This window comes from Macadamia integrifolia, chromosome 9 (genome assembly GCF_013358625.1).
Source record: "Macadamia integrifolia cultivar HAES 741 chromosome 9, SCU_Mint_v3, whole genome shotgun sequence".
Classification (NCBI taxonomy): domain Eukaryota; kingdom Viridiplantae; phylum Streptophyta; class Magnoliopsida; order Proteales; family Proteaceae; genus Macadamia; species Macadamia integrifolia.
The window spans coordinates 11,047,587-11,119,675 of record NC_056565.1 but is presented as its reverse complement, the minus strand read 5'-3'; the positions used below and the strand labels follow the sequence as shown (position 1 = coordinate 11,119,675).

Sequence of the window (72,089 nt, the reverse complement as noted above, 5' to 3'; positions counted from 1 at the left end):
AAGCGGTGGTCTTACACCGAGTAGAAGAGGATGCGGGTTCTTTGCCTTTGCGAGATGACATCCTGGAAAGAAAAGAGGAAAAAATGGTGAGTAAGGGAAAAAGGGAATAACAAAGGGAATAAGTAGGTGGGTGAGCAATAAGAGGAAGCCCCAAAATCTAAATCATGGCGAAATAGAAATATGACAAAATGTGATAAGCGATGAATGATAGAAAATATATGGATGAAGTGTATGGTAAGTGACAAGACAAATTATGGCAAAATAGAAAAGTGACAAAAGGCATATAATGCATGGCAACTAAGGAATGGAAAAACCCCAATTCTCAATGTGCAAGTTCAATCTAAGAAAAGAAGTTAAAAGACTCACAATAAAGTAAAGCTTGAAGCTACAGGTCTAAGATTGAAATGCCATTATAGTGCAATCAAGAATATGCAAAAACATCTGCTAATATGCTATTGAGGTCCACAAATATGAAAGGATGTAAAAAGAATCAAAGAAACCCAACACAAAAGGATGGGTTTTTCATGGGAAGAAATGGGATTTCAAACATACGGGACTTTCTATGATCTCTATAGCATGTCAAGTACAAATCAAACATAAGGCATTGTATTTGAGTTATTAATTGGGAAGAAAAGAGCAAAAATTGAAGAAATCCCCAAATTTGAGAAAACTAGGGCACGGTTGGGGTTTTCTTTCAAAAAGTGAGAAGTAAATCCTAAAACTAGAAACAAATCACAGAGAGAACATCACATTCACATGAAATCACTGTTCTATAGAAGAAAACACGGAAAGGAATTGAGATTGAAGACTACTCATGAGTTCTACCCCCAAAATGCAAGTTTTGAGAAGAAAATGAGGAAGAAACTTACTTATAAGTAGAGGGGTTGAGTCTTCCCAAAACCGTCGGATCGTTGAGTGAGATCGCGAGTGGAAGCGTCAAGAAGCTCTTTAAAATCACCTGAGAGAGAGAGAGAGAGAGAGAGAAAGATGGGAGAAACAGGAGGAACAGGGGCTTAAAAGCCCTGTTTGTTTTTCTTGCTTGGGTAGGACTGGCGGGCCAACCAGCCCACCGGTATCAGCCCGTCGATTGAAGATTTGGATCGGCAGGCCGATCGAAGGCCCAACCAGCCCGCGGTGGTAGCCCACCGGTTGAGAGAAAACTTGAAAAAAAAAGGTTATTATTATTATTATTCTTATGATAATATGTTATGGTCAAGTGGGACCATTGTCATACTTACTAAAGCACTAGCCCTGTATTTTTGGAATTAAGTTGCGGTTAGTTGTAAACTATCATACACTATAATACCCTGCGTGTTGGCATATAATTATGTGCCGATATCAATTCTATGGTGTTTAACCAATGTGGTGTATGATATGTTCCAGGTACAGGGATATGATGGTACGTACTAGATCCAGTAGCAATGCACGAGGTGCCTCGCGTGATCCTCGTCTGGTCGGTCGACCACCGAATCCCAGAAGGTCCCGCTTTATGGGGCAAACCTCACTTCCACAACCTCCAGAGACCTTTGGTCAGGGTGGGGCACAAGGGGACCCACCTATGACGACATCCGGACCCTCCACCGGTTATTACTCCGGGGGATGTTCCTACCATAATTCAGCAGTCACAACAGGCTCTCCAGCAACAAATGCTTCAGCAACAGCAAGCATTTATGGCTGCTATACAGTAACAACTAGACCTTTCTCAAACAGGTCAAGCACCCCGGATACTTACTCCACAGGACCCGCCTGTAGGGTCTGGTACGGGGCCACAAGTGGGAGGTACCCCTCCAATTCCACCATTCAGTATTCCTCCGTATGTGGTGCCCCCTCCATACCCTTACTATCCAGCTTATGCTCCCAATTACCCGCCGACGAATAATACGTCAAAGGTAGTGGAGTCATTCAAGAGGAACTTGCCACTTGTATTCTCTAAGGTGGGGAGTGATCCTCTGGAACCGGACCAGTGGATCTAAGGGTTGGAGAAAATATTTGAGGTGATTGAGTGCACTGATGCACAGAAACTCATTTGTGCGGGGTTGCAACTCAAGAAGGAGGCCAACTCTTAGTGGCAAGCCTCTAAGCCTATATTGTTGGCCGCCCATCTGGAATCCACCTGGGAACAGTTCAAGGAGTTGTTCTTGGACAGTCATTACCCACGCAGCTTCAGAGACCGCAAGGAGACGAAATTTATGGCCTTAACTCAAGGAGGTAAGACTATCCTTGAGTATCAGCAGCAATTTGAGAGCTTGTTCCATTTTACCCCCAGGCATATGAGGACAGCTGAAGAGAAGGCTACAAGATTTCTGAAGGGCCTAAAGGCATCCATTGGGTCGGTACTTGAGGTCTTAGATTTGACTGATTATGGCCAGATTGTGCAGAAGGCCAAGACTATGGAAGATAAGCAGAAGGGAGAACAGTCCCTCACACCTGGACTGTGGAAGAGAACAAATCCACTTCCGGATATGGGCAACTCCGCCAAGGCATACCGAGGGTCGTACAGTTCTGGGCCTACATACAAGTAGCCCTATAGGCCATCTGGCTACCCTCCTCGACCAGCTGGTGATTCGGGCTCTACATCTTTTCGCCCAAACACTAGTGCAGTACCTACAGTTCCAAGGCCGCCCTGACCTCTATCTTCAACGGGTCAAGTGGAGAGGGGCCCCGCCCCAGTTTCAACATCACAGATCTGTTGCTTTAATTGCCATTCCTATGGGCACTATACAAAAGACTGTCGGGTCAGATCAGCCTTGCCCTCTAGTCAGCCCTCTGTGTACCGACCTCCCTTAACTCGGGGGAATCAACCGCAGGGAAGGATGTATGCCCTATCAGCTGAGGAAGCTGAGGCCAGCACAGAAGTGGTAGCAGGTACATTTTAAATTTAAGTATTTCCTTATGTTAAATATTGATGACTTGCTGAAATTATATGCATTGTTACAATAGGTGTCCTATCTATATCGGGCATACCAACCTATGTTTTATTCGATTCAGGAGCTACACATTCATTCGTATCTAAGAGATTTGCTGAGAAACTTGGCATGCCACTCAGGACCCTAGATCATGGGATGATTGTTAGTATGCCTACTGGTAAAGTTACACAGTTGAAGGAGGCGTATGGGCCGTGCCCAGTGGAGATCAGTGGGAAGAAATTGGATGCACAACTAGAAGAGGTAAAGGTGGTTAAAGAGTTTCCCGATGTCTTTCCAGATGATCTGGTGCATTTACCGCCTGATAGAGAGTTGGAGTTTGCCATAGACTTGATTCCTGGAGCAGCTCCAGTGTCTAAAGCCCCATACCGGATGGTACCAGCCGAACTGAAGGAGTTGCAGATGCATTTGCAGGAATTATTGGAAAAGGGGTTTATTCGCCCAAGTGTTTCACCTTAGGGTGCCCCAGTATTGTTTGTCAAGAAGAAGGATGGCAGCTTGCGTATGTGCATCGATTATCGGGAATTAAATAAGCTAACCATTAAGAACCGATATCCATTGCCACACATTGATGATTTATTTGACCAACTGCAAGGTGCCAAGGTATTTTCAAAGATAGACCTTCGATCAGGCTATTATCAGCTCAAGATAAAGAGCAGCGACATACCCAAGACAGCATTCAGGACTCGGTATGGTCACTATGAGTTCCTAGTGTTATCTTTTGGGTTAACCAATGCACCGGCAGCATTCATGGATTTAATGAATCGAATATTTCACGATGTCCTCGATAAATGGATAACTATTTTTATTGATGACATCTTGATCTACTCCAAGACAGAAGAGGAGCACACTCAACATTTGAGAATGGTGTTACAGAGGTTGAGAGAACAACGATTGTTTGCCAAATACAGCAAATGTGATTTTTGGCTTGAGCAAGTTAGATTCCTGGGGCACGTAGTGTCTAAGGCCGGAATCGAGGTGGATCCTGATAAGGTGAAAGTAGTAGTAGAGTGGAAAAGCCCTAAAAATGTCACTGAAATTAGAAGCTTCTTGGGTTTGGCTGGATATTACCGGTGTTTCATTGAAAATTTTGCTCGAATCTCAGCACCAATGACTAAATTAACCAAAAAGGGTGTGAAATTCGACTGGGTAGAGGAATGTGAGAAGAGTTTCCAGAAATTGAAGAAGAGGTTGGTGTCGGCCCCTGTGTTAACCATCCCTGAATGCACAGGTGGGATGACTGTCTACACTGATGCTTCCAAAGTTGGTTTGGGTTGTGTTCTCATGTAATGCGGTAAGGTAATAGCGTATGCATCCCGACAACTAAAGGAGTATGAGAAGAACTACCCCACTCATGACTTGGAACTAACCACAGTCATTTTTGCCCTTAAGATTTGGCGATATTATTTGTATGGGGAGAAGTGCGAGATATACAGTGATCACAAAAGCCTTAAGTACTTTTTCACCCAGAAAGATTTGAACATGAGGCAGAGGAGATGGCTTGAGCTCATGAAGGATTATGACTACGATATTCAGTATCATCCCGGCAAGGCTAATGTAGTGGCAGATGCGTTGAGTCAGAAGGCACAGACTATGTCACTCTCATACTTAGCAGTCAGCCCACCACTTGTACAAGAGGCGACGCTGATGGATGAAGCTCTCTCATATGAAGGAGCAACCTTAGAGTTTGAAGGTCAACCAGAAAACCTTAAATGGCTGACTGTATCCTTGATGGCTCTACAGGTGCATCCGACTATTAGGCAAGAGGTAATAATGAAACAACCTTTGGATCCTGAATTGCAGTGGATCAAAGTGAAGGTTCAAGATCAAACAATAAACGACCTAGATTTTGTTTTAGCCAGTGATGGGGCATTGATGTTTCGAGGTAGATTGTGTGCACCCGATGATTTGGATATACAAGACAAGATAGTGCGAGAAGCACATAGCTCCGAGTACTCACTCCACCCAGGAAGTACAAAGATGTATAAAGACCTCAAACAAAATTACTGCTGGCCAAGCATGAAAGTCACAATAGCTCTATATGTAGCAACTTGTCTTACATGCCAAAAAGTAAAAGCTGAGAGGCATCGACCTTTGGTACTCTTCAGCCACTCCCAGTACCAGAATGGAAGTGGGATAGAATTACAATGGACTTCATCACCAGACTACCATGCACACCTAAGGGGATGGACGCGATATGGGTGATCGTCGATTGGCTTACTAAGACTGCTCATTTCATTCCCATTAAGACCAAGTTCTATATGGCCAAATTAGCACAACTTTGTATGGATAACATAGTGTGCTTGCATGGAGTGGCAGTGAGCATTGTGTCAGATAGGGACCCAAGATTCACTTCCAGATTTTGAAAAAGCTTCCAGCATGCCTTAGGATCATAGTTGAATTTGAGTATTGCTTTTCACCCACAGACTGATGGTCAGTCGGAGTGAACCATACAGATATTAGAAGACATGCTCAGGGCATGTACAATGGAAATGTGTGGTAGTTGGGTAGAGTATATACCCCTTCTGGAGTTTGCCTATAACAACAGTTGCCAAGCTACAATTGGGATGGCTCCGTATGAGGCATTGTATGGTAGGAAGTGCAGGACTCCTCTGTATTGGGATGAGGTAGGCGAACGCCAAATGTTAGGACCTGAAATGATACAGATGACTTGTGACAAGGTCAATGTTATTCGAGAACGGATTAAAGCAGCTCAGTCTCGTCAAAAGAGCTATGCAGACACCCGCAGAAAAGACATTGAATTTCAGCTAGGAGAAAAGGTGTTTCTCAAGATCTCTCCTACTAAAGGATTGCAAAGATTTCATAGAAAGGGGAAGTTAAGCCCGAGATACATTGGCCCATTTGAGATCTTAGCTCGGGTTGGCTCAGCCTACCTTGCCATATGAAGAAAGATAAAAGAGAAGGTGAGAGCATCCATTCTAGGGGGTGCAAAATCTTACATCAAAATTATTGAGGAGAGATAGGAGAAACATTTTATGCATCCACTGCATAAAGCTGGTGAGTTTTGGACTTAACTATAGTCCAAGTTAAAGTTACTTTACATTTAATAACAAGTTATTTATGGAATTTGCAGTGTATTATCTCAAGCCTAAGTTTCACTACAAGTACAATCTAAGAATGGATGAAGTATTGCTAGAAGCAGTGGAACTTCTGCTGGCAAAGTTGGTCTCTAAACCTGATCTACAGGTTTCATGCAACGTTGAGGTGGGTAAATGTTTGAAATATGTATAGTTTTCTTAATCCTAATGAATTCCCTATTATGTACTAACTTGTATTTATGTTTGAAATATGTATAGATAAAGGAATTCAGGGATGCTACTGGGAGTTTTGGTCATGTAGCAGCAGTGGATGGAAGACAAAGTACCCCTGGCGAATGGTGGGTCACTAGGTCCTCTATGGAAAAGATACACCTAACTTGAGAAAGATAGCAATTAAGGTGCTCTCCCAACCTTGTTCTGCATCTGGATGTGAGCACAATTGGAGTACATTCTCACTGGTACACACCTAGAGATGGAACCGACCAGGTCACGAAAAGCTACAACAGTTGATGTTGATGCATTTCAATGAGTTTGAAGGTGCAACACATACGTCAAGGCATTATGGGTAACAGTGAACCAATCAAACTTGCTCACGTTTTTTAAGAAGACTCAGATGAGGAGGATCCCCTATACCAATGGGCAAGGGATCGAGGTGAGCCACTTACAGATAGGCCTAGGGGTAGGCCCGACCCCATGGTAGCCAGTCAAATGGGTACAAATGTGGATGAGTAGGTCTCAAGAGGGTCGTGTGCTTTCACAGGTACCCAAGCCTTTTGAGTCCCAAGCTACTGGGGTTGGTGTGGAGCCCAAAACTATTTGGTCACAGTCTAGTGATGATGATGATGGTGCAGGACCTGCTGGTGGTGGTAGTAGTAGAGACTATGGTGGTGGTGGTGGTGGTGATGGAGAAGGTGATGGTGATGGGGACAGTGATGGGGATGGTGATGGTAATGATGGTGGTAATGATGGTGGTGATGGGGTGATGCACAAGAGGTACCATCACACTGAACCAGAGTAAGAGCCAGTGCGGTTCACATGAGAGACTCACATGCCACACAAGACATGGACCATGGTACACGTTCCCCCACACCCTACAAGAGAGGCTCACATCGCTGATTAATACCGGGAGGAGAGGAGTAGATAGCGTGGACTCCATGGACATCTCTATTAGGAGGTTGACTGACACTCTAGGAGGCTTAAGTATGGAGAGTGGTATTCATGGGAGCAGTTGCATGCACCGTCAGCTATATATGGCACAGAGACAACCGATTCAAACTATAGTCATTATAGTCAGTTTGGACACCCACAGGCCAGCTCTTTCCACTTTGCCTCTAAGTATGAGGGTCAATCACACTACCACATTGGGTCAAGTTTTATGGATAGCATCTTCGGGGTTCTAGCCCCCCAGCCATTCATGCCAGTGCATGTTCCAGTCCGTCAAGCACCAGCCAGTAGTTGTGGATCTCGATCCAGCTCATTTAGTTTCACAAAAATCTACCCAAGGATTGGGTATCTTTAGTATGTTGTTGATGTTTATAGAGCTGTTGTGGACCAAAGAGCCACCCACTACTTACATAGGGTACAAAGTCAAAGTACCATTTTGAGTTTGATTTTTAAAAAAAATGATGTTTCCATTGTGTTTAGAATGCCTAAAATAGGGTAAATATACAGTTTCATGGGCTACAAAGGCCATATATACCCACCAAGACCAACAGTGAGTTGAACGCAAAAAAAATACATGATCACCGTGGGATCTCGCCAGATCTCTTTTTTTGGGATAGCAAGATGTGTGGCTAGAGAGAAATCTTAAACCTTGCTATGAATATGCCTAGATCAAACCAAAAATCCAAGGGAACTTTTCAGCAAAGTTCTTGTCAGTGAGGCAATAGAATGGAATACGATAGGGTACCGTGACAAATATTTTCAAGAGAAACTCTATGGGTGATCATAGTATACAATTAAGGTTCGTTTCAAAATCTTGTATTAACATCTAAAACACAAATTTTGTCTAAAATAGCACCTTTCATGTTATACCCGAACCCTAAATTTCCTCTTTGTGACTATGCAGATGAGGCCCAGGAGGATATCAGTACCAATGGGTACTGTGTAGCAGCTATCTTTCGCCGAGAGGGGAAGGATGACCCCACTTGTGCCTGCTACTCAAGCTCCAAGAATTGGAAGGGTTTCAAAACACAAAAAGGAGGTCAGTATAAGCCCTCAGACCTTAAAGGGATTTTCTTGAACCCGAATAGAAAAATACACCAAAAAGGGCCCACACACTGAAAACATATTGGGTATGCCTCATTCACCTAATAAGTTCAATTCCACACAAAAGGGACCAATTCAGGCTATACCGACTGGCCTACACCAGTCGGTGGGCATCCACCGATGAGTGTACTGGCCAATAATGGGTTAAATTGTCGTGGGGCTCGAGCCCTCACACCCGAGTAACTCAAACCACTCCCAAATGTTGGGACAATCTGTTGGGGAGTAGGTCAATATGTCTAGACACCCCGAGGTGGGTTCGTTAATACCAAATGATGATTTAAACCGGTAATGAGTGAAAACTTATTATGTCCCCAAACAGCCCTTAGGCAACTTAAGTTGCTATAAATAGAACCCCTTGCCCATTCATTTCTCTACCTACCAAATGAAAGCAAGAGAAGGAAGAGAGGAGAGTAAAGGAGGAGGAAGAAGGGAGGAGCAAGGGATCACCAGCCAATCTAAGGTAAGACCCATTCTCTCTACCCCCCCCCCTCTACACACTTATCTATTTCCCTCTCATTTTCCAAAGCCAAATGGGGAACCCCCCTGGGGACCGAATTCTCCCTACCCAACCACGAAAACTACAAATTGGGAGGGGGAAATAGTGTAGTGGACCTATCTTAGTAAGATTAATGGCTCACCTTGAATTTATAGACCTTTCCCGTAATCCCCACTTCAAATCCCCAACTTGGGCAATCAAACCCTAGAATAGTGAACCTTGCCCAAAATCCCTAAGACTAACCATTCCAACCTACCATTTAGTATTGGGAAATGGATTTGGACACATGTATGGCGTGATTAGGGTGATCACATGAGTCATTGGTGACTAAGGTGGTTGTCCCCAACTGAAATCCCCAATTTTGGGGTAAACCTAGAGCTCTAAGATGGGAGTTGGGTGAACCTCACACTCCCTACTATTTAAACCATCAATTTTACTAACCCTAGACCATGGTTTAAAGTATCAGTACATATCATACCATATCGGCCCTTACTGATACGCTACACAGAATTTTTAAAACCTTTTTGTATCAATATGTATCCTACGATACATACATATACATATCGGTACACAGCGATATGACACGATATGTGCCGATACTCTATGGAAAATTAAAAATCGAGATGAAATATACATTCTAGTATGTATTGTATCGATCGATACATACCAATACAGTGCAATAAAGTCATATAATGGCCAAGATGGGTCATTTTTCAAAAAAACATGAATTTTTTAGGGGTTTTTATTCCAAAGTTGCTACTAGCCATTTTTCTTTCAAACTAAAGAGGAAATCAAAGTCTGGAACAAGAATTTTACATTTATGGGACAACTACAAAGAATGGATTCTTAGTGTAATACTCTCAATTTAGTGTTTATGCATAATGCATGTTATATATAGCTTTTTTTAACCTTTTTTCATGTAAAAGTATATAAAAAAAGTGTTTCATATTCATTTATGTGCGTATCTTTAGCGTATCTTAGCGTATCTCTAATACGATTCTATACCCTCCGATACGTATCTTAATTTTGGCCGACCGATACGGCAACCGATACTGATACTTTAATCCTTGCCCTAGACCCAATTGGGTATGTAGATTCTCTCCTACTGGTCAACCACAACCAAAAGAACCCTAAAACCCAAATGTAAACAAGGTAAGAGAGAAAATTGGGAACCTTGGTTGGGATGGACCACCCAATAGGGAAACACCCATACACATAAACACCGAAAAGGGCCCAACCAATCCGTAGGCCAATTCTGTGCAAAGAACAGCATAAAAAGGCCCCACCCGCCGGTGGGCATCAGCTGGTAAACCCTGTAGAGAAAATTGGGATTTTCCCCCATTCGGTTTCATTAGCCAGTGAACTCACCAGTGGATGCACACTAGTCGGTTGGCATCCACCGATGAACCACCTACAGACTAACTTTTAAAATCATTTTGACTGGCCATTTAACCTACGACAAGACCCTTCCTATGCTTGACCGATGACCTAAAAACCCTATATATCCTAGGAGTAGAATCAACTAACGGTGGGACAATGCGACACGAGGCAATTGGCTTCCCACAATTAGTCTTGACTCAAGGTCAATGGGTGTTGTGTATGTTTTACAAAATGTTTATTACATGTTTATGGATGCGTGTGGTCATGTACATTGCACATCGAGCTAGGAGAATCACCCTGGTACTACAACCCTTACTAATAGGGGTTTACATATTGCCTAATCCTACCATCCGATGGTCTGAGGTTAGGGGAATTTTCGGTGATGAAGCTGATGGGAATGCCGACATCGTGACAAAACACTACTCTGAAGGTTTGGTTCTGAGGTAGTGGTATACCCTACATGCGATGTGTGATTCGATGTAATGGTATTATAGGGGATTATTAATAAGGGTTTGCATGGTAACGATGTTTGGTACCGGAACCGACACACTCCTGCCTCGCAACTAGCTTGTATCCTCAGGGACCGATAACGTGCATTCGTGACCAAGGGATATCACTTATGTTGTAGTAACACTAAAACCCACTATGGAATTAGAATCTATTAATTAGGCTTGTGTGCTAATAAACCTAATCATAACATTGCATTCATCTAATAGAATTTATATTGGTGTGGTTGAGCATTGATACTTGGTTCATTTCATGTATTGTTGTGATTACTTGTGTGTCCACTACTCACTGGGCTTTGTGAAAGCTCACCCCATTTGTTGCACCCTTTTGAGATGTTGAACTAGGTAGCCATCCTGAGGTTGTGGCTGAGAAGCCGGCCCTCTACGGAGGTAATCTTTGGGTTGAGGAGCTGGCTATGCACGAGGTTGACTGCCTATGTGATGACTGTGCTTTAGGTGCACCTTGAGAATGATGGTGTTTGTCTTTTCTTTTGAATCTTTTGGTGTACATATCAGATCTAGCCCTAGGAGCATAAGTGTAATTATGATCCATTGCAAAAAACATTTTTTGTGTAAATATGATAAATATCAATAGAACTCATCAGCTATGTTACACTACTGATTATTAATATCTATATGGGTTCTAAAATCATTTCACAGTTTTATGACCCCTAAGTAAAAAAAATCAGGATTTAACAAAGAAATTTATTCAACCAAATAGAGAAACAGAAAACATGATGAAATGATACCATATTTAACTGTGCGTTTCCTATCTGATTGATTAATCATGGCCAAGCTGAATTTAGTCCATCTACTCCATCTGTAAGGTAGATACTCTAAATCTGCAACATCTAGGTATAGTGACAAATAATCTGCTTTGTTTAAACAAATGACAACACGCCTGCCCAAAGCAATGCAAAGGTCAGAAGAAGCAAAAGTATCCATCAATTTGCATAAAAAATGAAATAAGATAATAGTCTCCATATACCACTTGTAACCTCCGATGGATAAAATATCTGAGCAGTGCTTCTCTTCCAACTTAGAAAGTTTCAAACTAGAAAATCTCTTAATCTCCCACGCGATTGTGACTTTTGACGATGAAGGATCCTCGACTGACTGGTTCTCAACCATACCAGCAGTCTCTACTTGCTCAACTACTAAAAAGTAGTAAATTACTCATAAAATAGCAAACATTAAAACCCTAAGGTACCGAATAACAAAGCCAACTGTAACTCCCAAATCATTAAAGAAAAAATCAGAGCTCCATGTCCAACAAATCACGCTAACCAAAAGTATCAAATCAATCAGATAAGAGCAAACATCGAAACCCTGAGTTAACAAACACCGGATCCTGCAACTCCCAAATTATTAAAAAAAAAATTGAGCTCTATGTCCAACAAATCACGCTAACCAAATCCGACAGACCAACAAATGCTACGTCACAAACTTCACAGTACATGCTCTTTTAACAACTAAAAGTATTACATTCCATTTCCTGGGGACTGCTGCGAAAATATAGCTGGTCGATTAACAATAAGCGTTGTCTTACTGCTGCAAACCGAAGCATAGATCAGGTCTTGTATCTAGTAAAATCAAATAAAGCTATTATCGATTGATTGAGGGAAAAGTGAAAACCCTAAGTATAGAATAAACCTAAAATGGAATTAGCGACATTGAGGCTGACGTCGATTCAGAACCTCATACTCGGAACTAATATCCTAGGACGGGGAATAGATGAATAGCAAATAGGAAATACGGAGAGAAGAATACCAATGTTCTTTTTGGGGTAGAACCAGTATTTTCTTTTGTCTGGTAGAATTCAGAACCAATATTCAGATGAAGAACTTAGACACGAGAAAAATTGGGCGTCAAGGTCTATGCATATCATATCATACTTATTATATAAAGGGTAATTTACAGCGCCACCCCCTGGAGAATGCCAGTATTATAGGAACACCCCCTCTCTTTTATCAAATTAGACTCAGACCCCCTATCGTCAGTCTCTGTTAAGTGATGCTATGAAATGACACTTTAGCTCTTACTAGTAAAACACCCTTTTCTTTTTATTCCCAAAAATACCCCTCTCTTCACTTATGCACCATTTCATTCTCTCCCTACCTACGACTTGTGATCCCGACATGTTCGCTGTGACTTCTTCCAATTCTTCTTCATGCCACCCTATAAAGGCGATAGTAAAGAGTTCAATAGTGTCCCCTTCCCCCGGCCCCCAACCCTTCTGGTTTGAGTGTAAGTAATGCAAAGTTTTGAGGTTGTGGTTGAGATTGAGTTGCTGCTTACTGGGGTCAGAGGCGGTGATCATGGTTGTGCCTTTGAAGTAATCAACAGCAAGGGTTGTTCGAGGTATCGAGATCCTCTATGACCAGTGGATCTGGTGGAGGTTGGCGGAGGTGACCTCGGATGCTGACATGTGTCATATGATGTGACACATGGACTGTAATACCCTACTTCTTAAACCCGATCTGATTACACGGTTGAACCGGTTTATCTATGCAGGACCCGAACCAGAGAGAGTTAGAGCGGGCTCCTTATGGACTATGATGGCAAGGATGACCTTAAACACCGGTTGGCCCGACAAGTCCGAGTCAGTGCCAGAAGAGATGGGAGTACCCAAGCCGTGTACATGCACCTATCATAAGGTCATGTACGGATAAATCAGGTATTGTAGCCGTATATTAAGGTGTGTACATATATTACATCGTATGCCAGGGGTGGGGTTCGCGCAGAGGCCCGAACTCTGTCAAAAACCCAAGTTTTGGCCCTCAGGTGGGCGCACCCACCCACCTGAGTGACCCATCCATGTGAACTATTTAGTTATTTAAGAAATATATATATAGCATTTATGATTTTCTTTCTTTTCATTTATGACACTCGTACGTTGGTGAGGATAGTAAAGAGGAGAGAGAAAAGAAAGGGAAGAAGAAGGGAAGAGAAGGTAGAGTAAGAAGAGAAGGATTTCAGCGGCGCCGAAGCTTGATCTTCCCATTCCGGCGCCAGAAGAGTGATCTTCAAATCTAGATCTACATTTAAAGGTAAGCAAAGTTGGGTTCCTTAAACATTCACCATACCCAAGCTTAAACCCTTGATTCGAGTAGGGTTTCTTGAGATCTTGTAAATCCCCTTTGAAATGATGAATCTAAGGTTTGATAGATGATTTATGTGTTGATCTTGAAGGATTTGAAGAGGTATTGACAAGGTTGGAGAAACATTGTGGATTTGAAGTGATTTTGGGGTTTTGAAGGTGTTCTTGAGCAAAGAAGGTAAGATGGTTTCCCATCACGTGAATCTAACCTAGATCTAGGTTAGAACCATCCTTTAAGACTTTGAAAGTGTGAAGAATGGGTTAGGAAAAGCCCCCATTTGAATCCCCAAAGAATGGAGGAAGTTGGGAAGAAACAGCAGTTTTCCCGCCAAGACCGGTGGGTAGGACCGGTGGGCCATCTGGCCCGCCTGTGAGCACCCACCTGAGAGGGCAGGGCCATCGGGCACAACCGGTGGGCCAGACTGGTAGGCTGGCCCACCGGTCTTAGTAGGGCCCCTGGCCCAATCGGCGGGCCAGACCGGCGGGCCAACCGACGGGCCAACTTGCCTGTCGGTCCAAACAGGTGGGCCAACCTGTCTGACCCACCTGTGAGGCCCCGAAGGTGATTTCTACGTCCGATTGGACCCAAATCGGATGTGTGACCTTCTTTTAACATTCTAAACATGATTTTGTCATCAGATCTCATTCATTTTTTATCCTAAAACGGTGAAATAGTAACCCCGCTCAACCATGTTAGGTTCACCAAATCCTTCGCGTCTCGTATCGGATCTCACCCGTACCGAACGGGAATCCTTGTACACTACAGGTAAGTGGGGAGAGGATGTTTGGCTTTGTTTTGAGGTATTGTTTGGCATTCATTTAAATGTATCTAGTCTAGTCATGCCATCATGAATATGCTATGTAGATTAGTCATCCTCACATTGTTATGCATGTGTGCTATGTTTACTTTCTAAATGCCAAGTGATGAGATGCTTATGTGATGAATGTTGACATCATTGTGCATGATGCATTAATAGACTAGATGCCGTAGTCGGCTTGGAAACGAGTGCATTGGTGGCCCGTGGTATGGGACGCGGAGGCACTATGCAATCGTACTATTGTCATATAGGAGCATGCGGTTTAGAATTTCACCTTCCCGTGCTACGACCCTTCCCAACAGGGGTTAAGGTGTTGGGTTACCATTTGGGGGGAAGTAGTGGCCGCGGTTGTCGGGTCACCGTAGCCGTTAGACATAACGCCCGGCGGGTCAATAGGACAGTCGGTAACCCCGGTGGTACATTCAAGAGGGCCAATCGTACTGCTTTAAATTGCTGGAGTCAACACCTTTAATTTCAGTCATTTACATTTCTGTTGAGAGCCGGTGGACGGCATTGTTTTTCCTTTTCTGAGTACTCACTGTGGGCCTTCTCCGATAGCCCTATGGGCGTATCGCTGGATGGAGTTTACGGCTCGTACCCGGAGTATAAGCGCACTGTGGCTGTAGTAGCACTAAACCAAAGACTTAGTAATGTTGCTTAGGTGGATGTGATTTAAAATGTATAGCATGGCATGTAGTGCATATGATTGTGTTTTGATGTGTGGACTGCTGTATGGTCCATCTTACCACTTGCTGAGCTAGTGAGCTCATCCCACATGTGCATCCCTTTTTAGATGATTTTGCAGGTCATACATCTGAGAGCACGGGGTGGGTCCCACAGTAGAGTTTCCTGAAGAGGACTGGTGGGCCCCTGAGGAGTTAGAGCACGGCACTGACTGCTCGTGCGAGAGTTATGCTGCGGGACCGCAGTTCTGATGCCGAGCTGAGCTCCACTTTTGAGGCTGAGCTGAGCTCTACCATGTGATGCCGAGCTGGGCTCAACCCTTGATGCCAAGTTGTGCTTTAGCCTTTAATACCGAGCCGAGCTATGTACTCTGATTATTTTGATGGTTTCATTTATGCACTTGATATGTGAATTGTACTTTTACTGTGTAAATATCATGCCTTCGGGCCCACATGTATATAACTATTGTATCACAAGTCAGGTATCAAGTATTATGGGATTATTCACAGGTAAAACTTAGTCTTCCGCTGATCTGATGAGCTTTTATTAGTTGTGTGTATGCTGTGGTGGAATATAGTATCAGATGATTCTGGCAGGTTTGGGTTAACCGGTGTTAACCCGGTCACTGGCCCGGTTCAGTGCGAACGGCGTGTGACATGGACAGTTAGATCCGTCTTCTTCTTCCTCCGAAGTCGACGAACGCTCTCCTCTGCTTGCCGAAAGTAACCTGGGAGCCCCTTCTTCTTCTTCTTCTTCTTCTTCTTCTTCTTCTTCTTCTTCTCCTCCTTGTACAGATGCTTTACACACAAGAGAGGAAAGAGGGAGAACTAGAAGAAAAATTAAGCAAAATCCCCAAATCAAGTTGCAGAAATTTACAAAGGAAATCAAAATCAAAATCAAAATACCCTACTGAAATTGTGTTATGTGTTGGAAATGGAGTTCGTCCTCTCTTTAGGATCTCGAGGATTTCCTCTTCTTTCCGTGGGTTACAAACCTAGCTAATGTTCCCAACTTCCTCTGTTATGTCTCAGATCGACTTTCTAGCCAGTGGTCCTTTCGCTGGTGTGGTTATATTTGTTGCCGCCATCGCCGTCGAGGAGCTGATTGGTATCAAAGATGGATAAATCCATCCATTTTTTATATAGAACATCATCAAGAGTTGAGGATCCCAGGAACATTCTTCCGCCTTAGTCGTCGGAAGGGGGTTTGTAGCCGCCGATCTGAAAAGCCCTGGGGAATGTTCTTCTGCCTGGTTGCCGTCGCGGGAAGGGTTGTGGTGAAATTGATGAGGGTAATTTCGGTGTTTTATTATTTTTAAGGGCAAAATGGTATTTACAAAAAAATTGAACTGCTGATGTCAGTATTTTCTGTATATTTTGTAACAGTGACTAACGGTAGGGGGTCTGAGTCTAATTTGGTGAAACAGAGGGGGTGTTCCTATAATACTGGCATTCTCTAGGGGGTGGCGTTATAAATTACCCTTATATAAAAGCACTTTCCTTTTATCTTCTCTACCCCTCTTTGTTTTTATATTTTTAATAAATTATTGGTATCTTTTATTTATTTTTAATTATTATTGCTTTTTTATTTACTTTCCTTCTTTCTCTCAAACTTCCCTCACTTTTCTCTCCCAATGTCCACGATCGCCTACTTATACTCTCCTCTTTCTCTCTCAACTTAAGATGTGCCATATTTCTCTACTTTCCTCCTTTCTCTCAAACTCACTCCCACCAATCAATAATAGAGTAGAATGGCTTTTAAAGAGAGAATTTAGGAACTTGAGTTGGGGTAAAATTTCTCCTCTTTCCTTCTCTCTCCCAAAATTTTGTGTCTAGAAAGTATACCACAAAAAAAATAGGAAAAATTATATGATTATCCACTTTTGGGTTTCTTTTTACAAAATACCTATAAAAATTTTTGGTTAACAAAAATGCCCAAAATTAGGTTTGGATTTATAAAGCTACTCACCAAAAATTTCAGTTAACAAAAATATCCAAAATCAGGTTTGAGTTTACAAAACTACCCAAAATAGTGATTCTTCATCTTCCACATATAATCATATATTTTATTATTACTAAAACTTTGAGTGGGCAGTTTTGTAAATCCAAACTCAATTTTAGGTATTTTTGTTAACTTAAACTTTAAGTGGGTAATTTTGTAAAGGAAGACCTAATTTTGGATATTTTGTAATTAGTTGAAACTTTTGGTGGGTAATTTTATAAAGAGAAACCAGAAGTGGGTAATCATGTAATTTATGGCTCAATTTCCAAAAACTGGAAGAAACTCAACCCGACTCACCTCATCTCTCTCTCTAAAGAGCAAAGTTTTAAAATTGTTAAAAGACATAAATAAAGTGAAGGTTGTGTTATAATTGCAGTAGGATTCATATAAATTTTGGTAACAAAGTTAAATGGCATAACAGGGAGAAGAAGGGTATAAATTCTAGAAGGGATAGAGTTCTCTGCAATTAGCAACACATGCTTACAGGGACGGTTCTGCTCGTCTTCACTACGGTTCTCATATCGGCTCCATTGTTGGTTCGTTGGTAAGTTCCCTTCGTCCATCTCAACTTCTTGCTTATTGAGTTTTGAATATTGAAAAATAAAAAAATGATTTTCAACCTCACCATGTACCTGTCTGTTCTTTAATATTCATCATCTGCATCCAAAATTCCTACTTTTGATTGGATTTACTTTTTCCAATGTCTTCCAACTTCTTGGTTTCCCTTTTAGCTTCTTTACTTGCCTAATTTGTTTTTGAAAGTTAGAGACTTTTTAGCCTTACAGGGTTCTGCAACCAAGAAGCTTGAAGCCACAAATTGATAATGTCCACTCCAACCATGATGGTAAAAGTTAAGCAATGATAGTTATCCGATCTATTAACTCAAAAAGTGGTTTATTTTTGCTTCAAAGCTTGAATTCCTAATTCAATTTTTTGTTTTCTTATGTCATGTGACAGGCACAACCTACTCCTCAGCCTGTTCTCGTATCAGCCCCATTGTTAGTAACTTTGCATTCTTTTGAGAAGGTTTTGGATTTGGTTGGAGCTTGTGTTATTGATACGTCAGATATGGTTAGCAATGTCTGCGACTTCCCAGCTCCCCTCCCCCAAAAAAATAAAAGATTTGAATTATATATCGCCTCGTTTTCGTAGATTAGCGTGAATAAGAAAAAAAAATTAAAAATTAATGCTTGCTTCCTTGATGTTTAGGTTTATCCTTCAATTAACACTGTTATAGATTACTTGGCAAAAATGGCTGCTACGTCTAGTATTTTAGGAACTTCTGTGGTTTGTCCAAGTCATATCCTAACTAATCTAGAGAATGATGCGATGGACAGACATAGATTTAGACTCTGCTTGGTCGTTGCTTGCTCTCTTGGCTGATGGCTATGCCGAAAGTGGAGTTTATAAGTTGTCTTAGCGGTGTCTACTGTGTCCTTTTGTTTTGATGTATTTCTCTTTTCTAATAAAATTATCTTTTAGCAAAACAAATAGACGTAAATATGTTTTATTTAGTCATATTTTGGTGATTGATTCTGGTTCGTTCAAGAGAGAGACTTATTAGTAGTTGAAGTCTCTTAAGTCTTATCTCTTTTTTGTTCTTCTATAACTTTATTTTGAGTCACTAACCTTTATTTGGTCCTTCCATTTTTAATCTGGGAGGAGGTTTTCCACGATTTAGTTTCACATGAAAGCAGATTCCCTTAGCTTCAATTATCATTCAAGGTATAATCTTTGTTTCATTCCTTAAAACTTCATAAAGAAAAAAAGGTAGCTTAGATTTTTTTAAATGGCATTCCATGTTCTGTTTGGTATATTCTTCATGGATTTGGTATTTGGTGAATTTGATTTTGATTGGTATAGCTCTTTGTTGTTTTTTATTGGGTGGTGGATGGATGAAATCTAATCTATTGTTTTTCAGATTAAGGCAGCAGTCATATATGGTGCTTGTGATTTCTGAAAAATATTTTACTTTAGTCACTTTTCAAGTAGTAGGAAGAATTAGTCAATTAAATGGATAACAAACAGGGCTAGTTGACTATTCTCTTTAATCATTGTAACCTATCAAAGCCTCCAGTACTTAGCTGCCCAATGTCTGAACAATCTAGATCAGGTGATTGTCATAAAGAATATGACTCTTCTCTTGAAGGAAGACCCTGGATGATAAGAACAATACATTAGTCCCAGAGATGACGGTAAAATTCCATAACATCCACATAAAAAATACTTACTTTTGTAGGAGAAGTCGCATCATTTAGTCATGGATGAGAATTGATGTTTCATATCAGATAAGTAAAAGTAATTATTTGGGTTTAGGCCTTAGTTGCTACTTCCTTGTTTTTCCTTTTAATGGCTTATGAAAATTATCTACAAATTGCTTCTTGCATTGTTTGTAACAGTGATATGTTCCAAGCCTACTAAACAATAATGATAGAGATTCATCTAGCAGTGGTCCTCAAATACATTGAAGATTATCAAAGCATTTAATATTGAACAAGATGAAACGCATTCAAAACTGAACTGCATCACTAATACTTGTGTGTTTGATCGAGTCCATTATATTGATTGTACATTATCCTATGATTATTCAATGATTTTTGTTACATTACCATTTGGTTGCAACAGAACAATGGAAAAATGAAGTGGTGGAGGAAGCAGAAATGCAAATGATGTGTTCATAGGATACTATAAGTTCGGAAGAACTCTTGCATTGGTTCATTAGATGAGGTGAAAATGGCAGAGCATGTATTGACTTGGTGTGACATTGACTTCAAAATCCTTAATTCTTGTGTGATAAATAAAATGCATGGAAAGCGAAGAAAGAGCTTTGAATCTCATCCTTGATAATGATTCCTTATATTTAATGAACTCTAACTACACAAACGCAATCAACTTATATTGTTAGAAAGTTTTGATTTCTGGATTGTTTTAAAAGTGATAGCTATAATGTAAATTTGGATGAAAATATTTCACTTTTATTTTTTTTCTTGGATGTATATGTTATTTAATGAAATTATAACAGGTCATATTAAAGGTTTCCTGATATGTGGATTTTGGTGCCAACCCCCATGAAAATGGAGAAAACTCCAACCCTTCAGTTGCTATTGTAAAACCAATTAGCCAAATAACTTTTATTAAACTATTTGCTCATTAAATAGTATTTCACTTTTATTTTTTTTTCTTGGATGTATATGTTATTAATGAAATATTGAAATGATAACAGGTCATATTAAAGGCTTCCTGATATGTGGATTCTAGTGCCACCCCCTATGAAAATGGAGAAGACTCCAACCCTTCAGTTGCAATTGTAAAATCAATTAGTCAAATAACTTTTATTAAACTATTTGCTCATTAAATATCGATTAATGATCTTCGATGTTGATAGATATTGGCTTTGATGTATGTACTAGCTTCTTAGGACTGGTTTATTTTTCTATTTTTAAATCGTTTTCATGGACTCAGAATATTACCACCAAATATTTGACCTCACGTGCATTTGCACATATATATATATATATATATATGCAAACTCGCATGTACAAAAGAACGAAACATCTAGGAAACCATTAAAAAATAGTTGTGCTTTCTAGAAAGGCAAATGACCCTAGTTTTACGCATCGCATCTCTTAATTTGTAAAATTGCAACCTTGTTTTTAAATAGGGAAAAGGCTGGGAATGCTGGCAGATTACCTAGGAATTAGGTATGCTAGCCTATGTTGTTCGTTGGATTAGGCAGATTAAATCCATACCGTTGAGGATATATAGTATGTACACAACTATACGTGTACAAAGTAAGATACAAAACTTTAAAAAATTGAGTATATACTAATGTGTCAGTTGTAAAGAAGTACATAGCTGACAGTTGTCATGGGAACTTAACTATTTCTCCTATTCTAGAACCTATTACTGAGAGAAGAAGCTCACCGGAGATTCTCTCTTTTAACTACTACTCGAAGAAGCGGAGATTCTGATTCTGTGCATTGCTGCACGAAGAAGACGTAGGTTGTTTGCAGCTTGTCTTTCATCTCTTCACTGCAAATCGAAGAATAAATCGGCTGTCTTGCACCTGGTTCTCTGTCTTAATTGCGACGCGAATAAGAGGTTTCCTGTTAGCGCCTGTGTATCTCTTTTGAAAGGTGGGAACATTTCAAAAGTTAACGTTGGTAGGAATCTGAGATCACTCATTTTTGCCTTGAAGAGCTCCTCTGTTTACACATTTGAGTTATTTGAATTTCTGAATGGTTTGTTCGACTGGTTCTTATGATTCCAAAATATAGTACTCATAGGGTTTGTTATTCTAAATTTTTGAAGTATGCTGTATGAAATTTATGTTCAATTGGTCAACGTTATTGAATTTTTTAAGGAGTCGGATATTTTGATTTCCGGTTCTTAGGTTTTGTGATCCATCTAAATTGAAACATAATTACTGTTTTTCTGATTATATCCGATAAATTTACTCATAACCGCCCCAGCAAAATCATTTAGAATGTAATCCTAACTCCATATCCAACTAACATGTGGTTAAGAGTCATGAAGTCCCCCTGGTTTGTGCTTTTGTGCCTTTGTTTTTCCTTGTCTGTGATGAAGTGTATATGCCCCATGCCAGTACTGCATATTTCTTAGGAAACTTACAAAGGATTTTGATCAGAATACAAAATTGTAAAGCCAAGATCAATCATAGTCTGAGGAATTTTGTAAAAGGAACAATAAATTAGTATGTTTTGGTAGAGAATTCCTATGATAAAGCCAAGATCAATCATACAAAGTTGGCCATGTTTTGGTAAGAATCCCCATACCCACAGAATAAATTAGAATAAATGAAGAACATGTTCAAGTCATGTGATTGAACCTGTAAACAAAAAAGGGTAAGATTACTTGAATGAAATAAGGGTTGGAAGAAATCAAGTTTGGAGCTTCTGAACAAAAGAACCGGATCAGTGTACTCATCTCTAGAAACCATACCAGAATATGTTCAGTTGTGAGTCTTGTTGTGACCAAGGTGTCCACCATTAAGTGTAGTATGAAATTTATCACCCTTGAGGCAACATCATACCTAGTCTTAGAATTAACCATTGTCTTGATAGTTACTACATCCTTTAGGAATTAGAGCCTTGGGTTTCCTTCAATCACCTCTATAAATTAAGTCATTTTTTGAAACCAGGTTTATTCTCTTATCCCATGGAAAAGAAGTTCCATTTTAAGTCAAAGAGTTTAGATTTCATATAAGCATATTATGTTTTGAATACACCCCCACCCCAGCTTTTTTTTCTTTTTTTTTTTTTTTTTTTGGGGGGGGGCGTTGGGGTAGCCCATGAAGGTGTTCTTGGTGGAAGTGGATACAGGACTGCATAGGAATGATTTGAAGAAATTAGATTCATATTGCTTAAGTATGAGCTATTGTTTCTTCTGGTGGGATGGTCAATATTCAGATGATTCAAAGTAAAGCACTGCTGATATGACAGTTTTTGTGAGAACCATACTAGGCCTTTTGTTGTGTCAAATTGAGGAAAGAAAATCTAAAGTAATTGTATCTGTTTTTGACGATGGTCTACTAATTGGATGGCCTCATAACATCCATTAGAGATGGTTCCCCAGCCTAATGCATGGATCATTGGTTTGGGAGCCGGGGGTTTGTCAAATTACCCTTCATGCTGGTAGTCCATCTTTATATATATATATATATATATATATTTTTTTTGATATCGCAGGTTTCCATATTTTTTTAGATCTGCTAGAGAATATTTAAAGTAATACCGTTCATGTAGTTCATAAAGTTTTTTGAAAAAAAGAACTGAGAAAATTTTCCACTCCTTTATTCCAACATTATGTGGAGTAGCCTAAAATAGAGCTCGTGCTTAGTTGGCACATTCCGCCGGTGACTGCATCTTGGATGGAAATTCGTAATTTGTTCACCAATAGAGTAAAAAAAAATGTATTGATTTTGGTCTGCTTGGTTTCAGTAGTCCATCTGTCACAGGATATTGGCTTCTCTAATTGTGATATACTTGATGATATGGGTCAGAGAATAGATAAGTTGGAGCAGAGTATCAACGAACTCAGAAACAAGGGGTCTCTCTCTCCATTGGCCCCAACTAAAGCGAAGGCGGAAGACTCGAAACCAGCCAGTAGTTCACCATGATATTAGGTGTGGTGTGCTGTGTAGTTTGTGAATGAAAGGGCTGGACCTATTATACTGTTGCCTTTCTTTGCACTTCGCAGACTGGAAGACTACAACTCTCTGTTATGCTGAGATTACCGTCTTCTACAAATATCTTTAATAACATTACTTGATTTTTCTATGACAAGGTACTTTTGGAGTGATGGAGATGGCTGAAAAGATATCACCTATTGTTCTAAGGACAGAGGAAATATAAGGTAGCATTAGTGGAGCTTCTATGTTCAAACAATTCCATTACAATGGAGAATGTGGTTCTATTTTTTATTTGTGTTCATATTCTATTATGTCTAGTATACTATTGGTCTGCATTTCATATGATTAATATAGGTCTCTAAAGCTGATGAGCACCAATTGTATTCAATATTTGCTTGGCTTAATTAGTATTCTTTTGTTGTTGATTTTGTAAAATGAGAAAAAAGTTTCCATGCCAACTGTATATTATGAGGTTTTCAACTTGCCCCTTGTATGCTAGATTTCTTCTTGACTCATGGTTATTCTCTATGTTTCCAAATTACCTTCCTTATGCTGGTTATGGTTTTGTGGGGAATCCATATGGAAATGTAGGTGCAGGATATGCTATTGGATTTCAAAGGAAGTCTGGTAGCTCCCAGCAGCAGCCAACTTGAGGCTCCATTGATGGTCAATCCAAATTTATACTTAGGCTGGTAAGTTGATTCTCTAAGAACTTTGATAGGCTGAGATGGGCATGATTTTTAACATGCTTGATATCATGTTTCTTAGGCTGGTAAATGATTCTCTTTTTCATCATTGATGCCATTGATTTTGTGTTTTGATTATTTGATCATTCAAGTGCTTAGTATTCATTTTTAGCACAAGTAGTTACCTTAAGTGAATGCATTTTAATGGCCTAATGAATCTAGTTCAAACAGATTAAACTAAAGCAATTTATAAAGCCTAATTATGCTAGTTACAAATGTTTTGATCTAACTTAGGGGATGTATTAAAGATGCTACAAAAATCCTATGTAGACTAGTGAGATGAGATGTTTTTAACTAATTAATGCTGCTCCAAGTAAATAATTAATTGATTGATTGAAATGAACATCCACTAGATGGAAGCAGATTAGTAATTATACAAATTTAATAAAGTGAACTGAATGAAGAAGCCAATTACAGTAATTTAAAATAGCTAAATAAACTAAATGTAGATAAATAAACGATAATTGAAATGGCTAATTAGGTTAACTACATTACTTTAATCAATCTAAATTAGTATTACACTAATACGAGTAAGGGTTGGAGCCCAAAAGATAGGAAATAGCAGGAAAACCCGAATCCCTAATACGCACTTAATGCAACGAGCCGGTTTGAGGGGCCAGCCACGCCCGTCCTAAACTATGTCCCATGAACCTGCTTGCCATTTTTATGCACTCAGCCAAAACTGAGAATGAAACTTAAGTCTAAAAGGAAAAGAGGAAAAAGAAAAAAGAAATAGACCGGGATTAATAAAACAAAATAAAAATCCAAAGAAAGAAAGAGAAATGGAGATTGGTTGGAAATGGATTTCAGGAAAAAGAGAAAGGAAAATGGAGATGGGTAAGATGGTTCGGCCATGGAGTAGGGAGGGTTGAAGATGGTGGAGAGAAGAAGAGAGAATGGAGTTCAGATTTGAGGTTCAGCAAAGAGAAATGGGGAAGAAAGGTTATGGAGGAGAAAGTGAGTGAGTTGCAGGTTTTATTGGACCCGTTCAAATAGCTCAGACTGGTGGTGCATTGGGCCTGCAGGAGCCAAAATTCTGAATTTGCATTAAAAGCATTTCCAAAGAACACCTCTTCGATTAGTGTTGGGCCAACATTTGTCCTCTGAAGAACACATTCAGCGGCTGTAGCACGAGTTCAATGGATGATGGAGATGAAAGGGAACCAAGAAAGCCACCCATTTGCATACATGCAATATCAACAACACAAGTATCATGAGGCTTTATTGTTTCGGAATCTACTGCTGCTTCTAGAAATCCGGCTTCATAAATACTCACAGCAGAAATCAGAGCAATCAACTAATAGACTAGAAAAGGGATAAAGGAGAGTGGGAGGTAATTCGATGGTTAGGTTCTGCTGGAAATGGAGAGTAGAGAGTTAGAAGGGTAAGAGGAGTGGGCAGTATGTTTCTGGTTTCAGCAAAAGGAAAGGAAGAAGAAGGGAGAGGATGGTTTGAGGAAGAAGAGGGTGATGGAAAAGAATGGGTTTCAGGTCAGGTTTCAGCAGGAAGAAAGGAATAAGGAAAGGGTCATATACAAACAGAGAGGGAAGAATGAAAGAGAGAAGTGAAGAGGATGTGGGTGGCTGCTGGTCTAGACATGAATGGTGTGGCCAAGTGAAGGAAAGAAGATGGTGGAATTCGGTTTCAGCAAAGGGAGGTAAGAAGGGAGAAGAAGGAAAGGTTTCAGGTTTGGAAGGAGGAGGGGGTGGCTGGTAGTGTTTCAGCCATGGAAGAAGAAGGAGAGGGTGGCTGGTGGTTGGGAGAAGAAAAGAAGAAAAGATAGAGATGGGGGAGAAAGGATTAGGGTTCTTGGATCCTAATCTAAGGGTCTAGATCTAAAGAACAAAAGCAATTAATAGAAAAACTAAACCAAATCAAATCTACTTCTAAATGAACCAATTAAACTTAGTTACATCTTATTAAACCCAGATTAAATTAAGACGAGTCTATTAAACCAAACTGAAACTAATTAAACCTTAGTTAATCCAATAGAATAAAAAAGACATAATTAAATGAACAGAATCAATGTAAAGTAGAAGCAGATTTATATGAATGCTTCTCACCAAAGCTTTACGAAGCATGGAGCATGTCTTCAGTCATAAATTGAGTAAAAGTCATTAGAAAACATTTGGGAACAAGACCAGCCTGATTGAATGTCATGTTTTATCTTTTACACACTCTAGAAAAGAACTCGAAATTGACATTAAAGACCGAATTCCTGTTACTCAATCGAGGAAACCCCAGAAGGGCATTAAGGACAGACATGTGCAAGTTGGAAGAGAGAAAGGAAAAAAGCAATCTCTCCCTCTCACATTGACTTTTGTTCACCTTCTTCTCGTTTGGACAGTCGGATGATTCGTACGCGATGATCGGTTCTTCTTGGGTGCTGAAAATCATTTAGTATTGGACATCAGTCAGTGAATATAATAGAGACATAAATATGAGGATTCAACATTAAATGACAACAAAAGAGAAGCAGAGAAAGAAAGAAAAAAACAATAATAATTTCCTCTTAACCTTTTTCCGCAAAGAACTAATCATCATACAAATTAAGGGTTGCCCCCATTTAAGGATTCATTTTGTGTTGGATTCAATAACTAACTGATAAACTGATGAGTTCTAGATAAATCAAGATTTAATGAACTAAAAATATGGTAGGACACAATCACTGTATCCCAGGGTTAGGAAACTAAAGGAAAGAATAGAGAAGAGTCAATAACTCTAATAACCATTCAACTGATGGGGCTTAAAAACTAGTTGAACGCTGGTCTATTCCTGCTGTAGTAGTGTCCCAAATAGAAGGAGAAAGAAAAACTGTAGCTTGCTGTACTTGAGTATATCCGACAGAAAAAGTTGAACCAGCATAAAAGACTACCTTAGTAGAAATATAGGAGAGCTGATGTACACCTTCAGTATTCAAATGGCAGTCCTAACAAGATTAAAGTATCAGCATTGGTCAGTTAAATTTAAGATATGTATCATATTAGAGATACGCTAAGATATGCTAATGATCAAAGATTAAAGCAACGGTATCGATCGACTAAATTTAAGATACATATCAGAGGGTATTGTATTATTGGAGATACTTTAACCCATGAGACCTAATAACAGTAAAAAATTTCCCACGATAGCAAGGAATATGCAAGGAAAATAGAGAAATAAAGGAAGAAGATGGAAAGAAGGAAGGAAAAGGGGGATATGACTTGGCTTCAACACCAAAGCCTATGGGAGCTGCACCACTACCCAACCTAGAAGTCACCATCTAGGGTTGCTGTTGGTTCACTGCAGTAGCATGCATCCATAGAGAACACATGAAAGACCAATGGCCAAAATCATGGGGATGGTTGCCCACTCTTGTATTTATAAAATTAAAAGAGTGATACAAGAAAAGGTGAGTCTTAACTACTAAGTGCCTTACAACTTAACAAAATAGTAACTTCCTAGAAGATTTAGTTGCACTTATTTTAAAAAAAGAAAGAAATAACATCAAAATATAAACTCTTGTGCTTTTAATGACTTAGCAACTGATGCTATTACTAACATAGAAACTATACACATTTCAACTAGTTAATATATATACTTCAAGCAAGGAAGCAACATGAGGCCCACAAAATTTGTCAAGAATTTCAACCAATGTTGGGCGATACTCTATTTTCTGCAGTTTTTTTCTTCTATCAGATTGGACAATTTTTTTGGGGGGGGGGGTCTTCTTCTCTACTGTTTGCTTCCATCTTTCAGGGTCCAGTTGGACTCTCATAAAAGGCTGCATACTTGGTGATTAGAGCTGATCAAATCACCCTACAATTTGCCTTCTCAAGCCTCGGGTTGAGATTTATCTCTTCCTTTTGTTTTAATCTCTGTTACTGATTGTTAGTATTCCCATATATATCTGCCAAAACACTATTGCTGGTGATATACCCAAAAACATTATACCATTAGATGGCCAACAAGTGGCATGAAGGAATATACAGGCTGTCCAAGACAGCTTGTCTGAGGAAGGAAAAGCACGTCAGATTGTGGAGTCCCCATAATCCCCACCATCTGTTCGTGATGAGCTCGTCCTCAACCCCAACCTCTCTTAAATGTGAGAATGAGGGTAACCCACTTATGGAAGACTCCCCACGGCCAAGTAAGAAGATTGATCAAGGAAGAACCACGACCCGACCTTTTCGTCACCTAAGAGAGCAACTAACCGTCTACATGAACCCTATATCATAAATAAGGAAAAACCCCTAAGGTACAGACACTTCACTACTTTTCATACTTTACTACTCTCTCCTCGCCCTACTCATTACTGTTGCAAGGAAGACTAACTTGAGCGTCAGCGAGTCCCCTCCCCCGGAGTACGCTCCGAGATCTCGATCTATTTGTGCCACTGAACAGTTTTCTGACGCAACAGCTGGTCTATCTGTTTACTTCCTCCTGATGTTTGATATTGGTTTACTTCTGTTTTTTGGATCAGTTAATCTAATACAATTGATTGATGTCGATACCAGTTTCTGATTGGATGTATCTCCCTTGTTTTTAGCAATCACTCCCCACACTTTTTGTGTTAAAGATGGCTATCCAAAAACGCCAATCGATACTGTTCAGGTTCAGATTACAACCATTAAACTTAATGGAGTTTCTAATTATCTGTTGTGGGCCCATGCTGGGAAGGCATACATCCATGCCAAATGAAAGGTGAAATAACTTACCAAGGAACCTCCTGTTGGGGTTACACCTATCACCGGGTTTGATTTTGATGATAACTCTTAACAGCAAAACTAGGGTAGTATGATTGAATGACCAAAGAGGTCAGTCAAGCCTTTATTTATAATAGAGGAAAGAAAGCAAAAATTATTAGTATGCCCCATCCTAGCCAACTCTCGTTAATTAGAGTCGGCGGGAGGGGAAAGCTCTAGAATGTTCCTGTGGCACATATTTCAACACTCACCCTCAATTTAGAGCACATATGTCATACATACCCAACTTGACTAAACAAGGATGAAACAATTTTCCTCCTAATCACTTGTGAACACATCTACCAACTAATCACCCGACTTCACAAAAGGAACACAAATTAAACCAGTATCTAACTTCTCTTTGATGAAGTGTCTATCAATCTCCACGTGCTTGGTACGATCATGATGTACTAGGTTGTGGGCAATACTAATAATTGTCTTGTCATCATAGCAGAGCATCATGGGGAGACGTACATGAACACCAATATCGTCTAGTAAGTTATGCAACCACAACAACTCACAAATCTCGTGCCATGGCACAAAATTCTACTTCAGCACTGGATTTTGCCACCAAATTTTACTTCTTGCTGCGTCAAGTGACAAGGTTCCCACCTACAAAGGTATAATAACTAGAGATGGATTTTTTGTCAGGAGATCGAGCCCAATCTACATCAATATAGGCCTCAACTCTAAAGTGGTTATGAGGAGATAAAAAGATCCATTTTCTTGGCTGACTTTAGGTATCATAGAATACTCAAGACAACCTCCTTGGATCATGTATGAACTGGCTCACAACAACAGCAATGTTAGGTCGTGTATGGAATATATAGATCAATTTTCCTACCAACCACTGATAACGCCCTTTGTCAACAGGTTCACCCTCTTTTTCCTTGAGTTGGGTACTAGCTTCATAGGAGTATCAGAAGGATGGCAACCCAATAAACCAGTCTTAGACAATAGATCGAGGATGTACATTGGACTAAGTGTTCGTTATAAAGACTATGGACCTTACAACGAGCTATATTGTTGGAATTGATTCTGATTGGGGTAGTGTATGGGATGCATCTAAATTCGCGGATGGAACCACAATCTCTGCTACTAGCTTTACATAAGGAGAGGAAAGGATAGTTGGTTTTCTATTCCTTGCTTGATCTGCGGACTTTAAACTATTTAAACTTTCATGGGGTACTTCCACTGGGAGAGAAATATGCCTTTTGAAAACCGAGCAACTTTAATCCCAAAAAAGTACCTTAAGCCTCCAAGATCCTTTATTTCAAACTCACAGCCAAAAAACCCTAGAGACAACAAATCTCAGCACTATTATTTCCTATCACCACAATGTCATCCACAGATAATAAGCACGGTGGTCTTATCACCAAATCCTTTTATGAACAATTTGCGGTCATCATTGCTCTTCTTATATCCCACAGAAGTCATTGCTTTGTGAAATCTTTTAAACCATGCTCTAGGTGACTGCTTCAACCATAGAGAGCACGCTTTAACTTGCATACCTTGCCATAAGTCCCATGACTAGAGAATCCTATTGAAATATCCATGTAAACTTCTTTCTCGAGCACTCCATGAAGGAAAGTATTTTTCACATCAAGTTGTTAGAGATCCCATCCCAGATTTATGGCACACGAGAACAATACCCTTACGGTTGTCAGTTTAGCAACTGGAGCAAACATCTCCTGTTGCCAATCACATATGTCTGAGTGAACCCTTTAGCCACAACCTTGCTTCGTACCTGTCCAGTTTGCCATTTATCTTTTGTTTAACCACAAACATCTACTTACAACCAACTGGTCTTTTCCTGGGAGGAAGAACCACAAATTCCCATGTAGCATTATTTAGGGCGTCTATTTCTTCCACCATTGCTACCTTCCATTTTCCATCTACAAAAGCTTCCTACCAATTATAGAGAATACGAACAAAAGAAAGAGAATACACAAAAGCACGATAGGGGGGAGAAAGTGAAGCATAAGAAACATGGGATATGGGATGTTGGGTACAAGTTCTAGTGCCTTGCCTAAAAGCAATAGCTTTCTCAAGAGAAGAGATTATACCTGATGAAGTGTTAGGCTCTGGAATAGGCTCTCGATCCAAGGCAAGCAATGGGATGTGCAGAGGTGTTGTGGTATGGAGTTGCTTATTTCTGATGTAGCCCCTACGATAGACCGAAATGTTTGAATCATCAATTTTCCTCTGAAATTCACCAATAATCTTCTAAAGTGGAGTCATCTCCCCCTGAGGTGGAACAATAGTCCCTACCACACTCTCTTCCTAAACAGGAGGACTATCAAAGGATAACACACTCGTGGAGCACTATTAGAGGAAGGAGGATACACTTGTGGAGCAATAGGGTCACAGTCACATCTTTACTATTAATACCAGACTCCCCCTGAAGAGGTGGCGAGTAGTAGTAGCCCACCCATTCATGAAACATATCATCCATGGTTACCATAGTATGCCTAGTAGGAGGATGGTAACATTTATATCCCTTCTTTATTGGAGAGTATCCTAAAAAGATACATTTAAGGCTCTGGGGTTTCAATTTCCTTGAAGAGCGATGATCTTGAGGATAACATGCACACCAAAATATCTATGGAGGAACTAGAAAGGAGGAAGACCCTTGGACAACATCAATAGGAGTCCAACCATGTCCCTGATTTAAAGAAGAATCTCATTAGTTTAGGAACTTTTAATTCCAATGGGTGCAAGTATACAGTTGAAAGTGGAGTCATAAAGATCAATAGGGGTGTTCTTTTGTTGATGAAAGAAATTAAGGTTGGCAATTTGTATGTGTTGTAGGGTACTACAGTCACTGGCTCTGTTATAGCAACTTCATCATCTATGTCTTTATCTGGTGTCACAAATTTATGACACATGAGATCAAGCCATATGAGTGAAAGAGGAATGGCATCAAGTAAAAGGGGTTTGTTATATGGTCAGAGTACAAGAAAAATGGAGCTCTGTGAGCATTGTGTTTTTGGGAAGCAGAGGAGAGTCAGTTTCATTGCTACTCACAGGACCAAGGGAACTTTGGACTGCATTCATTCAGACCTATGGGAGCCCTCTAGGGTTGCTTCAAAGGGAGCTGGAGCAAGGTACTTGCTTACTTTCATTGATGATTTCCCTAGGAAGGTATATGTCTATTTCTTCAATCACAAAAATCAAGTATTTGTCACTTTTAAATAGTGGAAGAATTTACTTGAGAAACAGATCAGAAACAAATTAAGAGGTTGAGAACCGATAACGGCCTAGAGTTCTGTGAAGGTAACTTTAATGAGTTCTGTGAAAATGAAGGTATTGCAAGACACCACACAGTTAAAACACCCCCAGCAAAAGGGAGTGGCAGAGCATATGAATAGAACCTTGTTAGAAAAGGCAAAGTGTATGTTATCGAATCAAGATTGGTAAGGAGTTTTGGGCAGAAATAGTTACTACAACAACCTTATTGGTGAATCAATCTCCTTACACAACTATTAAGTGTAAGACTCCAGAGGAAGTTTGGTCAGGTAAGCCTGCAGGCTACTCCAATTTAAAAGTATTTGGATGTCCTACTTCACATGTGAATAGAGGAAAGTTGGAACCTAGGGCCAAAAAATGCATTTTTCTTAGGTAAGGATACAGGTTGTGGTGTCCTAATCCAAAGTCAACAGAGTTGTTAGTTTTGATGAATCTACTATGTTGCATCTTAATAGGAGTGTCAATGGGTCGGTCCAGCTCGGTTTCGATCCGGGTCGAGCTGGTTTCGGTGTGGGACGACTGAAACCGAAATCGAACCAATAAGGAAATTTTGATTTTGATTTGGTTTCGGTTTGATGCGGTTTGGTTTCGGTTTGTCTTCGGTTTCTTAAATCGGTTTGGTTTTGGTTTGTAGTCCAGTTTGGATTCGAATTTTGATACAAATGTATACACAACTATGCAAAATTTGATTTTTTTAATGAATTTTGGAGTGTTTCGATTTCTTGCCGATTTATTTCGATTTTGGTCTGGGTTTTAAGCCGTTTTGGTTTGGTTTCGAGTTCATCCAATTTTTGCTGCAGTTCGGTTTGGTTTTGGGGTTGCAATACTCCAAACTAAAACCGAACCAATAAGGTTTTGGTTTGGTTCGGATCGGTTCGATTCGGTCCGGGTGGTTTTACCAATTCAGTTTAGGGTTTAACACCCCTACATCCTAGGAAAGAAGTTCTTGTTCATTGTGATGAATGTTAGGAAAATTCTAGAGAGAAGGTGGAGTTTGAAGTTGGATGTTCATCTTCAAATAAAGCACAATCTACTTCAGTTTGGTTGCTTACTTTTACTGAAGGAGATGATGCTCAAGAAAATCAAGAAGTGCGGTACAACATTGTCAAGGATAAACCAGGAATATTAGACAGCCACAAAAGTATGGTGTTATACCCATGCCCAAAAACCTGGGCTAATTTCAACTTTTGGATATAGGTGATTGCAACCAGGTGACAACCACTAGTAACTTATGGATTTGCCCAGCTCATTACATGGAAGGACTACAAACCATTGGAAGAGTTAAGGTATGTACTCTACCATTGAAGAGAATTTCCCCGAACCTTATTACTGAAATGTACCAAGAGGTGGGGCCCACACAATGAAAACACTTTGGTAAGGCCCCACTTAACTTAAGGATCCATTTCCCCATCCTCCCTAAGTGATCAATCCTCCAACGCCCAAGTTAGAGACCCGTGCAGCAATGCAACAGTATTTCAAAGAGCAAGGGCGAGTCAGTGAACTTACTTTTAGCTATCCTCTTGGTTCTTTTTATAGGATCGGATCCTATAGAGTCCTACTAGGAGACGTCCATCTGCTTCTGAGGGGCTTGTGGAGGTTTTGGAGGACTCCATCTTGCAAGTTTCCCCTTTCTACGAGGAATATTCCCTTTTTCAGGGATTATCCCTCTTCAGGCGGATAGTCCTATTATGACTCCATCGCTGGAGGAAGACTCGAGTCCCCTCATTATCTTGGATTCGGAGATCCTCGGCTTTGTGTGATCTTTCGAATTTCTCCTGTTGGGTGCGTAGTTGGATTCCACGTGTCCACATCTTGCTGGATGGTCAATTTGTGCGTATCATGTGGAAAATCACTCACTTCAGGTAGGCGAACCCTACTGCAGACTACTTCGCGAAGGGTGCTGCAAAAACAAGCACTACGGAGGTGGTGGCTGCTTTTCCTTCCCATATTAATTAGGAGCTGGTGATTGACCCTTCTTCACAGACTAGATTTCGATTCATGAGATAGTAGTTAAGTCCATGCTGATGGCAATGCCGAAGGAGGGGGCTCATCTCTTTCAGGTTTTTTTTTTTTTTGCTGGGAATGCCCAGCTTTATTTTTGGTTTGTAAATTTGTTCTTTTTTTTCTCTTAATATAATTTAATCTCCAAGCAAAAATAAATAAATAAATAATAAATAAAAATTAAAACAGAACTGATATTACTTGGAAAACTCAGAGGTACAACTCGAGACTCCTTGTTGAAAACTGACAGAACAGGTTGAATAAAATAAAAGAAGAAGAAGAAGACAGAAAACAAAAGGAAAAGATATGTTCAAGCCTCCCACTTGAACTGCAGAGTAGGCCTCTTATATGACTCCAACCTAGCCTCCCGCTAGGGTTCCTGCAGGCTGCATCCCACAGGTCTGCCTCTCACAGACTACAGTCCCATCATAAAGCCATATTTTATTTATCGAACTTCAACCATCACTCTAGGAATAAGAAGTAGATAAAGATGTAAACAGCTGCTATTCCCCTTCACACGGAAACTGGCTCCATACAGCTGCTATTCTGCCTATTCCTTCCTTATTCTGGAGTTAATACTCCTTCAAATCAGCAAGTCAAATAGGCAAGGAAAATCTCGAAAATTTATCTCTAAAGATCATCTCCACACAAACTGCCTTGGCTTCCTTATCCAATCAAGAACCAGGCCACACCTGACCAGGCGTCTCCCACAGCAATTCTGGACTGATTTGGGCTTTTTCCTGCGATCTACATCAGGTTGGGTACTTGTATTCAGCTCCATTCTTGTGGTTACCGTATTGGTAATTATAATGCAGCAAACTTCAAGCATCAGCAACCCCAGATCAGGCTTTTGGTTTAAGTCCACATTGTGACCAAGTATTACCCTTCTTGGTTCTTTCCTTTGATATTAATGTCAGCCTAATCCAAATGCTGGGTTTGTCAATATCTGAATATTTGAACTGACCATCCTCCCTAAGTGATCAACCTTCAACCTTAAGGATCTTCTCATCAGAGGACTCTAGTTGCTAAGTCAAGTTCCACTTATTAATTCTGAGTTCATGTAATTTATTTTTTTCATAGCTGGAAAACTGGCTGAAATTTTGAAGGGCCAATCCATGTTATGAACCCTATGCTCGACTGGATTGATTGCCCCATCAGACTTGGCAAGTTAATAATTTTGTATCCAGTGGTTTTCTGAGTTTTGTGTACTCAATCTGATCTGCAGTTGGTGAGGGCATTCAGTTAATTTAATTTTCTGTTGGGGTGACATATAGGGGGTGTTACAGGTCTGCAGTTATTTGGCAGTGTCAAAATCTTCTGTTATTAGCTACCGTCAAGGGTGGTATTAATTTTCTGTTGCTAGAACTGATGATCTATTGTACTGATGTTAATAATGGGTGATCCTATTATGGGATTGATTCCTAGTTGACTACTTGGGTGCCGGTCTACATTAAACCCCCCCCCACCCAAGGAAAAAATAAAGGAAAATTGTCAGAGGCCTCGATTTAACTATCTGAACTTTTCTTAACCATAGCATACAAAATGATACTACTAAAGTTAGACACAAACCTGCTTTAAGAACACCAGTTGATCTATAAAGTACAGAAAGGAACCCAGGAAATGAACTGGCAAACACTTTATCGAGTTCATCGTGCTGTAAAAGTAAATGAACCATTATTAGTAAAAAAAAAATAAAAAATCTTAAAATAATAATAATTAAAAATTTTAACTGAAAGCTAAACACTTACGTCTTCCAAATTGTGGAAATACATGTTACACATGTATCGAACTAGATCATGCTCTTCCCAATATGCGCCGTCGGTATTTTGACCTGACATTAAAAGTTCATACACAATTGTTAAATTTATCTATATATATATATATATATATTGAGAGAGTATCCAATTTAAGTTGTTGCAGGCAAGCAAAGTGTAGTTAGTGAAGTCCACATTAGATTTGATTCTGATTGTGTTTTGTATCCAAAGCTTAGAATTGGTTGGGAGTTGGGACATTCCTAATTGATTTCCAAGCTCTCTTTCAAACATTTATATATAAAAGCAACTCATGGCAAGCATTATAGCCCATGATTTTGATAATTAGCTACTACTATTGATGCTCTTCTTCTATGAGTATTCTTGTGTTGTTTGTGTATTGACCTATGGTACTAACTTATTATATGTCCAGACCTATTTTCAATATATATTCAGTTTCTAATCCTGTTATTCTATTCTATATTCTGCTTTGATGTTATTCCGTCCTGCTGTTTAGTCCTACTTTTTGGTGCTTTGATTTCTTACATAGGTTCTGATTATCAATAGTTGTTACTATTCCCTTTCCTTTCGCACACTTAACTTCAGTTATATGCCTTGTTGAGTCCCTGTTTTGGTCTCAGTACTGTTTTCCCTTGAGTCTGGATAATTCCCTGATATAAGGTCTTGTGTTTTGGGACTGTTTGAGTAATTCAATTCAGTTCTACATTAAGTAGTATCAGAGCATGGCAGAAAATCATCCATCAAGGCTTCCAAATCCACCTGATCTGATGACTACAGTATTGGAGATGTTTTAACAGTTGAGTGCAAGTCAGAAGAGCATAGATGAAAGTGCTAAGAGTTTATGTAATAAGTGTACTTTAGGAACAGGTTTATCTTGTTGTCTCATATTGTATTTTCTCTTTTTTACCTTTTACTTCCCTAGGGAGTCTATATAATTCCTTACATCTTATTAGTGAAGCAACATAGGTATGGCAGAGATCATTCTTTACCACACAACATTCTACCATTGTTTCTTCTTCTTCCTAGATATCATTCTTTAACACACAACCTTCCACTCTCTTGTTCTCTTGTCCTCTTTCAATCTCTATATTCTAACTGATAGGTTGCTAGTAATGGAGTCTTGGAATCCAACACATGATACTCATACCCCACCTGAGAATCAATTGGGAAATCAGCAGAGTCTAAAGCTTAAGGACATTCGAAGGCCCGCAGTTAGGGGTCCACAGAGAGTAACCACAGTGCAAGCATGCAACCACCTTTTGAAGAGCACATGAGAAGATACTTTAATGCTGATCGGCCTACACTTCATTGACACACTGGTGATTCACAAAAAGCAATCTTGAACTCAAGGAGTACATTGGTAAGCATGACCTTTTATGACTAGTTGGCAGACTGGTTGATTATTTCGATTGCTTTGATCTATCTGAGGAAAGGAGGAAGAAACTAGCTCACACTAAGCTAGTAGGTTCAGCACGTGAGTGGTAGAGAAGCCATGAGCAAGAGCTTGAAGATCATGGTAAAGCGCCGAAGCTGCCGATTACCTAAGAGGAGATGAAGCAAGAGCTAAGGATTGCCACCTACTTTCAGAGCTTAACTACAGGACAAGCTAAATTCTCTTTGTCAAGGGAATTTGTCAGTTGCAAAGTACATGGAGGTAGTTCACTTCTCTTTCTTCTCGTACTGGCATTAGAAAGAATAACGCATAAGTACTATCTCAGTTTCGACTGGGATTAGGGCTGATATCAATGGGGCCATTGGTGTTACAGATGTAATCAACATACAAGACTGTTTCGAGAAAGCTCTCCGTGCAAAAGAGTTAGATGCACCCGTTTGGATTTCAACTTGGGGAGAACAAGAAGAATTTTCCAGCTACTAAATCCACCACTGCAGCCCCTACATGTGCCTCACTTCCTCCACGTTATGATAACAAAGAGAAGGCACCTACGACCAGTGGCAATAGGTTTAATGTTACAATTGTCAAGAGATTGGACACTTTGCAAAAGACTTGTCTAAATAGTCAAAGAGTGAATATTGTTGCTGAAATTGAAGGAACACCCTAAGATGTAGACACCGATCTCTTTCCATATCAACTTGATGATGGTACTTATGGTATTCATATGGTCAATTGTATCTTGATAGTGGTAGTGGTTGATGTTACATCGGAGACTTTTTTGAAGAGCGCCAGTTTGAGGGTTCAAAAGAATCTTCAACCTTATAAAGTGTCATTGCTGAATGGTAACACTTTAGAGGTCAATCAGAAATGTTTTGTGCCTCTAAAACTTCATCAGTATGAGGAGGATGTATGGTGCGATGTGATCCCTATGAGGCCCATCGATGTCTATTCGGCCGACCGTAGATGTATGATAATGATGTTATGGTTGGGTTTAAGAAGAATCAATGTGTTTTCCACTAGAAGGAACTTCATACTGTCTTCCATCCTCTGAGTGTACTTGCTGCGACAACCAAGATCATTAAGGACCAACCAGAACAGTAGTAATGTTGAGAAAAAAATGTTGGTCATGCCTCAAAAGGAGATGTTGGCTTTTCCTCAAAAGGAAAAATGAATAATTTATTCACACAAATCATGACACAAGAATTATTTTGGCTCGTCACTAGGAAGTCATCCCTTAACCTGAGGTAACACTATCTGAATCCATTAAAGAATTATTTTCTGATTTTTATGACTTCGTCCTGATGAGTTTGCCTCCTTTTTAGGATATTCAACATGCCATTGTAATAAACCTTAAATGCAAGGGTGGTTCAAGTAAACTTTTCAAATGTTTGGGGTGTCAAGCAATCAGGCCATAGTATAGGGGGTGTTTAACTAATTTTCCCAAATATAAATATATAATATATATTAAAAGATGGTAAAATAGCACCAAATAGGAGTACACCTCAACACAGTATAAATCCTAACAGGGGAATTTGGGAAATTCAATTCAATTCTACATTAAAAAGAGAGAGAGAGAGAGAGAGAGAGAGAGAGAGAGAGAGAGAGATGGGCTTCCAATAAAAACGATCATATGGAAGACGTGGTATCCATGATGGACCAGCTTGATCATCTCTTTGTTCAATAATATTTCCTAGAGCCATTAGGACTTCATGATGAAACTTATTCTTACCAAACATTAAATTCTGCACTCTTTGTAGATAAGTATATCTATCATCGGTGGTCCATAAAAAAGGGTGCTCCAAGCAATTGTCAAGGGATCTGCTACAAGATCGTAATCATATTAAAGTAAACAAAAATGAAATACAGTACAGATAAATAAATAGACTATTTCAATAAAACTCTTACGGTTGAGTAATAAATTCTTTGAAATCTCTCAGACAGCTAACTCTTGGAAAGTTACGATCTATCAGATGTCTCAGACTACCTAGATATTGGTCTACACACATCGGTTTGGAAGCTGTTGACACATAAAATAAATTAATATCAAACTATCAAAAGAAAAAAAAAAAAAAACATAATAGAAACATATAAAACGTAAATTCTCACCATACCATCAATGGGTATATTTAATCGAGCAAACTTGCAAATTCCATCTCTGGTGATAACAATACTTTTCTCTAAGTAAACTTCACAATTTCCTATCTTCTCTTTAAGAAGATGAATGAACCCATTAATTATTTCTCTATAATATAAGAAATAAAAACACTATTAGAATCTAATATAAGTGAATATTTTAATAAATAACTAATTTATAAGAAAAACCTTATAAGCTTCTGTAGTCTTGATCCTGGTAACACAGCGGAACCAGATTTGTCATTGATCACAAACTTATCTCTATATAGGTTTATATACTCGTCAAGATTCAGCACCTTCTCATATACCATGCAGTGAATATAATCCAAATTGCACAGCCATATTATTGGTGTTAACACATATCTCCTGTCGAGAATTTTTACGATATCGACATATGTTTTAACATCGGATGAATATTTTGTTAGCTTAATTCCGTGGCAACTAATGGCTGTTATCATTGAATTTAATTCCGCAACTCCATGGCAGACAAGGGTTGCGTATTCCTCAACAGTGACGTACCCCAGACGAAGATCATACCTGCGCAGCTACAAAAAGGACAAACACATATTTAGATTAATTTGGAAACAAACAAATAAAATTTTCATAAAATTTACCTGATAACAGCTACCGAAAGTAGCCAGCATATCCGTCATCTATTTTTTTATGTTCCTGTTCATCAAAAATAAACTTCAATTGAGCTATTGTAAAAATTAAAAAAGAATGCAAACAAGTTTGAATTACAATTGACACATTAAGTAGGAATGCAAGTAATTATAAGCCGTTGGGAAAAGGCTTAGTAGTTGTTGCAAATAGATATAAGCCACCCCACTTACCAATTTGTAAATAACTCTAACTTCATTACCATGAAACAGGGTGTCAGGTCAATACAAACAACACCCTCTTATCAAGAGGCCTTGTTATGGTTTTGACACATTGCCAAGCAACAAGAACATAACACAAACTCATACCAACCACTGACAAGAGTTAGCAATGCAGGTCAATACAAACAACACCCTCTTATCAACAGGCCTTGTTATGGTTTTGACACATTGCCATGCAACAAGAACATAACACAAACTCATACCAACCACTGACAAGAGTTAGCAATGGAGGTCAATACAAACAACACCCTCTTATGAATAGGTCTTGTTATGGTTTTGACACATTGCCATGCATGGCAAGCATGGAGCTTCTATCTTAATATCTTGTGGCGAGAAAACAGAAAAGAAAGCTAGCTATACTCCATGCTAGCAAGGAGGCCAAAGCAATGCTACTGGAGAAGTATCCTCAATGTAATGCAGGTTCTGGAAATGGGTACTAGAATATAGTGGGAAGGGAGGGACAACCTATCAATATTTGGATTGGACCTATAAATAATAAAAGAGAAAGAGAAGAGAAAGGGGAGAGGAGGAAGGGGGGGGGGGGAGAGAGAGAGAGATGTTATGTTACTTTGGGAGTCACAACTCTTAGTGTTGGGACTCTCACTTCATTCAATAAATACAGAACTACTACTAACAAGGGTATAACAGGAATTAATAGCCAAAGAATTCATAAAGGACAAAACAACCCCTAGGGGGCACTAACCTCGACTTCCCTCCCCTTACTTCCATAACCTCTAACAACCCCTCAAGCCGGAGCAAGAACAAACAAACAACAAACTCAGCCTTATCCTAACTTAATGGGGTCGATACATGGATCCAAACAAAACAAAATAGAAAAAGTCCAAAGAAAGGGGGGAGGAAGAGTGGAGAGATAGGAGATGGGAAGAGAAAGATGAGACCTCCCCCTCAAGCATGGTTCAAGATCTCGCTAGATCTCAGAAATTTCATGATTTTTTTTTTACCGAGACGAGATATGCTATAAATTACAAAAAGGACATCATCTCGGTTGACATGTCGGTATCTCGGCCAAAATTTTGATACCGTTTCAACGAGATACCGAAATGATACCAACCAAGGCTTACAAATACAAAATCTCATGAGGGTCTCAGCAAAATTTCAACTCCAACTCGACTATCTCGGCGAAATTTTGGCTCCTCCTTGCATTTGAACACAAAATCACTCCAATGTCATTATTATCATATTATATCTTGTTCTAGCAATGAAGCAGGTAAAATCTCCAAAACAAGTCGACGGTTGCTACCAAACAAGGGTGCAATTCTAAAACATTATCATATTCTAATATTTTTGCAATCTTAAGTTCTAAACATGTTTATTAACCTTAAAACAAGCTACCCACCAAGTTTCAGGTCATAATATGGCCGTTTGACCACCGAAACAATCAACCGAGTAAAAAAAATACACCAACTCGTCGAGATCCTTCCATATCCGTCGATACTCTTGGCATAGTTGTGCAACAGTTGACAAAGAATATGGCAAACATGGAGCATAAGTTTAGAGAGTTTATTGGTCAATCGGGAGGGAAGCACTCCACTGTTAATTTTGCACTTCAACCTCTTCAACCTGAAGGATGACAAAGACTGACCAGTGACCACTATGACGATGATGATGATGATGATGATAGTGATGGTAGGATTAAAATATTGGTATTGGGTTTCATATCAGAAGGGTGATTTTAAGAGACATATTGTATCGGAGATACGCTAGATACATATAAAATGGTCAAAAAACATATGGAAATGCTTAAGATGTATGTAAAATACAGTTTTGAAGCATTAAACACTATGAATAAGTAATATGTAAAATATATCATGAATAAAAGGAGAATATAGTATGAAGAGGCAAGTGCATTCAATTGATTTTATATTACGGATGAGGTTTCTGATATATACTAATACCCAAAAAAAAAAAAAAAATTTAAGCATTGTCTCTTACTATATTGTATCAGTACCTTAAAGATACAATATGTATCGGTTAGTATCGACGGATATGGAAGGATACTTATAACCATGTCATGATAGTTGGTATCGACACCAAAATGGCATACACAAGGTGAAGCTAGAACACAAAGAATACAATGGGAAGCATGATCCCATCGTGATCTATTATTGTCTAGTTAGGTAGTGTCATATATCGCCCATTATAGTATATAGACCAAGTACAAGAATCGAATAGTGCAAGAACCAAACTTCATGGCAGATTAAGAATTGAAAAACCGAGCAGATTCGATTGGTGAATCAAATTTCAGAATCGATTCGATTCTTGATTCGGTTCAGATCACACCAACACTTATGCGAACCAAACCGTTTCATGTACCTAGAAACTAGAAACACGACACGGTAGAAACGTCACAAAACAATTTCTTCTCTTTTCTTTTTTTTTTTTTTTTTCCTGAGGTCGCTACACATGGTCCACACCCACTGTGGTCGGGACTTTAACAGACCGGGCTATCCCAACCCCAACAGGGGTGGGACCTTAGCGGGAGACACATGGAGCCACGGCCACCCTTGGATTTGGCTCTGGACAGAGCTGCCTCGCCTCACCTAGTCAACACGTGAACTAAAGATGATCGGATGACTTCGATGAACGAAGCCTCAGAGAGGGAAACGTACATGCGAAACACCCAGTTAAGTTTCTCTTTCTTCCGACCCAAGACTTCTCAGTTAATACGCTTGATTTGTGTCTTCCAAATCACGGAATCAAAATACTTTAACAACCATCGATGTTTAATAAAACTTGAAAGAACACTTTCCTGGTTTTGGAGAGAAAACCACATCATCTTTGCGACTTCAACCCATGGAGTATAAGGACGGGTCAGAAGTTAGGGTTTGTTGGTAGGGATGGTGAATGGTTTGAAGGAATTGAAATTTCAGCGCAAAAAGAATGGGGATTGCAGGTTGCTGCTATACATTGACTGCAAAACTTGGTAACCGAAACGGTTGGAAAAGGCGTCAAGAACAGAGAAGACATAGAACTTCGATGGGATTCAAAAGGGCTTCTCTCTTTCGTTTAAGGGTTTTGGCAAGAAGTGTACCATGTGTCGGCTAGATGAGGCGCGCTGGACAATGTCCGGCGCAGGCCAAACCGACACCCATGGGATTTGGAAGGGAGTTTGGAGGGGGTCTCGAACTCACGACCGGAGTACACCGCCGGATGCGGAACAAGTGACTATTAATGAGAAAATGTAATCATGTAGAAGTTAAGCGGAACAAGTGACTACCAATGAGAAAATGCAATCATGTAGAAGTTAACAATCCATAAACACGTAAACATAAAACAATAATGTATAAAGTTATACATCAGCTACGGGTAGGAAATGTACCTGAATAGCCGGAGCTCTCTGATGAGGATGAGGATGAGGATGAGGATGAGGATGAGGGTGGGAGGAGGACGAGAGATGATGGGGAGAAAGAACCGCAAGAAAGAGAATGTGAGCGGTCCCCTTTCTCACCGCAAGAAAGAGAGAATGTTAGCAATCCCCCTTCTCCTTTGACTTAAAACCACTCCGGTGAGGAAAGGCTCTGCCAATCTTTTTTTGAAAGAGTCTCTGCAAAATCAGCCTGGGAAAAACTGGGAAGGAAGGTACTGTTTCATGGTTAGTTTTTCGGATTATTACCAAAAAAAAAAAGAAAAAAAAAGGCGTTTTGGATAGTTTTGAAATATATTTTTTTTTTGAATAAACCAAAGAAAAAATAAATTGAAAAACTAGGTGGGTAGTTTGGTAAACTTAAACCTATGCCAGCTCTTATGTAGGATACAAAATGCCAAATGAAAACACTAAGTGTTACACCCATGACCTGACTCGGTCTAATTTGAACTATTGTGATAGGTCTCGGATCGGAGATCGGAAGCACGGCCAGGTTTTGGCTCGCAATCGCCCATTGTCGAAGGGGGAGAGATGAACTCACATGTTCGTGCATCGCGTGCCAGTCTAACTAGAGGGGATTCGTACCTTCCGATCCCAGACTGTAAGCGATCCGACTCCTCACATATAAATCCCGACACGTATTGGAGTGTCAAAAGGCCTTGAGCATGGCCGAGGGCAACCACCTGTGCAAGACCAGCTATTGGACAGCAAGCTATCTTGATCACCGGAAGCAAGCCACCTGATCCACTGGGCCTGAATCCGATGGGCTATTTCTGGTGAGCCTAGCAGGCTGCTGTCAAGGTGTCGATGCTCGTGGGTCTCACCACTCGCGTCGTAAATAGTCTTGGATGATCACATATCATCCCCCACATTTTTTTTGTGACGTGAATGCATTTCAGACCTAAATGGACGGGTTCTCGGGCTCCGAAAGTCATAATAACCCGATCGGTCCGATTAGGGTCCAACCAAACAGACCCTAAGGTCCAAAATTAACACTCAAATAAGAAATGAGGAATTTATTCCTCATTTCTCTTGTGTCCAACGTAAGGGAGGAGAGAAAGAGGAGAGAAAGGAAGAAGAAGAAGGGAAGAAGAAGTGAGAAGGCTTACATTGGTGCCGACTGCCGCCTAGTTGCCGAAATCGTTACCGGAGGTAAGTACACTCCCTTCCACCACCTCTCTCTTCATTTTTGACCTAGACAAAGCTAGGTTTGGATGGAATCTTAATGTACAAACCGTGTGGAGGTCGTGGAATGCATATTCTACCCTCCTAATGCTATTGCCGAGCTCGAACCAAGCCCGGTGAGCTCCAGCAACAAGTAGTGCCAAATGATCAACTAAGGTTTCGATCGTTCGATCGAGGCATCTCCCAAACGGCTCAGTGGAATCAGGATTTTATTGGCTTAGAATGATGCTAGGACAATTTCCTACAAACTCCACGGAACAAATCCTGGCGATCGGGCCCGAGCCGAGAAGCCCCAAAATAAGTGGATAGTTTTGTACCACCACCGAAAGCATGCTATCGGATCCGCTGGGCCTACTTTTGGTGGCATATTTTCGGTGGATCACGGAGGCTTGTGAGCTCTCTGTCACCACCACCGGAAACAGCACTGATATTTCGGGTGGAAATATCCTGTTTTCGGTGGGTGTTTCCGGTGACATTACTATCATTGGAAAACCCTGATTGTACCTTTTGGGGGTGACCCAAGTGAGCCTCTCCCGATCTTTCTAACACGTACCGATGTACGATTGCCCTTGTATCTAGGCCAATGGCACGAACGTGCCCCGAGATCGAAGTTGAGTTGATCGATATATGGCCGTACTTGAACCCTAACACACTTGAACATAAACCAGGTGAGGGATGGACAGTGTTTACTTTTGGAATGTTCATTATTATTAAATTGCTCACATGCTTAACATGTTTAATTGTAATTGTTCAGATACGATGATGATATGTCATGTTATATTTGTCATTTTACGATTATGATATAAATTGAATGAAGATGTATGATGAGATCCGTTGTGGCCGAGGTGGTACCAGTACCATGATCGCCGTGTGTTTGGTTGTATGTATGGGACGGAATCCTACGTGGCCGAAGTGGTACCGGTGTTGTGATTTCCTTGTGTATGTTGCATTCATGCATTGATTATGTGCGTTAGAGTTAGTTGTAGTCGTGCAGGTTACACTTTGTGGTCGTGGTCTCGTCGGTATCGTGTACCCCAGGACTGCATTTGAAAATGGATACGCTTCGTGGCCGATGATTGGCACCGGTGTTGTGTAGTCCATACGCAACTATGATATGCATGCTAGATTAGGTAAACGGTCTCAAGTTTCACTTTGTGGCGGCTGTGCTACCGATATCATGTACCCGAGACTGTATTTGGAGATGGATTACACTTTGTGACCGAGGTCTTACTGGTATTATGTAATTCATACTAAATGTATCATTATGAAGACAAATAACATATATGTGGTTAGCTATGACTCCCTATGCTACGAACCCTTGCCAACAGGAGTAAAGGTGTTGGATAACCCATTGTAGTATGTTCGATGTGCCTTTCTGGAATGCGACACCCACGGTACGATGTGATTTTTGCTAGAGGTGAAAACTTGTTAGGAATGGCCGATGATTGGTACCGGTGCCATGACAGCCAGGAGGAGATTGTCAGGGATTTGCTGGGTGACCCATGGATGCATACGGGGACCGACAGACTTCTATTCACGGCTAGGGTTTGTATCCTTATGTAGTCGATGGCGGTTCCGAGACAAAGGATACAGCCTAATACGCCGTAGTAACATTTTACCAGACTTAGTTTGTATTGTTAGGTGGATAATAAATAAATGAACTGCATCGCGAGCATCATGGACTATGTATTTAATTTTTCCTATTATGCATCATGAATTATTATTATTGTCTTGCTTGGATGTGTTTGACCCCACCCCTCACTGGGCGAGTTGGAAAGCTCACCCCATGTATACATTTTTTTTAGATGATGCAGGTATTGTGGTGCCTATGGCATGTGACCTAGTATCTTCTGGGTCAGAGTATGGTGTGAGCAACTGGTGGATGCTAGAAGCAGGGGAGCACGATCAGGACTATGCTGGTGACCACTGTGCTTACGCCGCACCGTGAGATTGTACATTAATTTTGATACTTTTGGGTATAAATTATGGATTTTATATTTTAAGATTTTATATTATATACCATGGATGAATGTAATAGAATAACTCGGTTATTGCTATTATATTATCAATAGACGTTTCTCCATTTTATTGATGATTTAGCTACTATACTCTGATTCCGCTGCTTATGGTTGGTTTGTGATGTGAGATTGTGAAATATTAAGGTACTGTTATCAGAGATCTTGGTAGGTTCGTAAGACAGGTACGTGTCTTACTCACACCGTCGGTATTCCTAATGGGAAGTTGGGTCTATTGGAAGTGGGATGTGACACTAAGGCAAAGAATGTCACACCCCGCTCGCACAGAACAGAGCCGATGACCGAGTTAACTCCGATTAACTCACAAACCTACCAGGATCAATAATGCAGTAACTGCCAATACATTATACATCTACTAAACTAAGATAAGACCTGTATTTTCAGCGAAAGACCTATTCATAATAATACCTATAATTATTTCCCAAATATTTAATACCCAAATCGAGTTATAAAAGTTATATACATTTGGGCCCAAAAGCAAGATATATACACAAAAATATAACAATTTAAACATTAAGTCATCAAAAGGGAGTATATCAAAATGATAAAAAATAATCACACTGGAGTCACTATTGCCATGCAGCACAATCCTCGCACGTGCAATCGGCACCGTGCCCGAACTCATTAGGGACCCACCAGTCCTTAGAGGGAACTCCACAGTGGGGCCCTACTCCTGATCTCCCTGCAGGTAACTTGTAAAATCACCTAAAAAGAATTGTGCACGTGGGATGAGTTCACTAGCCTAGTCAGTGAAAAGAAAGACCACACAAGGAAAACCAAACAAACAGTCACAACACATATGCGCCTATATGTATGCAATTCATTTTAATTTATTAGCCTAACAACATTATTAAGTCATAGGCTATGTACTACTCACAACCACAGTGCACGTATGCCCCAAGTACGAGCCACGGACCCCATCCTGTGATACGCCCATAGGGTTGTCGGAAAAGGCCCACTGTTGGTACCAGAATTTAAAATGCAAGCCAACTCTCGACAAATTTAAATGACAGAAAGTAAATTGGTGACTCCACCCAAACTAAAAGCAGGATGATTGACCCTTGGAATATAACATCGGGGTTATCGACTGTTTTAGCGATCAGCCGTGTGTACTTCTAACCACTGCAGGAGTTCAACAACCACAATCTGATGCTTTCCCCCAATAGTAACCCAACATATAAACCCTTGTTGGGAAGGGTCGTAGCACAAAGGGGTATATAAATTCTAGCCGAATGCTTCTATATGAGCATAATACGATTACACGATGACACTGCATCCCATTCCACGAGCCACCATGCACTCGTTTCTAAGCCGTCTACGGCATCTAATCTAGCATGTATATCATGTCCATATTAAATTCTTCCATTACATACATCAAGACATAAAGAATATTCAATCATAACACAAAGTATAGCATATTATGTAAATGCACATTCAATGCGTGATACGGCATATGTGATGTCTAGTCTACACACAAGTGACATGATGACATGACTAAACTAACACATGTTAAATGATGCATAACATTCTGAAATTAATTTAGAATCCACTCCCCACTTACCTGTATATGTACACGGTGCTTGTACCCGGCACGTAAGAGATCCGATGTGTGGGTACGCGTATAATGAGTGTAACCTATTATAAACATAATCGTTTATCATTTCACTATTTTGGGATCAAAATCATCATGTTTGAACACTAAAATTGGGTCTAGAATCATAAATGGGGGTTACCCATCAAATTTGGACCCATTATGGACATTCTGAAAAGACAGGTGGGCATGAGTCAAAGACAGGCGAGCTTCGTAGCCTACCGGTTTCATGCCCGCTGGTTACACCAGAGTTCAGAAATTGAGTTCTGGGAACTCAGGTGGGTCAGAGACCCAAAGACAGGTGGGCCTGGAACACCCCCAATCTTGAAACGAAATTCTTCCATTATCTTCCCCATCTTCTCCCCGACTTGGGGAACTTGTTTGAGATCGATCCGGTGACTCAAATCACTCATCTAAAGTCTAATCATGTATGCTCAACCTAGATTTAAAATCAAATCAAAAGAAAAAGGGAGATTCTTACCTATTTCTCAAGAACACCAATGAAACCCCAAATTTCACTTCTTTAGCTTAAGAACTTTCAAATACTCTAGATCTTCACTAACACTCCTTCCAAATCCTTCAAAATCACTGTGCACACCTTCCATTAGTCCTTAGATTTGATTATCCATGTAAGATTAGCAAGATCCAAGTGGGTTCTTTCCCAAAAATCAAAAAGAGGGTTTAAGGAGTTTCCTAAGAATCCTTAAAATGTGTACAATACCTACCTCAAATCGAACATCCCGGCGAGCTGATCATTAATCTGGGCTCAAAATACCAAGATCTAGCTCCGATGAAACTCTACAGTCGATTTCCTTTCTTCTTTCTTCTTCTTCCTCCTTTTCCTTTCTTTTTTCTCTCTCTTCTTTACTCTCCCACCGACCAATTACCATTAATGAGGGAAAAGACAATAAATGTCTCCGCTTTTATACTTGGGCCCCCAAAAATATCTTCTAGTCATAGGTGGGTACATCTCAGGTGGGCATTCTTAGGAGGATATATCTCAAGTGGGTATATTTCATATGAGTATTCTCAGGTGGGTATACCATTCTAGTCAGCCCATTGCTAATGTTCCACTTGGACTTCAATGGGGACAAACTCATTCTTATAATTAAAATACATATGCACCCAAAATTACTAGCATGCACCCTTACTTCTTGTACATGGCCTCATGGTGCATGCAAGTGCAAGGATTGGGTGCACATATTGCACTTGGTACCCACTCGATCATGTCAGGCCAACCCGAGTTCAAGGTCACTCTTGCTACCATGTTCCATATGGTACTTGCGTTAGTTCGCTCCGGTTCAGCCCCTATATGATCAACCAAGTCAATAGGGGTAATTAGATTGGGTTTTAGAAAGTAGGGTATCACAAAGAGAGAGCGGATCAGGTTCACGTACGAGATTGTTCTTGTACGGCCCATGGATTTGGAATCCACTTTCTCTCTCTTCATTTAATAGATTCTAAATCCATGGATCAGGAGCATGCAAGATTATTCTCGTACGTGAACCTGATCTGTTCTCAAGCAAACATCCTATATACAGTTCTCCAAGAAGATATATAAATTTTTATCACTTTGGATTTTCTCTTTTGGTTGTGCAAAGCTCTTCCACAAGTCCCTAGGTATCCATTCTTTTTCATTTTTTTTTATAGGACTTAGGTACCAATTCAAAAATATAAGGTTAGAATTAAAATGTTCTTTTACCAAAAAAAAAAAAATTAAAAATTAAACTATTTCCCTACAAAGAATAAAGAGTGGTGCAAAAGTAATGCAAATTACTGAAAAATATTCTTCTACATCAACAATTTCAATAATCAAATAAAGTTAGGATAAAAGACATTTTAGTTGAGCTTAAGATCCTAATCTTTAAGATAAATGGTAGGCTCGTCTTTCATCAAGATTTCAATGTTAACAGAAGAAAGGAAATTGGATAGAGTGCGTGGTCTAGTTTTACATGTGATAGAGTTCGTGGTCTAGATTTCAACATCATTTATATCATACTATTATATAAAAGCACGAAGTGACAAATCTTTCACTTGACTACTTTATCCCATCCTTTTATTTAAATAACATATTTTTTCTCTAATATTTCTCTTTTATTTTATATATTTTTTTTATAAATTTAATATAATTGGTACCCTTCTATTTATCTTTATTTTTATATTTCAATCATTTTTAAAGTTTAGGGAATGTAAGGGAACCTTATTACCGATGAAGAAGGGAGGACATAAGGGAACCCTTAAGTTACACTTCTGATTTTTGTATGAAGTGTGGAGAAACAATATTCTTTTATTTCCACTTGTTGATTTGCCATGTGTCACCTGAGCATTTAATAGGTTTAATATCAAATGTTTGATCAAAAGTCTAGCCTTTGCAGGTGACAAAAACAGGATCAAAACTCTTCATATATTAGCAATCACCCTCTTCGTTCAAAAGAGAGAAATGTTAATCTATTCCTTTTGCATTCTATTGGCACTGTTAGAATTAGTAATTACTTTGAGCGTCTTTCATCTGTACCAATTATCATTAAGTTTTCGTCTTTTATTATATTGAGAACTGATTATTTAGTGGATGAATGAATAGCTATTCCATTGGATTCTCATAACGCAGCCATAGAGACAGATCTAGAGGACTCTTGTGAAACTGAAAATTAACATAGTTTCTTGTAAGAGAATAACAAGCCAGTTTTTTTGTCCTATTCTCATATAAAGGTTCGTTTTCTCACCTTCTTGTCTATTCTTTTACCTGCACCACTATCTGGTGCCATTTTCTATTCTTCTACTGTGTTCTTGCCTGCACGATGATAGACCATTTAATTTCAATCTCAGTTTCTCTCTCTGTCTCTCTCATTGTCTGTTTTTTTTTTTTTTAATATTAATATCTCTTTTCATTTTGTGTATTTATTTTCCAACCATTCATAACATAATCCAGTTAAGGCAATCACCCACACAAAACAATGGCATCCATGATATGTCAACAATCAAAGATCATTCTCATGGAACGGAATCGAATAGATTACTTGTGTAACAACATTTTCATAATTATTTTAGAAAAGTGGAATGGTAATGAAATTTCCATAATTCTTTGTTATGGTGGCATGGATGATTATAGCATTTATGTAATAATTTAGGTTAATTGTGATAGTAATGATATTTATTAGAGGATAAAATGCAGTTAATATGAATTTAAACAACTCTTTCTCTCTCTCTCTCTCCAACGTATACCCACATGTGCATTTGCACGTGTAATTTTGCTAGTATATATATATATATATATATATATTCTAGCAAAAACAAACATGCAAATGCACGCGTTGTGAAAAATGTAAGTATGGGTGTTTGTTAGGACATGATAGAAATGGTGAAAATCAAACCAAACTGTTTAAACCTAGCCCATACATTAAATAAAGCAAAGAAATAAAGAAACAAAATTGGAGAGAATAAGGAAATGGAACTTGCAGAGAACACGGAATTGGTGACCATGACAGTCGAGTTTTAGAGGGTGAAGGAGGCTTTGGTAGGTGGGAAGACCCTTTTCTTCTTGTAGAGTCACATCTGAATCCGAGAAGGAACTCCTCATCCCTGCCTATGGAGTTGGAAGATATTGAGAGGCATATGCTTGATGCATCAAGGCCATTATCATATGCAACTGTGGTTGGGGGTTTGAATCAATCGGTGGTGGAGGCTACTTCCTTGCCGTCAATTGATAACCTACCTTCACCAACAAGGGTTGGCAATCTGACAAGTATTAGAATCCCACAAGCAGCATATGTCAGGCAGCTTGCCAAGCACAGATTTGCTCTCCTTGGGAGGGCTAATTTCCGATATATTACCATGGACACTCTCAGATCGAAGGTGACATCTGTGTGGGCGTTGTAGGAGGAAGTAATTCTGAAATCTCTTGGGAAGGGATTTGTTCTCTTCCGCTTTCAATCGGAAGCCGACATGACAAGTATTTGGAAGAGAGGTCCAATCAGAGTAGAGGGACAGCTCTTGCGGTTCCAGAGGTGGAGACCAGAATTCAAAGTGGAAGATAACGATATCACACATAGGCTTGCTTGGGTAAGGTTTCCCATTTTCATCTTCATGAAATTTTTCTAGCTTTTATCGTTGAAGATGAAAATTAACCCCTAGTCTACAATATTGCAAGTTTGCAACATAGATGGCTTCACCATGAGAGAAATGGGAAAAAGGGGCAAAGACTAGCTTCCCTGTGGAGAGTTGCAGACTCTAATTTCGATGATATTAGCAGAGAATGGCGATAGTTGGAGGCTTTCCAACGTCATGACGGCAATCTAAGTAGAGAATGGTGATATCTAGGGTTTTTGTGAGGTGGGCTTCAACGAAATAAGGGTTTCAAATAGTCCACACAAAGATGATGGTAATAGTGGAGGCTATTGCAGCAACGTCAAGACGGTGATAAAGGTAGAGAATGATGATATCTAGGGTTTCTGTGAGGTTTCCATGAGGTGAGCTTCAATTAGAGAAGGGTTTCAGACTGTCAACACAAAAACAATGACCCCTTTTTGGGCTCTAAAGGTCAGTCTTGTTATTTCACATCACGAAAGGGTAATTTGGGGATTATATAACATATACTAAGGTTGATGGCATCACTAAACAAGGTTCTCTAATGGAATGGGTACGATTAATGGAATCTTTAAAATTTAGGGAAGGGGAGTGGTATTTTTCTAAGTATGTGAGGGAAAAGTGGTATTAAGGCAAAGTACAGGGAGGAGAGTGTAATTTCTTCTAAATGGAAACAAGCGTTATAAATTATACCAAAAACCTATAAAAATAGAAATCAGATAAATACAAATAGAAACCATACCAAAAAGAGCCTAAGTCAATACATTTTCATTCAACTTTCTAAAGAATATGTGACTTACATATCCCCTTATTTCAAGGTTTCCTTATAATACCGTCCCTTCAAGGCCTAAAATACACGTGCTGCAAAGGGAACCTCTCCCCCCTTAACATATCTACTGTTTTGGTGTGTTTGCATTTTTAGCACATGTATATTACTATACTAACCTTTCATTAGCAACACAGCTGGAGTAAAGTTTTTTAACTTTCCCCCTTCAATTTGATTATATTTTGGTAGGTTTTGTTTACTTTTCTATACACTAATGTATAATGGAACTAGTATCATGTGAGTATTTCTTTACTTGTAGTGATATGCTTTCCACTTTGGAGTGCTACATGTTTGTGTGCTTTAGGACTTTACAACATTTCATTTCCTAATTAGAATGCCAAGTGCAGAAGACTTGTTTTTAACCATGCAGGTTGGCATGTCTAACACCTTCCCTAAACATAACCTCACACTTGACCTAAATTTTACGATTAAAGACTAGCTTTGTCTAATGGAGTAAACCAAGAACAAAGACAATTTTAAGTTGAGGAAGAGCACGTGAGGCCTAGACCCTAGATCCCCGAAAATAGGTGTTGACTTCTTCCTTCCCCCTTCCGCAACACCACCCACACATATAAGGCTCCTCATCCCTCCGAACATGCCATGTTGTCTATAGGGACATATTTAGTTTGGTTACAAACATACCCATGTAAAATATAGGACAATCAAATTCTCCATTATAATTTGCACATTTTCACTTTTGACGTTATCACCCTTTTGTTAGTTGTTTTGTTTCTCTTTTTTCAGGTCCCCTTTAGGTTATACAAAATTGTTATTATGCTGTACTATGCTATTTTCCAGTCACAAAAAAAAAAAAAATCATTACCAAAAGCATAGATAAATCAAAGATTTTATGGGCTTACCAAGTTGCCGAGACCACCCATTCCAAGGAAATTGAATAGTCCACCGAGATTGCATTGATTCTCTAATAAGCTTCAACAAGTATCTAAAAAAATAAGTCGGATGATAAGATCTCTAAAGAAATAAACTAATATGCGATATATGAAGCTCAACATACATGATGAATTTGAAAAGTTAAACCATCATCAATAAAACAAATGTTTTCAAGAACATACAAACAAGGTACTAAGTAATTTAAAAACTGTTAAAATAGATAAAAGAAATATGGACAAGAAATAACTTAACCAAATAAGGCAAAAACTAACACAACCATGAATGTTATACTATTGCTTATATGAGAGAGATCTGAATTTCAATAAAATAGTAAATTTTTTATTTAGGAAATATGAATGGTAGGGAGAAATTACTTCCCTTCCCACCCCAATCCTAACAATTGATGGATATTATTGGTAAACCAAGGCTATCCAGGATGGGGGAGTAACAAGATTAATTAATGGGTTTTCCTTGCACATTTCATTTTGGGCTGGCGTTTTCTCAAAGAGGAGGCTTTGACAATATTTTAGTCAAAGGAGATTGAATGACTATTATTGCTCGAGTTAGTTCTCTAGAGGAACCATGTATGCTTGCTCATATTTATGTTAGATTTCAATTAGTCCTTGAAGAATCACATTTAAAGACTGAAAAGAACTTTCAAATATTTGATAAGTACTACCAACCTTTGACTGTGGTATCCTAAAGATACTACATAAAGATACTACATTTGACTAAGTTAGGTACTGAAATGATAATTTGCAAGATGTGGAAGAAAATTCAAAAGTACTATTGAAACTAGTTATTTCCAAGGAAATTCCCGAGTCTTATGGTAGAGGAAAAAGGAAAAACTCAATAACCTTATCTACTTCTAAGGCTAATGCTGAGAACATTGTAGCCGTAAGATGTCCTCAATTCCTATGGACAGAACAAATTTTTTAGGACTTCGGTTAAAAAATTTTAAATGTGCCCATATTATGTGATATCATTTCATTAAAAATCATGTATGTAAAGGTGATGTGAATATCAAATTTAGCATAACCAAAAACCAGTTTGCTGATATTTTCAACAAACCTATAAAAGAGGATAATTATTACTAAAGGGGATAACTCTGTGTTGGGATCCTTCAAACACACGTAATCCTTAAATGGTGGATTTTGTCTGCTTTTTTATTCATTAGTTTGTTTTAGTGTTGCTTGTATTTATTATTGCTGATCTCCTTCACTCTATTTTTCTTTGCTTAGTTTATGTTCTACCAACTACAAGCCAGACTACTAGGTTGAGAAATTGGTTAGCCAAATCAGTTAGCAATTAATTGGCATGAATGGGTTCAAAACCCAAGGCACGATTTTCTCATTCTAATCTAATTTTATCCAAACCAAACAATTGATTCTCCTTCATTCTTCCGCATTCCTCTTAAGTTCACAAATGACCCTAAGATTCCATTCCTCCTCCTTCAACCTCCTCCCCTTGTCCATTTTGTGGTTTCAAAAACAAGAAGAAAGTTGCATCCTCAACCTCAAATAGAAAATTAAGAACCAGGCATAACCATAGATGTGCTTTTTGTGACAAGAATGGTTGAAGAGCTTTGGATGGTTTATGAGAACTGCCAAATATGTTTCGGTAGGTTTATGGTCCATAGCCATTTGAGCAATTTCCATTTTGGTAATTTATTTGAAACTATAGGTTGGAATACTATATTGAATTGTTAGGAAAATGTGCAATCCGAAGTTGGTCAAACTCTTTTATTGCAATATGAAGGTAGCATATGATGAAGAATTTCTAGATAGATTTGTGAAAGGGATGAAAACTAGCCCCACACTTACTGAACATTTCAAGGACTTCCAATGAGGGAGAAATAGTTAATATTACCCTGGAAACTGTACTGGAGACGTATTAGATAAGTCCAAAGTGTATGCAATGCAACAAATGTCAAATGAAAAAAGAGTAAGCAATTGAGTTTGAAAGATTCAAAGAGAACACTGAACTCTACAGTCAACTACAACATCCTTCCTACAAGTGATGGGAGGGATGGTTAGGAGGAAGAGGGAACCTAGGAAGAGATCAAAGTAGCAAGGGAAAGGGGAAACACAACTTTGCACACTCACATAGAGCTCAAAAACCAATTCCTCGTTCAACCATTAAATCTGATTTCTCCATCAGTTACGACCAATTTATAGAAAAGCAAAAGACATATGGAAATCAAATGAAATAGAAACTACTCTAAACAAGGAAATAAATCAAACTGATTCTAAATGATTCATGAGATATAACAAGACTATCAATGGAAATAATATACAAAATTAGCCAATTTTCAAAATAATGGCATGCCATGTGAGGTCCGACTAAAGGACGTAATAAATTGGAATCATGTTACTCCATCCATCCAAGCATATACACGAAGAGCAAAGGAAAATCAAAGAAAAATAGGAGAACAATACAAGGAAGTGATGAGCTGGACATCCCATCGCCTCATCCTGCCCCCTAGGTATAATCATCCGAAAAATGAATTAAATTAAAATATAAATAAAAAGAGATGAGATAGTAGCGATGGAACTCAATTGAAGGATAAGAAGACCATGAAGATTGGTTAGTAACACATATTATAAAACATGTATCAAAACAGTACTATTACCAAATTGATAGCAAGGTGCATCAGCCTAAGTTCGAAACAAACTTACCATCTTATTTCCAAAGGGAACCAATCACTTCATAATATGATATAGCACATGTCAAAGCCAATTCAATGACTTAAAACACATGCATGGCAATGAAGAAGATTGTGTAAAGCTAACTAAGAATAACACAAAGAATGTAATTGCACTATATTATCGACAACATTCTGAACTCAAAGGAAACTCAGACCTCAGAGAAATGTGTGCTTCCACAGGAAAAAATTATTAGACATGCCTCAAGGATTAATGTATGAGAACATAAGGGAAAGAAGACACCAGCAACCAGTTTTTATTGAATTAAAATGGACAAAGTCTAACGACTACAACCTGAAACAAAGGGCAGTATGGGACAACATTTATTCAACAAGGAAACCATGAGATTCAACCATCAAAGGACAAAAAAAAGAGGAAAAGGAGTAATTTAGCTAGGAACTCTGATTGAACATGCAACCACAACAGATGAAAACTGACAAGTCATAAATCCAAAGAGGAATAGCAAGTTCTCAATCAAAACGTATCATCAAAAAATTAAATCCATTTGCTACCTATCCAATTCATTTCATGTTCACTCTTTAGCCATTGAAAATGAAGAATCACCCCAAACATGACACCAAATGCACCCAAATAACATATAACACTAATGGCATTTGGGAACACAAAGATAGCACAAAAGAAAGTGGCATTAAAGGCAAAGATATCATCAAATGCATTTTATGAACCACTACAAATGGCATGGGTGAATCTAAACTTAGTGTACATCCCAAGACATATTGATACATCATTACATCATATACAAGTGAGATTAACAGCATAACAGAAATGAATCCAAGCCTTGTATTCCTAAAGCTAGCCATGAGAAACATAACAACAGCTTAACTTAACTACATAATCAAGGAGTTAATGGCAAGAAATAGAAAAATAATGCTAACAAGTGCAAGGACTGAACTCTTTTCCTGACCGACCCAGCCCTCTCGACTGATTGTGCTGGAGATTTGGTGGTAACAGTGGCCTAACATTGCATTAGGTGAGCCACTCCAGCCTGGCTCACTCCATGATAAGAAAATAAAGGCATAAATGAAGGCTTACGGGTAAACGGGTAACATAACTAAGATTCTCTATGGAATTAAAAAGAAATTAAAGATGACCAGCCCATTAATGACTACAAAAGAAAGGAAAACTTCCCTAAATAGAGAAGAACCTCTGCTCAAGTTGGTTCCCTTATATAATGGAATGAAATGAGTAAAAATTGATGGGGAAAAAATAGACGGAGGTAGAAAACGAAAACTAGAAAAACAATAGGAAAATAAAAATTATGCTATGGATGCTTGGAATATGGGAATATTTTGGGGCTTGAGGGGTTTCTTACCTAATGCAATGAGGTAAGAACAGAGGGATTATAAAGAAACTCATTGCAACAGTATCATGAAGAACCAAAAAAATCTAAGTGAAAGGCCTGAAGTGTATTACCTCTTCAAGGCTGACCTATTTGCTGCTAGAGCTCCTTCAGGTACTAGAGAGAACTTCCTGGTCTCGTGTATTTACTAATCTTCCTCTTGTTTTGCAGGGATTTGGTTGGACACTTCAATGGCAAAGCTTCAAAGTCTCACAGGAATGAAAGAGAGGCGGAGCTCTTCCCTCCGACATCTACATCGGTTGGGGTCTTGGGGATGCTCTCATGTGAAAATAGGGCTCCAAAAATAGATTATATATCTCTCACTTAGATGCCTTGAAAAGGCCCCTGATTGGTTAGGTGCTAGGGTAAATAGTACTTGTGATAGCATGTGAGTCGTGAGATACGGTATCAGGCAATAAAAAAGAACGTTGAGAGCATTTTGGGGATTTCGACAAGAGTTTGGGTCTCTCTTTCGTAGCCCTGGATTAGGAACCTGTATCAAAGATTCAAAAATGGGTAAAGTGGAATTGATGGTTTTCATCATCGTCTCGTGAGTTGGCCATTGGGAGAATTTTTTTTTATTTTTTTTTTTTGCTAAAAACTATTTGGAGATCTTGGTTTTGCTTTTTTTGTCTCATTGATTTGATTCTCTTTACCGTATCCACAAAAAACCGCAGAGACTGAAACACCACCCTGTGATGAAGACGCAAGCTTCCTCTCTTCAGTCATGTCGAAGCTACTCTAGTAGCCCCATGGCTGCTAGCCACCCAAGCAGGTACGGCCTCTGCCGATCAAGTATTAACCATTTATTGACCATAAACTCCCTCTCTCTTGCCTACTCTGCCCTCTCTGAGAGTTCTTGCAAGGCTAGTTTAAGGGGGTGTTTGGTTTGGTAAATCTTTGGGATGATATTCTTTAGAATGATAATTCTTAATTTTTGGAGAATGACCCTTATAAGTGAGCATCCTACTTTCCATGAATGACTATATTACAAAAGATATGTTCCAAATCTGAGTTTACCTCAACACTTAAACTCAGATTTGAGCAACGGTTTTACCATCTAATATAAAAGGAGATAACGGAAAGACATTCTCCACGGAAGCCAACATTTCAACCCGCGACCTCTCAAACTGCAACATTACCCATGACCTCTGTGATTTACGACCTCTCAAACCGCGACAGTCTCACCGGCGACTCTCAACTCTCTCTCTCTCTCTCTCTCTCTCTCTCTCTCTCTCTCTCTAGAGTTTTAGGTTTAGGTTTTTAAAATCAAAAGCTCTCTATTTTGATTTCATGGAGTTGTAGGGTTAGGTTTTAAAACCAGAAGCTCTTTCATGGAGTTGTAGGGTTAGGTTTTTAAAACCAGAAGCTCTCTATTTTGATTTCATGGAGTTTATTTCGATTTCATGGAGTTGTAGGGTTAGGTTTTTAAAACTATAACCTCTCTCTCTCTCTCTCTCTCTCTCTCTCTCTCTCTCTCTCTCTCTCTCTCTCTCGCTTCTCTGTCTACGGCTCTCTATTGTGTTTTCATTGAGTTGTAAGGTTAGGTTCTTAAAACCAGAACCTACGGCTCTCTCTTTTCATTGTGTTGTAAGCATTATTTTTAGGTTTTTTAACTCCGACTACATATGATCTGTTCATGGATATGTAGCAGTGGCGATTGAAGTGATCTGCTCTCTGGTTCGCCTGCCCTCCCACCAACGACGTTTGCTTCAGCCAGCAGGCGACTCTACAAATTTGGATTTGGTATTATCCTCCTCCTCTCTCTCCCTTTCTATGTTTGTCTTGCATTTTGGACTTGGTTCATGAGGATCAGTTAATCAGGTCTGCTATCATGACGTGGGTTCTACTGTAAAGGTCTTTATCAGAGGAAAAAGATGATTATCTTGCGGTGGGGATTATGGTGGTTGGTGTTAGTATATGTGTTTCTGAAGGAAATTATTTGACTTATACAGTTTGTTTGTCAGCTCATGAAGAAAAGGGTATCTGTTAGTGGTGGGATTCTCATTATATGGTTTAATCTACTGAAGGAAACAAGGTATGAGAGCTATGTATCTGCTGTAAGAGGAGGATTAAATAGTCAGGGTTTTAAAAGGATGAGTTTCTATGGGCCTATGGAAATAGTACTTATGAAGGGGAATTTTGGTTAGCAGGACTTGCAATTTGAAAGGCAAATTTTTTTTTTTTTTTGGCTGGTTTCATTGTGGTCACTTTCACATCTCAGCGTCCAGAAACACTAGATTTCTTTTGATTGAATTGTCCACCATTAATATTTTCCTTTCGTTTTGGCTTTCCCACACCATCATTTATTACATCTTTTATTTTGCCTAAAATGTTTTCTCCCATGATCTAACTAAATGTTTTTCCTTTTCAAATTGGCCCAGAATTTTCCCAGAAATCCAATTCCTATTGTGGAGCAAATCACCATTGAATTCCTCTCCTCCTGTATTTTGATTATTCAGTGAGGTGGTTTTGGTTGATTCTCTTCTCTTGCCTCTGCTCTGACATATCTGTTCCCTGCACTTGCATCCATGGAACTGTTATGATATAGTTCTTGCAGTGTACAATGCCTGTCTGCCAATTAACCAGTAGATATATCTTCCACAGTAATAATTCAGATCCAAATTCCAAGATCTATTATAGAAAATCAGGATTTCTTTTGCATCTATATCGAACACCTCCCTGAAAGGACAAAACAATAGTGGTAGAAATTAAAAGGAAAGCATTCATTCAGCCTCTTTGCATTCACTTGTGATTTTGGGGATTGGCTCTGGTGTAGATTTCCTTCTTTGTGTCTCCTTCCAAGCTGTCTCCCTGTTGATGAAACCCTTCTGGGAAAATTTGAACAAGGCTAGATGACCACAGATGAGACGGACAGTAGCTCCTTATTATTGTTGATCCTCATTATGCTTCAATTTCTAAGATACATCATTTATTATATTCATAAGCATTTCATTTGAATTCTTTTGTCTGGAAGCCTGAAATTTTTAATTCGTTCTTTCTTTCTTTTAATAGTTTTGATTTCTCTTATTTGAATACATATGAATACATTATTGGTTTTCTAAAGTGCTTGTTTAATTCTAAATTGTAGATTTACGTAAAAAATGGATAGTGATGATGAATAGAATGAGTATTATCAGAGGTGCAAGAAAGTAATAATAATTGCGGCTACTGCAGTTGTTATAGTAGTGGAATAGAATAAGAAATTGTTTCTATGTAAACAACCTTATCGTAATGAGACTCGACGTGGCTCCTTTGAGACATAACGAATCATTGGACATACTGACAAGACATGTCGAAACATGATAAAAATGAGTCGAAAAGCGTTATTTGACCTATATCAAGTGATGTGCGCCAAGGGTCTTCTGTATGATACAATTAACGTTCAAGTGGAGGAACAAGTTGTTATTTTTTTATATGCAATCAGTCACAATGCTAAGAACCGCGTCCTCTTACATTTATTTGGGCATTCAAGTGAAACTATCGGTCGGTATTTCAATTGTGTTTTGGGATCAGTTCTCAAACTGTACCCAGTATTGTTGAAGCCTCCAAGTACCATAACACATAAGCGAATATCAGGTAACCATAGGAGCTTTTATCCATATTTCAAGGATTGCATTAGAGCCATAGATGGATCGCATATCCCTACATGGGTGCCAATTGCTCAACACCAGACATTTCACAATAGGAAGGGAAATATATCGCAAAATATCCTAGCAGATTGTGATTTTGATATGAAGTTCACATATATACTTTCTGGTTGGGAAGGATCAACATTTGATTCACGAATATTAGATGATGCCATTCACAGAGAAGGTGAGGCAAAGCTACCAGTTCCTAGAGGTAAATTTTATCTTGTAGATGCAGGGTTTGCAAACCATAAGGGATTCTTAAGACCCAACCATAACGTTCAATACCACTTGAAAGAGTGGAGAAATTCGAATGTTTCACCTGCCGACAAGAAAGAATTGTTCAACTTGTGTCATTCAATATTACATAACATGATTGAGCGGGCTTTCGGACTGTTGAAGTCAAGATTCAAGATTTTGAAAACCCAACCAAAGTATCCTTTTAAGACTCAGGCTAGGATTATACAAGCTTGTGTTATGATATACAATCATATCCTTACCCAAAATAGTGTTCAAGAAGAAGAGGAATGGCTTCAACAGGAGAATGCAGTTACAGATGAGAATACTAATGAAGAAGCAGAAGACAATGATGAACATAGTGATGAGGATTCTAACGTTGATGATGAAGATGATAACTTTGATCAAGATCAATTCCAAGAGGAGATGGCTGATTATATGTGGAATGATTGGATGGCAGGAGCTGATTCAGATGAAGAAATGCATGATTCTTCATATGAATCATAAGAAGATACAGACTGAATCCATTTATCTTTTGTCCTAACTACTTGAACTAGACTTGGTTTCATTTTAAGATTTTGTAATTTGAACTACATGAATATGTTTTGTGTGTTTTGGCTTGTAATGGCTTTTCCAGTTCATGGTTTCACTATTAATATGCATTCTTTGGAATATTATGCTATTTTTTTATGGTTACAGTTATTTCCTCTTTTTTTTTAGGGGGGGGGCTGAATATTTGATATCAGGATTCATTGTAGCAAAGATGGACGCAGTTGAGGGTTCTAACTCAAAAATTGCTACATGGCCTTCTGAGATATCTCACTACTTTCTGGAGCGTTTTCTACATCAACAATAAAAGGGAAAGAATGGAGATAATATGTTGAAAAAAGAACAATTTCAAGTAGTCTTAACTGAATTATATGATAGATCTCATATGAAATATGACTAGGAACAGTGCCGCAATCACTACAGGATATGGAAAGCAAGGTTGAACTCGTTCGTTGACTTGCAAAAAAATAGTGGAATGGGTTGGAATGACCATGAGAAGCGGTTTGATGCACCCCAACATATGTGGAATGAATTCAAGGTTAATTAAATGTTTGATGCATTATTTCTAGATTGTTAGAAAGTTATACTAAAAGTAAAGTTAACAGTTTACTATTCTGACAATCCAAGAGTTAATTATCATTTTTTTTTTTTTTAGAAAAAAGAGCAAAGATTTTGGAAAGAGCATAGAGTGCTTCCCATTCACCTACAAATGGTTGAATGGCTGCGTAATGAAATTGCTACCGGGGCTGGATCTTCACACCCATCTGATGCAATCAATGAGGACCAGCCTTACATTCCAGTACCAATTGATGAAGAAATTAGCTTGGACAATTATGATGCTATTGATGATAATGTTGGTGAAAGTGCCCATTATACTCCCAATGCAAGTAGTAGTCGTTCCCGTGGCAGGCCTAGTTTAGGGGTAACAAGTAAAGAGAAGAAGAAGAAGAAAGGAGGTGTAGAGAAGGTTAGTAGTCCTTTGAAGGTGATAGCCAATGCAATTGTGGAGATGGCCAAGCAAGACCCCCAAAAGGAATTTGCAAAAAACTTATGTATTGAGATTGATGCACTTACAGGAGTTGAGTTTGATAAAAAATTGTGTGCTAAACAACTCTTCATGCAACATAAGGAATTGGCTCCCATCTTCTTGAATTCTAATGAGGCAGATAAGCCTAAGGTGTTTGAACACTATATGAAGAATATCGAAGATGGTGGTCAAGATTGAGGACATGTCGCTTTATTTATTTATGATTAGTGTGTTGTTTCAAAACATAAGTAAATATTAACTAGACAATTTATGACAAACATTTGAAATGCTTATTTTGGTGATGTAATAGTGACTCGATTTTTGAACTCTCTCCTTTAAACTGATCAGCTGGTGATTGGTAAGCTTCTGTAAGTAGGTATTATGAGTTTTATTGGAAAGTAACAGATTGGATGTCTGTTTATCTAGAATGCTCATGGAAATATATGGTAAATTAGTTTTTACCATGGTGTGTGATCCTTCATGGGTCCTCTGATTCTGAAAAGCAAAGCTACAACAATAAATTTTCTGCATACTAACAATTTCTGCATGCAGGGTTTTGCTGCTGGTCTGATGCTGAGTATTTCTTTCTTAGACCTGGCACATGATGCTTTGAATTCCATTGGCTTCTTGAAAGGAAATCTTTGGGTAAGATAAATTTCAAGGTATTAATAATTAAATGGTTCACAGATGGGGCATTACTTTCAGGTTATGTAAGTAACCTATACATTCAATATGTGTAGCATTACTGCTTAAGAGAAATTTGAGCATCAAGCCTGCCCCTCAACGTTGGCAGGAAAATGCTGCTGATGGTTCCTTTGATGTGGTATTTACATTTGAAGAAAAGGTTTTCGACATGGTAATTGAAGGTCAATATGCATACAATTTCTGTGTTACTTAATTTTATTCTAATGATATGTTCGTGCATATTTTATAGTTCACAGTAAAATATCCTTGAAGTGATTTAACTATTTGGTTGTCTTTACCTTTTGAATTGGTCTATACATGTTGGATGGAATTATTTCTCCTTTTGCTTCAATATTTGGGAGTGGAAAAAACAATTTGTTACTAGTTCAATGTAAATTGAATGTTCTTGTGCAAGATACTCCAAAACACCGATGCATGATCCCTTCACTTTTCTCCCTGTTTCATTTTCCTTCTTACCCTGGTGTTTGGAAATATATATTATATTAATCTTTGCTAATTGTCTTCTGATTTTTGTGAAGATATGCCCCTCTACTCTTGCTACCTGAATCCATTTCACAAGTTTAGGTTTTGAACAGGGAATTAGTCATTGAGTATGTTTTCCAGGGCACTTTTATGATTCCCCTACTTTCTGTTCTATTAGGTACATTTTTACCGAATGGCTCCAATCTTATGCCTTAACAACTTATAACCCCAATATCAACCCAATCTTACATGTGAAACCAATCATTGGATTGGTAAGTCCTTTATTTTCTATAGGATATTCTTCCTGAATTGAAGAGTAAAGACACATAGTGCTGTAGATTTAAACATAAACATCTCTTGGAGCAACATCAAAAACATAGACAATTCTCTGGTCTCTTTATTATATGTGGCATTGAATGCTTTGTTGCACTCTTCATAAACTTTATGTTGATGATGCGATAGTTCAGGAGTCAGTTTTCCGAAGACTCCCATTCTTCTGTTTCTGGTAGCTCAACATCTGCACGCCTCCAAATGTCAATAGTGAGCAAGATGGACAAAGGGATGGATCCAAGAGACGGGAAATAGATGACAATAATGCAGACTACACTTTTCCCTAATTAAATAGTTTTTGTCCACCCTTGTTGTATTTAGTATTTACTTTCACACAAGTCAGTTGATCTTTTGTTCAATACAAGTCTCATATACTGTAAAATATAGATTAAGTTCTTCCCTTCCCCTTAGTTTAACTTGTAGCTTTTTGGAGTTTTTGAATGTCCACCAAATCTAGACATTCTTTTTGTAATGTAACATTAGAGATATACATATGGAAACAGGAAGTTCTGAGCATCTAGTTATCTTGGAAATGCCATGATTCAATGGTACAATAGGTTTATAGTTATGGTGTCAATGTTCTGGATTTCCCATTGTATATAGTTTTTATCTTTCTATTCATGTTATGGTATTACCTTTGTCTCAACTCTCAGCTGTAGTAGTACTCAGAGTCCCAATCCAGGAAGTGATGTTTGCTTTAATCACTTCCATGTTGTAGATTAACAAAACATGAATGGTAAAGTATGATATCGTATATTCCCATGGCTTTTTGAGGAGACCTTGCCTTGGTATACTTAGGTAAATTTTGATAATTCTTTTGTTTTGATCCTTGTAGAAACTAAAATATTTCATTTCTAAATGATTTTTTTTTTCATGGAGTAGAACTCAGTATCTGTCAAGTCTTGGATTGTACTAGGGCGATATACTAACCCGTAAGACCAAGGAGAATGTTTTCGGGTTGGATGTTCCAAACTAAGGATTTGCTGTTTGAAACAATAAGAATATTTAACTTGGATTGTACTAGAGCTTCGCTTGGTTGGGCTCATTTAGAGAGGAATTTACAAATCACATATAATCGATGGTGGATTGAATAAAAAAACCTAAATAGAAATAGGTAAGGACAAATTGAATGCAAAATGATTTTGATTTTGATTAATTCCTATCAGATTTAGTTTTGATTTAACCGTTTCAAAATATAAACCACATTGAAACAAGATTGATTGACATCTTTAAGGAAAAAAATTCCTCTTCAATTGTCCACATTTCAACAATGTGTAATTTTTTATCAGTGACCATAGAATCGTCACTCTCTCATTTCTTTTGTCAAAAGAGGTGGGTACTTGAGCCATTCTACAAATTATGCTTCAATGCAAAATTGTGGGGTGATTTTTTTTTTTTAATGGAAAAACCATATATTTTTTTTAATTAAAGATAAATCACTTTTAAATTATTTAAAAATATAAATTTTAGAAATAAATAAAAAATAATAAAAAATGTTACAATTTTTCACTTCACCACTCTTATGTTTAACTAAACAATTTAATATGAAGAATCACTACACATGATTAGGGTAACCAAACAGTTTTACAGTAAGAATCACTACACAGATTTAGGACAACCAAATAGTTTTACAGTAAGAATCACTATACAGATATAGAGTAACCAAACAGTTTTCCAGCAAGAAACATGTACTAGACTTAAGGCAACCAAACGATTTTTCAACAAGAAATACAATTCAGAAGAATGTTCATCAAAAGATTGACATCTATATCCGATACATACACCATTTGATTTATCGAACCAAACACCCCCTAAGTAAATCTGTTGAGAAGAGTATTGGTCAATAAATAAGTCGCATAATCTTCTACCACAACATAAATAAAGTAAATTGATGGGATTTAAAATGTAACCGCAAGCGTACGGATTAGTGTAGCTACGGGTCGAACACAGGGAGAGCAACCACTTTATTTTTTTTATTTCTTTTAATAATGCGAAAGTGAACCGATTAATGATTGTGATCTAATTCTAAATACCGTCCTAAACATATGTATCTAAAATAACGTCCTAACCATTCATCATCTAAGAATTTAAAGACGTAAGCCACGCAATTAAAATTAAATAAATAAATAAGTGAAAATAAACAACCCACGTAATTAAAAAAAATAAAGGAAAAAAAATGCTGAAATAAAAATAAAGTAAAAGAAAGGGGAGAAAGCTAGAGAGAGACTCACAAGTATGTTTCTCTACTTAGCCCGAGGGATACATCATAATATGAGCTTCCCTACTTGACCAGAGAGTCACTCTTACAAGGGTTACTCTACTTGACTTTAGGGAAAGAGAGACAATTAAAATAAAAACAATAAATTGATGGTTCTATGGCTAGGAGGGGCAAAGCCAACACATACACTAGCCATGAACCTTGGGGGAAAGGGATAGCAATAATGTAACGACTGAAATTAAAATCCTAAATTAAGAAAGAAAGGGTAGTCAGAAGAAGGAATGAGAGGGGGGAGAGAAGACTACTGAAAGAGCCTACTTACTTGAATCAATGCTTGAACTTGAAAAAAAAAAAAGATGCTCCACGGCTTGTGATCTTGTCACCTAGATCTAAGCCTAGAACTATACCTTTAAAAATTACAACTCAATTGCATAAATCATAAAGATAAAAGGCTGAATAATAATAAAAGAGTGCTTGCATTAATTGACATAAAAAACTATTACAAAAGTGATTAACACAAAAATAGAGAAGAACTAAAACTAAAGAGTGAGAGAGGGAGAGAGAGAAGAAAACTAAGCATAAACTATAAAATAAACTAAGGGGAATAATAATTAGGAGGGGGGAGGAAGGGGCTTTTATAGGGTTTTTTTCTTGCCTCCTTCCTTCTACAAGTCTTCTTTAAGAAAAGAAATAAAATAAAATAAAATAAAATCTTGATAAAAATCCTCATTCTCTGAGATATTGTGTGTGGAAAGAGAAAATCCGTTTCCAAAATTAACAAATTCTATTCCTTCCTTGCAATATTAACCAATATCTTGCAATCTTGATTAAATCATAAATGAATCTCTGCATAGTATTTTCAAGATGTTGTGAGGTGGCAATGAGAGAAAATATTCTTCAGGATTTTGTAGGAAAGAGGATATGGTACCAACGAGTGGGTCCCACCTTTGGACTGGTTCTTGATTCACTTCAAGCACTTTCTCTTGTAGACTTGGAAACTAAAAAAAAACAAGAAAAATAAAAATAGTACTATCCAAAGTGGGGCAAAATGTACACTTATATCCCTAAGATTTCACACATTATTGTGCTCATTATAAATCTGTAAACGCTTTTAAGATTCCACTTGTGATGATGAGACTGATCACTGACGAGATCAATCGATAGTGCTTATTTTTGACTTTTTTGTGGATCCTAGTTATCGATCAATTTAAATCCATAAAATAACAATAATACCCTTCTATTGTGTCTATACCACTGTTAGTTAAAACAGAAACAGAAAAAAAAAACCGAAATGTAAGATACGAGTTTTAAACAGATAAAAATAATGAACGGTACGGTCATAAAAAGGGTAAAAAAAACAAAACTAAAAAAATGGTAGTATACTCATGCAATTTGAGAGATTATTACCTGTATACATGCATCTAATGTTCCAAAAGCTCTGGGAAACTAAAAAAATGGTAGTATACTCATGCAATTTGAGAGATTATTACCTGTATACATGCATCTAATGTTCCAAAAGCTCTGGGAGTCCCAAGATAAAATAGCCCAATGGGCTACAAGAAAATGAGATGTTGCTAGCTTTAGCTTCTCCTTACCTGTATGGAAGTTAAAAACCAAAAACCAAGTACCATATTGTCTTCACTCTTCACTTTTACTAATAGGTTTTTTTTTTTAATTAATTAAATTTTTTTATAAACTTCCTATTTTACCCTTAAAAAATGGACACGCATTTAAAACGGCCGTTTAAAACGCATTTAAAATGGATTCTTTTTCCGTTTTCATTTTTTTTTGTATTGTATAATAGCATATGGGAAAACGCGTTTTAAACGGCAAAAAAACGCAATCGTATTTTAACTAACAGTGGTCTATACACATATGGGTCCCACACATAATGAGACTCTTGGTATATAAAATGATGTTAATATCTTATGGGTCTAAGGGTGTCAAGCGGTCGGGCCTAGTCAGACATGGCCAATTTCTAGGGCTACATCGTAAACATCCCGTTTAGCTAAATGGGATTAGCTAGGGCAGGCATGGTACGGTTGATAATCAGGTCGATCGGTTTAGATTTTAATCGGGCTGCCATAAATGGGTCATAATCAGGTCTTAACCGGGATTTAGACCTATTTAACTTTACATGGACCCTTTTTTAAATTGGTCTCATAAATGTTTTGAAGAGAAACACTAATAATTTGGGACTTGGATCGTCTCCAACGACTGATGCTCCAATGAGCGTCCAACGATCTGGATCCGAGGGTTGGGATGGCTTGGTCATGCATCCCAACACTTGGGGATGTGGCCCCAAACAATCCCAGTCTTTGGATGGACTGTTGGACGCTCATTGATGGTGGAGACGATCTTTTTCCCGAAGCAAAGATGGGCATAGATAAGAAAGATCCCATAGTTAAAATAGATTAAGCTAAAGATGGGCAACACAACTAAGTTACAGATACCCAGACTTTAACCCACGAAACTCAGATCAATTAAACTATGCCTACACAACCTAAGTTTTGCAAGTTCAAATAAATTATACTATGCCTGAAAAAAAAATGAATATTCATATAACGATCATCACCATCTCAACTGTACATATCACATAGCTTTAGCACTAAATACAAATAGTAAGAAATAATTAAATATAAGTAGTATTAAGGGGGTTAGGTGTGATACCCTACTTTCTAAACGTGGTCTAATTTCTCGGTTGATTCGATTTGGTCTTATAAGACCTGAACCCGAACGAGCTGATTCGAGTACCTTTATGGAACATGATGGCAAGGGTGACTTTGAATTCGAGTTGGCCAGATGAGTTGGACTCAGTGCCTAGTGAAGTCCGCATACACAAGCCATGCACTTGCACCAATCACGAGGCCATGTACGCACAATAAAGGTATGTAGCCGTATTTTATGTCAAGTACCCGTATTAATCAATTTCTTGGAGTGTAATACGTGTCGGGGCTGAGCCCCATCGAAAATCCCAATGTTTAGGCAAAATTCTGGCCTATTGGTGGGTGGTCATAGGTGGGTCGGACCCACCAGTGTGACCTACCACTCTGATCTTTAGATATTTTAACCCCACTATAAATAGTATTTATTACCTCTCTTTCACCTCATTTCTTGTTTTACATGGTGGGTGAAAAAAGAAAAGAAGAGAGAGAAAAAAAAGAAAGAGGAGAGAGGAAGGAAGAAGGAAATGGGAAAGAAAATGATCGTTGTGTGTCGTTGGGGTCAGATGTCTTGAATCCAACATTAGATTAACGATCCTCGTCTCGAGATCTACAATTGGAGGTGAGTAAAGTCCATATTTCTTAAACTCTTATGAAACCCTAAGTGAAACCCTTCAATTTGGGTAGCGATCCGTTAGATCTTGTTATTATCTCTTAAGAATGTAAATCTAAGGTTTAATAAAGGTTTTATATATTGTTTATGAAGGATTTAGAGAAAGACGTATAAGATTTGTGAAGCATTTGTTGATCTCTTGGGCTAAAGAGAAGGCTTTGAGGTTTTGAGGTGATTCTTGAGCAAAGATGTAAGATCCACGCTTAAGGCTTTGGATCGACCTTAGATCTATATTAGAATCATGATTTGGAGCCTTAGATTTGTGAAAAATGTGGTCGAATCGACTTATGGTGGTTTCCCCAAGGTGGGATGAAGAAAGGAAGTGAATAATAAAAATCCCAGTTCTGACTGGTGGGTGCTTGGGAAAGATCGGACCCACCAATCCAGCACCCACCGATCCAAATAGAGCTACTGGATTGATAGGCGAGCAAGGACTGGTGGGTGACCTGGGCCATCGCTCTTAGCTTGTCAATCTAGGCAGAGTCTCTGGGTCAAGTGGCGAGCAAGGACTGGTGGGTACCTGGCCTGCCGGTCCAAGTAGTGTCCTTGGATGGACAACAGAGCAAGGACTAGTGTTGCCTTGCCTGTCAGTTGACCCACCAATCCAACTTTTCGGGTCCCAATTGGGCCCAAATATGTTGGGTAACCTACTCTAGTGATTCTAAACACATTAGGATCAACATACCTTATTGGTTATGACTGTAAAGTGAGACATATTAAATCCAACTCTCTTATGATAGGTTGTTTAAGAACTCGTGTCATCGCACATTGGATCTTTCTTGTACCCAAGGTGATCTTTGTACACAATTAAGTAAGTAAGAAGAGGACATTGCATCATGTCATTTTGGTTGCAGCCATATCATCATATTATTATTGTGTAGACTAGTCATCCATGAGTGCCATTGCATATATTGATGTGTGCATTATAAAATTCAATTATGTTTTGATATGCTGATATCTTTAATTGTTGTAGACACCCAAATTTGTCATCCTCCTCTAGCTATGATGAAATTCAGATTTTGGACGTGACTTCTTGCTTTTGATCGACAGAGATGATTTATTAAGAAAACCTGAAAACCTTCCCGACCTACTTGAAAACCTTGAAATCTCGTGCAAGAGAAAAGAAGGTCCAATTTTAACATTTCATATACGGAGGAATCTGGTCAGGATGACCGCATAGATGCATAATACTCAGAATTACGATTCAAACGATAAATGGTACGTCAAAATCGGATCGTTGGATCTCCT

General features: G+C 38.7%; 3 protein-coding genes and 1 long non-coding RNA gene across 22 annotated transcripts; 3 read left to right on the top strand and 1 right to left on the bottom strand.

Moving 5' to 3' along the window:
- The first annotated feature begins 20,834 nt into the window (after positions 1-20,834).
- Positions 20,835-38,004, top strand: LOC122088911. 4 transcript variants are annotated; one of them, XR_006143187.1, is made up of 4 exons: positions 20,835-21,372; positions 23,266-23,611; positions 23,979-24,079; positions 36,982-38,004. It is a non-coding gene; the product is annotated as an uncharacterized LOC122088911 (long non-coding RNA). The 4 variants fall into 4 exon arrangements; XR_006143186.1 differs by having other exon boundaries at positions 20,845-21,372; positions 23,259-23,611; XR_006143188.1 differs by lacking the exon at positions 20,835-21,372 and having other exon boundaries at positions 22,516-23,381; positions 23,543-23,611.
- On the bottom strand, positions 26,177-58,825 carry LOC122088908. Of its 12 annotated transcripts, XM_042658276.1 has the most exons (12): positions 58,423-58,817; positions 56,722-56,764; positions 54,253-54,335; positions 43,627-43,874; positions 40,020-40,074; positions 39,595-39,950; positions 39,384-39,514; positions 39,178-39,289; positions 39,002-39,093; positions 35,856-35,938; positions 35,677-35,761; positions 26,177-26,519 (listed from the first exon to the last, which is right to left on the bottom strand). In XM_042658276.1, the coding sequence occupies exons 5-12, from the start codon at positions 40,056-40,058 to the stop codon at positions 26,458-26,460; spliced, it is 960 nt and encodes a 319-aa protein (XP_042514210.1). In that variant the 5' UTR covers positions 40,059-40,074; positions 43,627-43,874; positions 54,253-54,335; positions 56,722-56,764; positions 58,423-58,817; the 3' UTR covers positions 26,177-26,457. The 12 variants fall into 12 exon arrangements, with proteins under 12 accessions (XP_042514210.1, XP_042514211.1, XP_042514209.1 ...); XM_042658277.1 differs by lacking the exon at positions 56,722-56,764; XM_042658275.1 differs by lacking the exon at positions 43,627-43,874 and having other exon boundaries at positions 58,423-58,816.
- Positions 58,826-59,054: 229 nt separating this feature from the next.
- Positions 59,055-65,807, top strand: LOC122088910. Its single transcript, XM_042658287.1, has 3 exons — positions 59,055-59,123; positions 60,003-60,094; positions 63,419-65,807. Exon 3 carries the CDS (start codon positions 63,473-63,475, stop codon positions 63,986-63,988), a length of 516 nt encoding a protein of 171 aa, XP_042514221.1. The 5' UTR covers positions 59,055-59,123; positions 60,003-60,094; positions 63,419-63,472; the 3' UTR covers positions 63,989-65,807.
- On the top strand, positions 60,102-65,807 carry LOC122088907 (putative nuclease HARBI1). Of its 5 annotated transcripts, XM_042658272.1 has the most exons (3): positions 60,102-64,452; positions 64,531-64,656; positions 65,499-65,807. In XM_042658272.1, exon 1 carries the CDS (start codon positions 61,651-61,653, stop codon positions 62,719-62,721), a length of 1,071 nt encoding a protein of 356 aa, XP_042514206.1. In that variant the 5' UTR covers positions 60,102-61,650; the 3' UTR covers positions 62,722-64,452; positions 64,531-64,656; positions 65,499-65,807. The 5 variants fall into 5 exon arrangements, with proteins under 5 accessions (XP_042514206.1, XP_042514207.1, XP_042514205.1 ...); XM_042658273.1 differs by lacking the exon at positions 64,531-64,656 and having other exon boundaries at positions 60,102-64,435; XM_042658271.1 differs by having other exon boundaries at positions 60,102-64,435; positions 64,531-65,807.
- Positions 65,808-72,089: the final 6,282 nt, after the last annotated feature.

What these genes read in the sequence shown, in the direction of transcription:
- LOC122088908 (XM_042658276.1), bottom strand. Translation starts at nt 40,058, where the DNA reads ATGACGGATATGCTGGCTACTTTCGGTAGCTGTTATCAG. An exon ending in ATTTCCACAATTTGGAAGAC is followed by an intron (nt 35,762 to 35,855) that starts GTAAGTGTTTAG and finishes TTACTTTTACAG; the next exon opens with CACGATGAACTCGATAAAGT. An exon ending in AACTGGTGTTCTTAAAGCAG is followed by an intron (nt 26,520 to 35,676) that starts GTTTGTGTCTAA and finishes AATGATTTTCAG; the next exon opens with CACCCAAGAAGAACCGATCA.
- LOC122088907 (XM_042658273.1), top strand. Translation starts at nt 61,651, where the DNA reads ATGATAAAAATGAGTCGAAAAGCGTTATTTGACCTATATCAAGTGATG.
- LOC122088910 (XM_042658287.1), top strand. Translation starts at nt 63,473, where the DNA reads ATGGTTGAATGGCTGCGTAATGAAATTGCTACCGGGGCTGGATCTTCA.